The sequence below is a fragment of the Hyperoodon ampullatus genome, assembly GCF_949752795.1.
Source record: "Hyperoodon ampullatus genome assembly, chromosome: 5".
In the NCBI taxonomy this organism is placed as follows: Eukaryota; Metazoa; Chordata; class Mammalia; order Artiodactyla; family Ziphiidae; genus Hyperoodon; species Hyperoodon ampullatus.
In genome coordinates this window covers 49381966-49454054 of record NC_136918.1, presented here as the reverse complement: position 1 = coordinate 49454054, position 72089 = coordinate 49381966, and the positions used below count along the sequence as shown (strand labels likewise).

General features: G+C 36.3%; 1 protein-coding gene across 2 annotated transcripts; it reads left to right on the top strand.

The window, feature by feature from the left end:
• Nucleotides 1-14036: 14036 nt before the first annotated feature.
• FXR1 (FMR1 autosomal homolog 1) lies at nucleotides 14037-70737 on the top strand (the record flags this gene model as incomplete). Of its 2 annotated transcripts, XM_079705367.1 has the most annotated exons (17): nucleotides 14037-14087; nucleotides 30880-30932; nucleotides 32374-32467; nucleotides 42582-42653; nucleotides 43070-43218; nucleotides 43448-43541; nucleotides 43992-44108; nucleotides 45432-45602; nucleotides 46971-47049; nucleotides 51276-51385; nucleotides 56143-56229; nucleotides 57410-57617; nucleotides 63254-63457; nucleotides 64867-65067; nucleotides 65806-65886; nucleotides 69483-69574; nucleotides 70316-70737. In XM_079705367.1, the coding sequence occupies 17 exons, from the start codon at nucleotides 14037-14039 to the stop codon at nucleotides 70484-70486; spliced, it is 2034 nt and encodes a 677-aa protein (XP_079561493.1). In that variant the 3' UTR covers nucleotides 70487-70737. The 2 variants fall into 2 exon arrangements, with proteins under 2 accessions (XP_079561493.1, XP_079561494.1); XM_079705368.1 differs by lacking the exon at nucleotides 65806-65886.
• Between the last annotated feature and the right edge of the window lie 1352 nt (nucleotides 70738-72089).

The window sequence follows — 72089 nt, the reverse complement described above, 5'->3', positions numbered from 1 at the left end:
CAATGCACTTCAAATGTCTGAAGGAATATGATTTCCAATTTAGAATTTCATAGCCAGCCAAACTATCATCGGCTATGAAGTAGAATAAAAATACTTTAAGACACAGAAAAATGCAAAAATTTTCTTCCCCACATTCTTTCTGAGGAAGCAACTGAAGTAAACAAGAGCCACTAACACAGAAGTGAGGTGAAATGAATCCCCAGGATGTTGGTGAAGCGAGATCTCAAGATGATATCTGTGTATCTGGTGAAGAGTATAACAAGTCCAATTTAGAGAAGGTAAAAGCATCTCTGGGAGAGACTTTGGAATTGAATTGTTGATAAGTAGTTAGAACATCAAGTTAAAAAAAAATTTAAACTCTAGGAAAATATAAAGTCATCCCTGAAAAGTAATCCTCATTTATCTTATGGCTCAGCTCTGAATATATGAATATATATATATATATATATAATTGATATAACCTAAATTTCTGTAAGACTAAATTGGAGGAAAACAATAGAAAGTGTACACGTTGTAGGGGAGGCAGGAGAAAGAATAGACCTAAGGTCTCCTCTTCCATAGCAAGAAGTCAATAGATAATGCCCACATATGATTTAGAAATATAAAAGATAGCAAAATAATAAGCTAAAAAATTAAAAGTGGTTGTCTCTGGGAAAGGGGAAATAATTATAGATGGGAGGGGGGCACAACAGTTTCTAAAATTCCTTGAGAACTAATTGATTCTTTAAATTAAGTATAATTTTGGCAAAAAGAAAAGCTCAAGAGGAGATATATAATTTTTAAAAAGAAAGAAAGTGTATCCTGTGTGCTCTACAGAGAATCCAGGACTGAAAGTCTGAGGTCTGGTAGCACCAGTGGTGACTGAGAGAAGTGGAAGGATGTTCAGAAGGTCAATATACAATGTATCGTTCTCAAGTTTAGATTCCTATTTTAACCTCAAGTTATCAAATCAATTTTTCGCTCTTAAGCTGACTTCCTTCACTATCTTCTTTAGGCAACTCTTATCATCTAACTCTTATGCCCATTCCACCTTAATTAGGTTGCTAATGGTATTAAGATGTAATATAGCAGTTAAGGGCATAAACTTTAGAATCAGAAAGACTGACTTTAAATTCTAACTTGATCCTTTATTTGTTATATGGTCTTTGGTGAGTTAATTAACATCTCTGAGCTCTAGTTTTCTCTTTCGTGAAATGAAGAATAATAATGGCCACCTCTAAGGGCTAATGAGAGGATTAAATGAAGCAATATATGTAAAGATGCTGAGTACACTGACATGTAATGAGTGCTCAGTTATTATCAATAAACTCTAGAAGAGTATTACTGTTAGAATCAATATTTTAATTTAAGTATGAGAGAATTATTTGAAATCATTATGGGCATTTGTGCTTTTTTAAACTACTCATCATGATTCATTGTTGGATCATGGAATCAATTCAGTGGATCATTATTAGCATTTTAAAAACTATAAAACAGAGTAATAAGGAATAGACCAAGGTACTTTGTACTACGAAGGATTTATTTAAATGTTTGAGAAACATTGGCCTAAATGTTGATGGGAGGGAAGCATGCTATTTGAAGTTTCGTAGTGTTTCTCTCCTTTTAAGTGAAAGAACAGTTATGGAAAAATAGATTAAAGATGATATAAATAATTGTATATGTTTCTCAAATTCTTTGCTACAATAATAAATTATAATGAAAGTCTAGGGTCAAGTCCATGTTTACAATAGGTTAACTCCTACTTTTCAGGACTACCAAAGTCCAAAAAGGAACTTTTTGGAGTCCATTGCATCCTAGCTCATCTTTTATACCTAGGAATAAAATTATGAAGTATTAAAAACAAGTTTAGTTTATAAAAATGTCTTTGACAAAATTTTTATATTTTAAAAGAATCAGGGAATTCCCTGTCGGTCCAGTGGTTAGGACTCCACGCTTCCACTGACTGGGACCTGGGTTTGATCCCTGGTCAGGGAACTAAGATCCCACAAGCCCTGCAGTTTGGCTAAAAATTAAAAAAATAATAAATGAAAGAATCAGATATATTTTTATCACCCAGACCTTGGTTTTTAAATACAATTCCCTAGTGAAAGGAACCAGGTTTCCTTGGAGAAATAGCTGGTTTTCCACAACCATCTGGGGGAATGGAAAGTATAAGATGAACCTAGAAAAATTTGTGCAAGAAAATACAGATTGCTCAAATATTGATGAACCACATTAAAAGAACTCACAAGCCAGTTTGAAGAAGTTCCCATTGGCTAAATCTGGGACAAATTATGAATCAAAAAAATATTGGAAAAATATTATTCTTAGGCTGGGATACAGAAAATATAAAATAAGCGTGAAACATCTTATAGTAATATATTTTGATAAAACTATGTGCTCTCCAGCCTGAGCTTCTGGTCTTACGAGAGCCACATCTTTGTTTATTCTACCTTTAATGGGTTCCCATTGTCCTTAGTATAAAATTTAAATCCCTTGGTTGTTTGCCAGGGATCTCTAGCCAAGTTCATCTTTTGCCACATCTCCCCTGTACTCTGTGCTCCAGTCATTCTCCCCTTTAGAAGCCTTCACACAATCTTTTTTTCTCTGACTAGTATACTGTCCCCTTTACTAGTGTCCCCCTCCTACCTAGTTAAATCTGGAAAAAACTTTTTCAGGTTTCAGCACAGTGGTGCTCCCTCAGAGAGGTGAATTGACTATATAGGGTAACCACAATAGAATTGGGCCTGCCATAGAGAGTTCTCTTGCCTTCCGGTCCAATATGCTTTCACAGTTTTCTTTCGTATTAAACTACATTATGAATTTAACTCCAAATAAATGCAGGAAAAAAAAACAACATTCCAATAACCCTAACAAATTAAACTTTTTTCATTTGTTTAAGCTCGTCTTATTCTTATCTATTTGTGCATGTACATTTTACATAGTTGTCATAATTGTGCAGATCAACTTTTATATTCTGCTTTAGTCTTTATTCACATATTTTAAGCATTTTCCATCATGTTTCATAGATTAGGTATTTATTTTTATTATTCTTATCTCCTGCATTCATTCATCATTAGAGCCCACAATATTTTGAGTACTAGGCATGCTAATGTGCAGAAGCAGAAGTAAATCAATGCTCTAGAGGAGTTTATTTCTAGTTTACATTTGTCAGACATTTTGTTTTCTATCTCTCATTAATATTATTATTATTAGTCTATATTAATAAGATAATATATTATCCTGTGCTCTGTGAATTAGGCTAAGTAGCCTCTTTTCCCAAATAGTCCCATTGATAAATTGCACTGACTGTTACTCTAATTTCTCCTCATAAACTTTCCGTAGGAAATCTCATCTGCTTTCCTGATCTTAAATGCTAAATATTCACCGGAGTCTCCCCAAACTTAATCTCTACTCTATACTTCTACTAAAATCTTCACTGAATGTTTTGAAGACACCTCAAATGCAATTACTTCTCCAACAGAACTCCTTATCTCCCTCCACAAATCTTCCATTATGTTCTAAATTAATGGCATCATTATGTACCCAATTGTCCAAGTAAAAACTTAAATTTATCCTTGAGTCTCTTCTCATTTCTCATCATATAACTAGCTACTAGTTCCCATTTCTTCAACATTTTAAACATCTCAACTTTATCTCTTTTTCTCCACTCTCATCACTTTAGTTCATGTTCTACTTATCTCTCCTCTATGCTTGCAATAGACTTTTAAATGGTTTCTGCTTTCTCTGCTGTGGTTCTTAAACCTTTCTTCCTCTTTACTGATAAAAATTCTCTTTCTAAACCCCAAATATGGTCAAGTGATCTCCCTACTTCTAAACTTGCAATGGTTTGTTCATTATCTGACACCATCACCATCATTTGTTGAGTACCTGGTATATCCTAGGCCTTCTTCTAAGTACTTTATATATATTATTTCATTTAATCCTCACATCAGCCTTTTTGGAGTGGTCACTATTTTCATCCCAGTTTTATGAATGAGAAACCAGGGCACAGAGAATTTAAATAATTTTCCCAAGTTTATAGCCAGTAAGTGGCAAAGCCAGCAGTTTGAATCTGGAGTCATTGCTCTTAATATTACATTACAACTGCCTTTCAGAAATACAATAATTCCAAACCTCTTAATGTGGCTTACATTATTCTTCCCAGTTGGATCCATCCATCCATTCATTAATATTTATTAAGTACCAAATGTAATTGGAAATTTAAAAAAACTTCCTTCAAAGAGCTTATGGGTTGGTGGAAAATAACATGAGAAAAATATTAAAGTGAAAATTTTGCATTTAAGTAGTATAACTCAATGAAATAGAAATATTCTTAATTCTATGTGAACAGAGTGAAAAGCTTCAACTGGGCTGAATTTTCCTTCTTCATACTTTGGTCATTATTCTTGGTTTTGGGGTTTGGAATGAGTTCTTGGGTTTGGAATGAGTCCTTCCTTGACTATATGACAAACTATAGTTTCTTCAAGATGCCACTAAATTGGACTTCCCTGGTGGTCCAGTGGATGGGACTCCGTGCTTCCAATGCAGGGGGCACAGGTTCAATCCCTGGTGGGGGAAGTTCCTCATGCCATGAGGTGTGGCCAAAAAAAAAAAAAAATATGCCACTAAATTGTCCCTGCCCTATGGGAGCATACTGGATTCTCAGGACAGAATTGTTATTCCTCCTTCGTCCATCTTACATGGTACAGAGTAATACTAGATAGTCTGTTGAATTCTCATTGCTTATTTATGGGGCTGTCCCCCACCTCAACCCCAGCTCTAAACAGAGATCAGTCTTATTTTTCTTTGTATTCCTTTTTATTACATCTAGCACTGGGTATATACTATCAATAATTGTTTACACCATAAAAAAAAAATGACAGCAGTCAATACTGTTTACTATGGGCCTGGTTTTCTTTTAACATGGATAAATGGATAGATGACTGAATGAATAAATGAGAGAAATAGTCTGGAGAGAGGCTGACTGGTTAAAGCCGTGCTTCACAGATTCTCAGAGTCACCGCTAGGTTCTGCTCTCTTTGCATTGTAGTAGGCAGAATTCCAAGATGGCCTTCATGATTCTTGCTCCCTGGTTATCCATGTTTTTGTGTAGCTTGAACCTGTAACTTTCTGTTAACCAATAGAATATGGCAAAGGTATAGTTTTGCAGATGCAATTAAGGTTTTGAATAAACTGACTTCAAATTAATCAAGAGATATTATCCTGGGTGGGCCTAACCTAATCAGGTGAGCCCTTTAAAAGAGAGTCTGAGACTATGAGGGTTAATTTTATGTGTCAACTTGGCTAAGCTATGGTGCCCAGTTGTTTAGTCAAACACCAGTCTAGATGTGGCTGTGAACGTACTTTACAGATGTGATTAACATTTAAATGTTAGTAGATTTTGAGTAAAGCAGATTACTCTCTCAGATGTGTTTTTTCCAACACGAACAATTCTCCAATTCTCAGTGGACAGTGACTGGGTGTCCTACGAATTTAACTCAGTTCTGACACTACCTGGAGATAGCATCGGATCCCATAGGTTAAAGGCTCAGTCCCACAAGTCTGCCCTCACTTCAGATGCCAATCTCGAAGTCCAGGTTGTCACCTGTGCTTCTGACCAACCTATAAATTGGAGAGTCCCACAACCCCCTCCTCAAGTTTGATTAATTCACTAGATCAGCTCACAGAAACATTTACTTACATTTACTAGTTTATTATAAAGGATATTAAAAAGGGTACAGATGAATAGTCACGTGAAGAGGTACAAAGCATAAGGTCTGGAAAGGTCCCAATTGCAGGAGCTTCTGTCCTTAGGGAACTAGGATGCTCCACACTCCCAGTGATTTCGGACACACGCAACAGTAAGTGGCAGCTTGCAGCAAGCAGCCGTGAGCAGTAGCTGGAAGCAAGATCTTAGTTCCCAGTCTGGGAGTCCTAACTGCTAGACCACAGAGGTCAGCGGCTAGGGCCTAAACCCCCAGTTCTTGCCTGCCTTGTAGGGAAAGAATTCAGGTGAGGAGGCAGAAGCTAAAGAGAAAAGTAAAAAGTTTATTGGAAAACCAGAGTACATGCAGAAAGAGGTAGAGGCGAACGCAGAGAGAGTGTCTCGCCTTTGGAAAATTTCAATCCTTTATAAGGGGGTAGTTTTCCAGGTCTTTGTCTTCCTTCTGGCCAATCATCTTGCTTTGTCCCCCCTGGCTAATTTGTCTCAGGACCCTCCCCTTAGGTGCACACACACCTCTCAGCCAAGATGGATCTCGATGCAAAGGAGTCTGGGGGAGTCAAGACTCATGGCTTTGTGTTGTCCCCTGACTTTTGAGCCCCAAGGAGCCTTTCTGTGCATGTGTAGTGTTTCCCTTGCCCCAAGGAGGGGAGAAGCAGAGATCCCTTGATCCTTTACTCAAACAAGGTTTTTCCCCTCTTTGTTCTTGCCATGACTGTTACCTTAAGGCATCCACAATAGATGAAGTTTGGCTATTTACCCTGTCCCTGTGGTAGCTTCCATTTCACAGAGTAAACAGGAGGCTGATTTTAAATATCTTAACCTGGAGCCCTCTAACTCCTGTCTCAGGAAATGTAAACAGGAGACTAGTTTTTAAGTGTCTGGCCTGAAGCCCCATTTTTCCTGCCCTATGAAATGTAAACAGGAGGCCAGGTGTAAATGCCTAACCTGGAGCCCATCTATCTCCTGCCTCACCAGCAGGTGGATGTGTTCACCAACCAGGATAACCATCAAATGTCTCTGTTCAAGAATTTTTACAGTTTTAATTTCCAGCCTCCCTGTTCCTCCTTTCTCCTTCCCAGAGGTCAGGAGTGGGGCTGAAAATTCCAGCCCTCTGTTCAGATCCCTTGGTCTTTCTGGCAACCAGCCCCATCCTGAGGCTATCTAGGAGCCCCACCCTGTCAACTCATTAGCATATACTCTGGTGTTACATCTCCTTAATGAATAACCAAAGACATTCAAACCACTCAGGCTGGAAGTCCTGGCAGTAGTTGCTGTGGCAGTCTTGAGTCTGAGGGCTGTCTGGAGACAGAATTCCTTCCTTTTGGGGAAACCTCAGTCTTTTAAGGCCTCAACTGATTGGAGGAGATCCACCCACAGGAGGGAGGGTGTGGTATAATACATATTCTGAAAGGAGAAATTATGCTGTTTTAAGCCTCTAAATCTGTGGTAATTTGTTTTATGAAGCCAGAGAAAAATAATACAAATTTTAAATAACTTACCATGCCCAAGTAAGGATCCTGGTGATTGATATTTTGATTATTGGTTGTTTTTTGGAGGGGCATGCCATTTCATTTCAAAAATTACAGTTTTTAAAAAATTATAAAAGGTAATACAGGCACTTGAAAAAATATATATATAAAAGAAAACAATTCTCCCCCCTCTCACAAATAAACAGTTCTGCAGCTTATTTCTCTTAATGATATATGTGGAAGAGCTTTCCATCTTTGCACATATAGATGTACTACTTACTTCAAAGGTTCCCAAACATTCTTGGTTCATAGCATTCTCAGTATCTCAGTAGTCACTACACTGCCCAAATAAATACCTAATGATTCTGTTTATTAAGTAGTTAGATCTAAAAACTCAAGAAGCATTTATGTCATAATAATTCAACATATATGTGAAAAATAAATAAATATAAACTAGTAGAAAGAATACTTTAATCTCATTCTTAAATAATCCAATTTCTAGCTAATGGGATGTGCCTATCCATTGGTCAATACACACCTCTCTTGGAATCACAGAGAACATTACCACCCTCATTTCCTGTTCCATATTGATTTTTGCTTTATTGTTACATTAATTGCTAAAAGCCCATGCTTGCAAAGATGTGAAATCACCAAATGGAATGTAGCATGACTTAATATTGAAACTGAACTACCTTGAAATAGCAGTGTGCACAATGTCCAACAGGTGTCAATCATCACGGTGTTTACCTAAAAAATGTAAAATATCTTCAGGCACTCCTGTGAATTCACTGCCATGTCCTGGTGCCTTTTGTTGCTCAATTTGGGAACTCTGGCTCTATCCCATTCCTTTTAATGGGTGCATGTTAATCAATTTTTTGGATTAAGTTGTTTTAATTACTGTTCTATTAAGGGTTAACTAAGGTTTTGCTGGCTTTTATTTCTTTTCCTCTTTCATTTATTTTTTTCTTAATTGTTTTTGTGAGTTCCTTCCATCTATGAAAATTCCTTTATGAACAATCCTGCAACCTTATTGAGTATATCTGTAGAATAAATTCCTACAAATGGAATTGCTGGCTTAAATGTTATGATTAATTTAAATATTAATACCATTGGGGCTTCCTTGGTGGCACAGTGGTTGAGAGTCCGCCTGCCGATGCAGGGGACATGGGTTCGTGCCCCGGTCCGCGAGGATCCTACGTGCCGCAGAGCGGCTGGGCCTGTGAGCCATGGCCTCTGAGCCTACGCCTGTGCTCCGCAACGGGAGAGGCCACAACAGTGAGAGGCCCGCTTACCGCAAAAAAAAAAAAAAAAAAATTAGTACCATTAAAAATATGTCTCTGAAGAGGTTTAACCAATTTACATATTTGTGTATCAACATGGCATTTTCCAAATTTTTTCTAACACTTGTTTCATGAAACTTTTAAACCTTTATCATTCAAAGAGGGAAAAAGTGGTATCTAAATGACTTTTTTTTCCTTTGGCCACGCTGCAGGCTTGTGGGATCTTAGTTCCCCAACCAGGGATTGAACCTGGGCCCTCAGGAGTGAAAGCACAGAGTCCTAACCACTGGACCACCAGGGAATTCCCAAATGATGTTTCAATATGTATTTCTCTGTTGGGAGTTTTAGTTGTGAGCATTTTTACTATGTTTTTATTTATATTTAGTTTTATGTCAACTGCTCATGTTCTTTGTCCATTTTTCTGTGGGATTATTTATGTTTCCTTATGACTTATAAGAGATCTTGGGAATTCGCTGGCAGTCCAGTGGTCAGGACTCCACACTCTCACCACCGAGGGCCTGGGTTCAATCCCTGGTGGGGGAACTAAGATCCCGCAAGCGGCGTGGCCAAAAAAGAAAAAAAAAATCTTTAATAAAGAACTTAGTCATTTTTACTCCTGGCTAACTTTGACTGTTTTCAGTAACTTTTTTTCCTTTGAGAAGTTTTAAGTGTTTATGTACTCAAATTTACAGTTTTCCCCCATTGCCTTCTGGGCATTTTGTAATGGCAGAAACAATTAACAATAGTTTAAAATTTATCTATATTTACTTGTACTATTTTCATGACTATTTTGCACTTAAATCTTTGTTTCAACTGGAATTTATTTTGATGTAAGTAGTAAAGTAGGGAAATGCATTTGTCAGATTAATTAATGCTAACTGCTGTATTAAATAACCCTAAAATCTTTGGGGCATAACATTAATAAAAATTTCTTTCTTGCTCACACAGAGTCCAAACCAGAAAAGACAGACTTCATTTGAACTGCAAATGGGCAATCCATGCTCTTATCTCTTATTAATTATTCTTCAAGTGGGTATGTAATCTAGTCTTTTTTGCTTTAAGTTCAACTTCACATTAGATTAGGGACTAGGGTAGAACGAGGTCCAGTTTCTGAGCAAAATAAAACCAGAATGGTCCCTTCCTTTCTTTCTTTCGTTTTCTCTCTTTCTTTCTTTTCTTTCTTTTTTAAAATATTTATTTATTTATTTGGTTGTGCGGGTCTTTGTTGTGGCAGGTGGGCTCCTTAGTTGTGGCTCACTGGCTCTTTAGCTGTGGCATGGGAACTTTCAGTTGCAGCATGCATGTGAGATCTAGTTCCCTGACCAGGGATTTAACCTGGGCCCCCTGCATTGGGAGCACGGAGTCTTCACCACTGCGTCACCAGAGAAGTCCCTGGTATGGTTTCTCTCTTCCTTCATCCTGGGTTGCCTATCTCATAGGGACTCTACAATATCAAGACAACTAAACTCAACAGTTTGGTTTAATGTAGTTTTCTTTTATATTAATTCTTATACTCAAAGTCTGTTAATATATTGTGATTAAAAAATCAAAGATACCTATAGAACAAAAGTTGAAATATTTTAAATTATGACTCCAGAGTCTTTTATTAGCTATTTATAAAACAGGGTACAATTTGTTTTGGAAACTGTTGGTTAAAATATTAAAAGTTATTTTAGACTTTCTAAATCTCTGTTTCTTGAGGAAGAAAAACTCCTATAGTCTCTATTTAGTCAAGTTAAAATTATTTTCAAGTGAACAACTTCGAGAAGATGTAAAATGATGATAGCATGTTTCCATATCACATTTCATGAAGACAACTCAAACTAAATATAGTGCCACAAATTTGATCGAAATCTTAAGTTCTTACTGTTCCAGTAGTTGTGTGTACAAAGTTTCATTATATGTGTATTTAATTATATTTTTAAGGAACATTTTCCTATTTAATTTATAATTTTAAAAAATTAGAAATATTTTTCAATGTAGAAAATTTGTAAAACACAGAAAACATGAAGAAAAATAATCATTCATAATGCAACTGCCTGAAGATAACCACTGTTAACATTTTGGTAAACATCTTTATATTTTCATGCAATATATGTATATATTTTCTGTACAAAATTGATTCCATATACAGTATTTGACAGTCTTCCTTTTATAGTTACATTATAGACATTTACTCATATAAATAATATTTGTCTAAAACTTTATCTCTAACAGCTGTGGAATATCCATGGTATAGTTTTTAAAAAATGAAAATACTTTTTTTTCCTGAGAATCAAGTGATATGCTCATTCCAAAAAATTTAGACAGTGCAAAACAATATAAAAATTATAAAATTTATGTCAACCATAAGTCCACCTTCTAGATATACAACTATTAATATGAATTTCCAAGCCATATATATATGTATTGAACCCGTGCCCTCCCGCAGTGGAAGCGCAGAGTCCTAACCACTGGACCGCCAGGGAAGTCCTGCACACACATTATTTTAAAGGTGATTATGTTTGCTGTTTTGTGACTTTTCCTTTCTTTAAAAATTTTTAAAGTTTTACTTATTTCCCAGTTTTATTGAGATATAATTGACATTCTTTTCCTTTTAATAATGAATGTCTTTTCAAGATGATGAATATAGATCTATAACAAAATTTTAAAATTTGTGTAATATTCTATTACAAATATAACACGGGGGGAGCAAACAGGGTCGGGAGGTAAGCTTTGAAAATGGAAATGTGGGGGACTTAAATCTAGTTCTGCTACCTTAAAACTTATGAGGTCTTAGGTAAATGACTGGTTGTGAGACAGGCTGGGACCTGGGCCCCTTTGCTGGGACCTGGGCCCCTTTGCTGCAGTGCTTGCACCTGGACACACTGCTCCTCCAGCAACAAAATACAAAGAAAGTCTATGGGACTAAAAATAACTGCATGCATGCACAGTTAGGGCAAATCCTGGACAAAAGATACAGAGACCAAAATCCCAACTAACGCTTTTGAAGAGCTTGGAGCAAAAGCAGGGTACTGAGCATGCCCCCTGCACCGCCTAAGGGGTGGGCAAACCACCTAAGGCACCCCTCTGGCCTGAGCCCTGGACACACCCCTACCTTCACCCCATATAAAGAACAAGCTTGCCTCCGCCTCTCCTCAGGGAATGAGCAAACAAGGGAACGTTCTCCATCCCCCTTGCTGCATCAGGGGCCCCAGTAAAGACTTGCTTGGGTTTCTTTTCTGGCCTCTTATCAATTTCTGTTGATTAAGGAGGCCAAGAACCCTGGTCGGTAACAGTTGCTGCAAATCGCAATTGCTTAATGGAAATCATAAGGTCTACCTAGCAGGAGTAGTAAAGTGTTGGTGGGAAGGGGTTTGGTGGGGGGAGAGGGGGTTGTCCAAATTCAAAATGTTTTTAGCATGCAAGGCCTGAAGAGGACCAATCTTTATTCTTCTAAGTTCAGATAATTTGGCCTTGGTCCAAACGGAACTTTCACAGCCCTACCCAAAGTCACTCACATTGAGAAACAAATGCGAAGGCCAAGGAGGGAAGAAGAAAGGAAGGAAGGGGAGGGAGGAAGGAAGGAAGATCTGTAAAGCAAAGTAGGACACTCATACATTGCTGGTGGGAATGCAAATGGTGTGGCTGCTTTGGAAAAGAGTCTGGCAATTCCTCAAAAGCTTAAACATGGAGTTGCCATGAGTCAGCAATTCCAATTCCAAGTGTATACCCAAGAGCAGTTAAAAGATCTGTCTATACAATAACTTGTGCTGGAATCTTCATATCGGCATTATTTCTAACAGCTAAAAAAGTGGAAACGAACCAACTGTCCATCAACAGATGAATGAATAAGTAAAATGATGTGGTATATCATACAACGGTATTTTTGATAATAAAAAGGAATGAATAGTGGTATATGCTACAACATGGCTGACTCTTGAAAACACTATGTTAACTGAAAGAAGCCAGCCATAAAAGACCACATATTATATGATTCCATTTGTATGAAATGTCTAGACTAGGCAAATCTATAGAGACAAAAAGCAGACTAGCGGTTGCCTAGGGCTTTGGGAGTTGGGGTGAAATGAGGGAGTGACTATCAACAGGTAAAAGGGTTTTTTGGGGGAGTGGTGAAAATGTTCTCAAATTGATTGTGGAGATGATTGCACAACTCTGTGAATATACTAAAAACCATTGAACTGTACGCCTTAAATGGGTGAATTGTATGGTAAGTGAATTGTATCTCAATAAAGCTGTTGGAAAAAAAGCAAACTGGGCATTATAGTTCTGAAGGATCATAATAAGATGGTATATAAAGTGTTGGACACGTGAAGCCCTTAGTAGATGGTGGCTATTACTCATTGATGGGTTAGTGTGTTTGCGTTTTCCTCACAATGATGAACATTTTATAAAGAACATTCTGTACATAGCAATATGGTGCACTTTTGAAGCCTCTATTTCCTTTCCTAACCTTTGGAGATGTAGAAGTGCTGATGGAACGCTATGTACATTTTTAAAGGACCCCCCCGCCCCCTTTCCCCAGAAAGGCTAGGGCTAGGCCAGTGGGCATTTCCTTGAGGCGATAGAGTGCCAGCAAAGCATCCTTTTCCAGAGTTTTTCTGTCAAAACGGTAAGACAACACACAGAAAAGAATACTTCCACTATTATTTCCAAAGGTCTTGCTTTGGGAAAAACTTTTATTGTTAAAACAAATATTCAAAGTATCTCCATCATAACGCTTACGGTATTGCTGTAGGTTCTGGTAGAAAAGCCAAATTGGTTCTGCTCTGATCCTGTTTCTGGAAGTTCGCGTGCACTGCAGCAGGGGAAAACTTGCTCTCCCTCTCTCTCGTTTCCCTGATTACCTTCTAACAATGATATTACCCCCAACATTTTGCTGCGGCTTGTGAACACAGCTAAGTTGAACTGGGCGTACTTAGTTTGACTTTTTAAACAGCTAAAGTGGTAACAGGTGAGGAGAGAACTGGGCCGAACTGTGTCGAGTCAGGAGGAGGCCACCGATTTTTTTTAAGACCGAGGAGAGAGAATTTAGAGCCCATTGTATATCCATTTTTAGGCTCCCTCTTCCCCCCAAAGTTTGTGCCAGTGGGCGTCTGAAGCCCCCAGAGTGGGGGCTTCTCTGGGTGGGGAAGCTACTTCAGGGTTACCAGCACCTCAAGGAAGTTTCAGGGCAGGAAGCCCGAAACCGGCAGAACGCAGAAGCGTGGGACAGGCGGCGCCCGCCGAGCCAGTTTAGTCCCGGCTGGCTGGAGGCCCGCACAGGCTGGGGCGGGTAAGCTGCGGGCACTGGGGGGCGGGGACATAGGGGCGGGTCAACAAGGTCGGGCGATTGTGTCGGGAGGCGAACAGGACGTTGCGGCGGCGGGCGGAGCCGGGGGCTAGTGATGTAAGGAGCGGGGTGATCCCACTGGGAGAATCAGGACTGCGTGGTGAGACCCCAGGGGTGTGGGGCGGGGGATCCCAGTCCCCGCCCCGTTTTCTCCGCCCCTCCCCCTGCCTCCTTCACGCCCCTCCCCCTCCTCCTCTCTGGTTGGAAAGTTTCTAGAATCTCTTCCCAGCGGCCTTTGCGGTTCCAACATGGCGGAGCTGACGGTGGAGGTTCGCGGCTCCAACGGGGCTTTCTACAAGGTACAGACCCTTTCGCCGCCTTGTCGGGTCTTCTGGGGGCTGGGGCAGGTTTGAGGGAGGGTTGGTGGTCCTGGAGAGTGAGGTTTGGGGTCGAAAAGGGCGGCTAGGCCAAAGCCCGAGGCCGCTAGGTTCATCGCTTCTCCCCCCTCCACCCGCGGTTTAACGGTCTCGGGGGCCCGGGCTCCGTTATGTTTTGAAACAACACGTCGGATGTCTTTTGCGTATTCCTATTTATGAATTTTCTTCTTGGATGCTCGTGTGGCCCTTGGCGGGCCGGTGAGGAGAAGCCGAATGGCGGCACGGAGCTCCCGGGGAGCAGGCCCGAGCTCCGGGAGGTTGGGGGCAGTCGTGAAAGGAGGTGGTGGGATTGTGTGGTCACAGCCGCTCCCCCGCCCCTCGGACTGGGCCGAGCGGGAGCGCCTCGGCCCGCTGCTCCGACCCCTCCCCACCCCTTGGGGGGGGGGCGCCTCGCGGAATCTTAGGAATTCACCTTTGTACTAGGGTTTCGGGCTAATAAACTTAAGTGTCTGAAGGGGGAGCGGGTGCCGGATTGAGGGTTAGGATCGAAGAGAAAACTAGAAAATCTTGAAATGTGGCGGGTAGAAATATTTTTTGCGGCCTGGGAAATTGGGCGGCGCCTTAGCTCCTTTATTACGGAAGAAAAGGCTAGAGTTCTAGGCTTTAAGATTTAAAATGTGAAATGGATTAAGGAGACACAGGTGGGGAGGTGACTAGTTTCTTTATAAGTTACCCAGTGTTTTGGGAGGGTGTTGAACCCTCCCCCTGAGGTTTTTTGTTTCCATCGGGTGGAAGGAGGTGCATTACTGTGGGATCGGGTCTGGAAAACGGAAGAGGAATTTGAGAGTAGAGGAATTTAGTAGGGGCTTCCATTGTAGGGGTGACATAGATGAAAATTAAATCCTTACAGTTTAGTTTTGTCATTATAACGGTCCTTTCTCCCGATTCTCCCTTTCTCCCAAAGTATGCCACGAGGTTACAAGATCAATACAAAATCTCCCCAGCTGTTGTCTGTCAGTCAATCTCTCTAAGCCAGCATCTCAAATGTTTGAGAGTCCTGGCTATTTTTATGAAGGGCCTTCTCCTAATACAGGAGTAGTATTGTGAGTACGCAGAATGTATTCTCACTGGGTTTCGTTTCAGCGTGCCTTTTATCCCGCACAGAATTTTTTTTTACTAGGTGGTCGTAATTCCTATTTTCAGGAATTCCTAATTCCTTTCCTAGTTTACTAATTAGCTATGTGGAATTGGTTTAGCTATCACGTGGTAATAGCATGGTGGGGAATCACAGTTGGCTCTGAAGGTTCTCCGTAAGTATTTACAAGTTTAAATCGTAGGTGGTTAGCATGAAGTAAAAACAGGGACTGCTTGGTGGAAAGGAGTCCTTTAATCCTTTAATGTGTGACTGGTTACATTATCAGTCTAGGTTTACAAACTAGGTGTCAGAGGAAAGACTTGAGTAAAATTTGAGTAGATACTTAGTTAACTTCTGTTCTTTATTTGTTTAAGATTTTCTTTGATGTGGACCATTTTTTAAAAGTCTTTATTGAATTTGTTACAACTCTTGCTTCTGTTTTATATTTTGTTTTTTTTGGCTAAGAGGTATGTGGGATCTTAGTTCCCCTACCAGGGATCCAGCCCACACCCCCTGCATGGAAGGCGAAGTCTTAACCACTGCACTTCCACGGAAGTCCCCTTCTGTTCTTAAACCTAATGGCTGCCTTCTCTGAACGACTGCAGATACAGTTGTGGCACAGTGCACAAAGAATGGGCTTATTCTTTTCCTGTCAAGGGTAGATAAGGTTCATCATGTTTGTATCATTTTTATTATTTGGCTATTCAGTTCTTGTGTAATGGAGGTATGCATTTTTTTCCTGGCATATCGAAATACAGAAAAGATTATTTTGCCTTAACAAATTATTTTCAGCATGTTGATGGTAGATACAGCACCATTTCTTTTTATCCAAGTATATTTTATTTATGTTGTTCACCTGCTATACATTTACTTTTTTTTAAATTTATAAGGTTGAATAATAAGATCGTCAGTTTGAATGTTTTAGTAAAGATTGTTTACCGTCTTAACTTTGGTTTCCCAAAGTTTTTTTGTTGTTTTATTTTGCTTTTGTCAGTTCACGAATCAAATGTCCCCATTTTGGAACGCCAAAGTATTTGTTGTTGATACCTGTCCATACTCTACAAAATCTGCTTGATTCTTAGACTTTGATTCCATTACCCATTTTTGCCTAACAAAGTAAAGTAAGGTGGTTTTTTGGCAGAGGTTGGGAAGGACCCTAGTCACGTTGTCTCTACTGAGATAGCACTTGAACGTTTGGAATTTTATGTCCTGCCATAATCCATTTGTACATGCACTTTGTGGAAACTACGGTCTTCGAACTCTGGAAGAGTTGAGCATGATGAAGTGGAAGGAGCCCTGCATTTGAAGTTAAACACATGGGAATTCTAGGTCTGTACATACTTCAGCTTACCGAACATTGTCTAGCAATGCACCCTTGACCAAATATCCCTGGGCTATAGTCTTTTGTATAAAATGAGGCTTTTGAAGTAGTTCAGTAGTCTACAGTATTTTTTTTTTTTTTTTTGCTGTACGCGGGCCTCTCACTGTTGTGGCCTCTCCCGTTGCGGAGCACAGGCTCCGGACGCGCAGGCTCAGCGGCCATGGCTCACGGGCCCAGCCACTCCTCGGCATGTGGGATCTTCCCGTACTGGGGCACGAACCCGCATCCCCTGCATCGGCAGTGGACTCTCAACCACTGCGCCACCAGGGAAGCCCTATGGTATTTTTTATCCCATGAAACTGTCCGTTTGAAAAAAATATTGGCTCACCGCAGAAGCAGTTTTATTAATTTAATTACATGAATTTTTTGAGATTAATTTGCATATGGTAAAGTGCATCTTTTTTGACATACAGTTATGTGAGCTTTGATAAATGCTAACAGTTGTGTAACCACTACCGCTAGCATGGAGGGATAGAATAGTTCCACCATCCCCTTAATTTCTATCCTGCCCCTTTGCAGTCATCCTCTTTCCACACCCCCAGAACCTGGGGTGGTTTCTGTCCCCATAGTTTTGCCTTTTCCAGAATGTCCTAAACATAGAATCATACAGAATACTGTGTAGAGTTTTCAGTTTGGCTTTTGTTTAGCGTGGAAGTAATTTTATTTTAAGTAATTTTTTTTAATTTAAAAAATAATAGATGGTCAGTGAGGGATTTTAGAAACTATCAGAAAAAAACAGGAGTTGCCTTGAGATAACAGCAGGTAACATTTTGGTGTATTTTTTTCTTTCAGTGGTGGTTTTCAATATACAGGTGATTGTGATTTTCCTCCTCATTTTCTCCCCTTTTCTCTGCCCTGCTTCCCCCAACACACTTGGCTGTAAATGCGAATTGCCATTGAAGAATTTCAAAGTCATGGGATTAGTAGCCGGTATCATCATGCTTGAGGCAGTACGCTGTAGACATTGATTAAAGATTTTTAGTGGAACTGAAACTTAATTGCACAAAATAATTGGAACCAGTGAAGAAGATTCAACCCCAAAATAGGATAGTTTCTTTTTTCCCCCAAAATATTTACTCAAATGATTGCATACTAAATACTTTGTTCTGCATCCTGCGCTTTTTACTTAACAGGGGATCTATGGTAGTTAAAGACATAAAAACTTGATATACTCTTGTTTGAAGCCAGATAACTCTATAGGGGTTGGGAAGAATGGGAAATATGGTAATTAAGCACTTGATGGGGGGTGTAATTTTATATAAAAATTCGCTTTTATAGCCTTTTTTATCTGGAGTGCGGCATCATCGGGTTTATACTACTGGTCATTTAAGATCCTTTTTCCTTTTTGTTTCCTTTTTAAAGCTTTCAGATGGAATTTACATTCTCTGATAGTGTATTTACAGAGTTGTGTAACCATTACCACAATCTTATTTTAGAACATTTTCGTTAACCCCAAAAAAGCCTTGTGCCCATTTGGGGTCATTAAAGTGCTTTTTAACTGATGTATATGATTTTAAGCTTTGTAATAGCATTGCAGCTTGCATAGCCGTGAGCAGAATATAATTTTAAATAGAAGTTGAAAGTAAGTCACTCAGTTTCTGGCTCTTGGAGAGGAAAGTTTCCATGGTGTTCCAAGGAAATGTGTGATCTCTAAGATGGCTGAATGAATTTTCAGGCCTTCTCTGTAGAAGGTAGAATTACTTTTAGATCTCCGTGATTTCTGGTTTTGACTGGGTAATTGATCAACCACAGAACATTTTAAAGTGCTATAATATTTGCAAAATTTCCTTTTTGCTTTAGTTTAATATTTAAATGAAATTTGAGAGTAATTAAATCATGCAGTAGGTTTATTACGGCTAATGATGATGGTCTGTAGAGTTACAGTAAAGGAGTTGTGTTTTGAAAATGTACTGACTTCAAGTTAGTGTAGAATATTGTTGATTTCTTTGTGGAGATTAGCAATTGAGGAAAAGATGGTTGCTCTCTTACTGGGGACACTATTAAGTTAAGAACATACAGTTCCAGATGTTATGAAGCTATTGTTAGTTGTACATGTTTTAAAATGCAGTTTTTTAAATATGTAAAAGAACTAGGATTTAACTAAGTGAAAAGGCCACTTAATTTTTAAAAATAAAAGTTAAATACCTTTCCTGTGAAGTTTTGTTTTTGTATTACAAGAACAATGTGTAATTAATGAAAAATCTGAAAACACAAAAGCAAAGAAAGAAAACTGTAATCTCGGGACTCCCCTGGTGGCGCAGTGGTTAAGAATCCACCTGTCAATGCAGGGGACACGAGTTTGAGCCCTGGTCCAGGAAGATCCCACATGCCGCGCCACAACTACTGAGCCTGCGCTACTGAGCCCACGTGCCACAACTACTGAAGCCCACGCCTGTGCTCCGCAACAAGAGAAGCCACTGCAATGAGAAGCCTGCGCACCGCAACTAGAGAAAGCCCGCGTGCAGCAACAAAGACCCAACACAACCAAAAATAAATAAATTTATTTAAAAAAACAAACCGTAATCTTACCTATCTAGAGAATTTGTTGTCAAGGCCTTGGCTTTTCTTACAGAAAACATACTTTTTTCCATATTTTTCTTTCTATGCACCTTTGTATTTTTTGTATCATCAGATATTTGTGTGTATTCTGTGAGTAAAATAATGGTTTACTATTATCTGTTTACTATTACTATTATCTGTTGTTTACTGTGTATTCTTTGAGGCTTGTACATGTATTTCCTGATTTTGTTCTCTCGGACTGCATGAGGTATGTGTTTTTATCCTCATTTTACATATTAGGAAACTGACAATAATGATTAAATAACGTCCCAATTACACTGTAGCTGAAATGAGATTTAACGCCAGGGCTTCTCACTTCCAGTTGCCTAGTTCAGCATAGCATGAGAGGTTTGCCAAAGGAAGTCTCACGGCAGTAAGCTTATGTTTTAGCTAGGAAGAGAAGGCAGACACTTGACTGGATAATAACAACTCAAGAACTGAATTCTCTACCACAGTGTTAAGGATGTAGCAAACTTGCTTTTTTGTAGTTGAAGAGCAGTATTGCATTCTGTGATTGACCCCTAATTCTCATACTAGCTAGTTTGTGAGGGCTTAGGTTTTTCATCCGCAGTATGAGGCACTTGGATTTCTTTTGACAATTTATCAAGCGGTGGAATCTGCTAGGTTGTTAGTTCACTAAGGTCCTGTCTAGCTCTAAAAACAATAACAGCTATTATCTATTGAGCACTCAGACTATCAGACTGTGTAGGTACTTTACATGGATTTATCTTACTTAGTCCTCTCAGTCACAGTGAAAGAGATAATGTTACCCCAGCTGAGGAAACTGAGGCTAAGCGAATCTATCCATAAAATTAATAGGCTTATTCAAGATTCATAATGATGTTTTGGACTTCCAGAGAGCCTGATCTCTAACCATTATGTGACTTTTTTTCCAAGTATGAATATATGGCTTATCAAATTATTAATTATAAATTATTCTGATGAATACAGTGGGAGTCAAGAGGACTGAATTGGGAGGATTCCTGGAGAAATGATTTGAGCTTTGCTTCATATTACAGAAATCTGCCGTTTCCGATGGTAGCCACTCGTAATGGGGCTGAAATATATTAGCCTGAATTGAGATGTGCTTTAATTGTAGAAGTTATACTAGATTTCAGAGACTTAGTATGAAAAAAGGAATATAAGACTGCAGTCTTAAAATTTTGATTACATGTTGAAATAATATTTTGGATATATAGGGTTCAAATTATTAAAATTAACTTCACCTGTTTCTTTTTACTTATTTTAATATACTTAGAAATTTTAAAACTAGATATATGACTCAAATTATAATTTGTGCTGGATAGTTGTGATTTATACCATCCTTAATTGTTAGCTTTATAGTGTTTGTTATGTGTAAGGTATTTTGGGAAATGTTTGAAATGCTTTTTTATATATGTATATGTATGAAACGTCCTGTTCAAATTTTAAGGTGTGGCACAGTAGTTATCAAAAGGCTTGAGAAAATTCTTTGGCAGATGTTTAGCTAATAATAGTAAATTCTATTGTGATGCTGGTGTAAAATTTTCTAGGACCAAATAAAGAATAGCTTGAGCAAAACAAAATTAAGCAATGCAAAGCATTACTTTTGTTAATCTGTACGTCTAATATCTATTTACACGTAAAACAATCTCTTCAATTTATTTTTCCTTACATTAAAGAGGCTGGTAGCCATGGCAAAATTGAACCAAAGTTAAATCTAAGTTAAATGTTAGTTGTTATAACTTGTCTTCCGTACTCTAGCCTCAGCATTTTTTGCTTAGCTTTTTTGAGAACATGAGTAGAGGTCTCCCCAGTAATAACTATGAAATTTATAGTTGTTGTTGGCAAAGCAACATGGCATTTCCCAGTATTTCTTCAGAATCAGGAATCTCATTTTTCGGCTTCCTATCTCCGTGCCTTTCTTATTCTGGCTAATTAATAATAGTAAAACTTCTTGGGACTTCCTTGGTGGTCCAGTGATTAAGACTCTGCGCTCCCAGTGCAGGGGGCAGGGGTTCAGTCTGTGGTCCGGGAACTAAGATCCTGATGCTGCACAGCGTGGCCAAAAAAAAAAAAAGTAGAACTTTTCTTGTTTCATAGCTTTTTGCTTTAATAGTTTTCCAGGTTATTTTCAAGTCTTACGTTTTCCAGTGACTTGATATGTGTGGTTAGTTCATTAGTAGACCTTCAGTACATATTTGTTGAATGAACAAATGGATCAGTCATTCTTGGTTTCTGGACACTCTTTTGACTTGTTAATATTTGTATAAATGCATATATCCAAAACTAAATTATTTCTGATTTTGATTCAAACTGAACTTAAATTTTTTTTTTGAGGGGTTATACATTGATCCTGGTCAAGCTCAGATATGTACCAGAACTTTATGCATATATAGAATTATAGAGAACTTCAACTCAACTCTTGGCAACAGAAAAGTCATTATAGTTTTGTGTGGCCATTTGAAACCTCTGAGTCTTTCTATTTCAGGAACTGTTGGATATTATAAACTTGTGAAATTAATAAGCCAAGAACATTACTAGTATGTAAACATTAGTAGATATTTATGTATTCTTATGAAATCCTCACATTTTCATTGTCATTTTTTATTCAGAACAGTTAAATGTTCAGTACTAAGGGATGCTGAAGGCTTGTTTTGAGTAACTTTTTTCCTTAAAAGAACATATTCCATAATGATGCAATAATTTCTGTAATACATAATGTAATTAGTAAATTTGTGGATTTTATTTGTAGAACATGTGTCTTGATTTGAAATAATTTCCAGACATAGATGTAGGTCCTTTTAAAAAAAGTGTGTATTGTTTGAAGTTAAGAAAATTTTTGATTGCAGCAGTCTTGAATGTGCTCGTTACTGGAATCAAATAACAACCCAGATCTTTTAGGTGTTGTATGTAAACATCAAACAAACGAGTTTATTACTTAGAATGTGGATTTGAGATCACTAGAGATGGAAAAATTAAAAATATGTGGGGAGTGGTAATGTGTATATATATGTGCTGTATGGAAATAGTGCTGATTGACAGAGTATTAAAGATAATCTCAACTCTTTAAAAATATTTATACATGCATATGCAAGTGTATAATTTTGTACATATGTATAAGCATATACAGACTTGCTTTATTGTAAATTTTTTTCTTTTTCCCTTGGTTTCCCTTCTCCACATGATCTCTCATTCACAATCCATTTAGGTAGCCTGTTCATAGCCGAGTATACATCGTGCCAGATTTTTCTTCATACTCATAGAATGTACATAGATACACATTCAGATACAAACGTAGGTGTTTTTCAATACTGCTCTGTAAAAATAAGATAATCTACATCTTGGCCATTTTCTGTTGGAGTGTAATTTATTTTTTAATGGTTACATATTTCACCATAAGAATTACTGTGAAATCCAGCCATTCCCCAGTTAATAGACACTTTGTTTTCAGTTTTTTCCTGCTCCATGTGTTTCCATTGGATAGGTTTCAAAGAGCGAGATAGCCTGGTGGAAGGGAACTTTTACCTGTTAACTCTAATAAATGTTAACAGGTTACATTCCGAAAGGCTTAACATTTTGTATTTTCTCAATTGATGAATGTCAGCTTTTTTTTTTCTTACATCCTTGCCAGAAATAGGCATTATAATCTTTGATTTTTGTGAATCTCTTGGATGTAAAGATTGCAACTTTGATTTGCAAATCCCCACATGTGAATTTTAGTGTTTGTTGGCCGTTAGGATTTGCTTTTCCATAAATCACTTGTTTTTCCCCATTTTCCTTCTGGGATGTCCTTTTTTGCTTTTTGAGATTTCTTAGGACTCATTATATGAATACCCCCTCCCCATCTATAATTTGTTAACTCTCTGGTATCCCTGGCCGTAGAGGAGTTCTGTTTTTTACACACTGAAGTATTTTTTCCCTGTTAAGGGTTCAGGGTTTCCAGCCTGGTTAAGACAGCCTGTGTCCAGATTATACATACAGTTCCTTAGGTTTTCTTAAAGTGTCTTATTTGTTTATTTCATATGAACTACATCAGGTCTTATTTTGAATATCATAGGCAGTTTTACTAGCACCATGTATTAAATAATAATTCTCTGGTTTTTTTTTTGTTTTAATGCGGTACGCGGGCCTCTCACTGCTGTGGCCTCTCCCGTTGCGGAGCACAGGCTCCGGATGCGTAGGCTCAGCGGCCATGGCGCGGCCATGGCTCACGGGCCCAGCCGCTCCGCGGCATGCGGGATCCTCCCGGACCGGGGCACGAACCCGCGTCCCCTGCATCGGCAGGCGGACCCCCAACCACTGCGCCACCAGGGAAGCCCAATTCTCTGTTTTAAAGGGGTTTTTTTGTTTCGTTTTTGTTTGCACATGGGGAAATTAGGTACTGTACTCATCAGCCAGATTTTCCTCACTTCTAGGATTGGGATGGGAGGAAGTCTACCATCTAGGAGATCTGTGTCCCATTCAGGATTGATAGAACCTTCTGAGAATTGCTCCAAAAAGTCTCTGGGGTGCCCTGGGAAGACCATAAAGAGTTCCTAAAAGAGGATATTATGACTTGCTTTTGGGCAAGTAAAGACAGTTAAAAGAGTCTTATTTTCCTTACCTTACTGCTCTGGGCCCTCTCTTCTTTTACCTACTGCATAGTAAGTAGTGGCTCTGAGACCAGTCTTAACCGTAAAACCAGTATATTGTATTGCTCAGTAAGTGTTTTTTTCCCTTTCCCTAATAAGGAGTTCTTTCTGTATCTGTTAACTGTATATACAGTCCAGAAACATAAAGTGTTTATTAAATTCTTTAAATTACTTGACATAAAAGTTCCAGGAAGATGAACCGTAGTATTTTTGGGGGGAGAAGGAATAGCTTTAAGTACTCTTGGCACACCTTTGAGTGCCTAGGAATTACCTTAGTTTAAGAAGCTTCAACTCCTTCAGTTTGCAGACTGAGACTCATGTGTAAAATTGCTTAGGTCTGGGAGTCCCTAAGTCAGTTTTCTCAACCTTACAGTTTCTCATCTGAATTACAAAGCAGAGGAACACCATTTTCTCAATTCTTCCAAGGATTGTGCATGGCTAGTACTATTCTAGATACATGGGAGAGAAGTACATTACACACAATGAATGACTTAGTGATTGGGCTGTATTCTCGTAGAACCCTGATTAAGAAATAGTTTGCTGTATTCACTTTTCTCTTTTTTTTTAATCCTGTAAAATGGATCATACATGTGTAGAGTGCAAAAGCAGGACAGCAGATGATTCTGACTGTTGACATGTTGATTGATTTTAGGTATAAAAGTAAGCCATGGGTGGAGATGTATATATAATTGGAAGTTGGGTTTTAGAGTCCAGGGAACAGGTTATTTTTCCATATGTAGCTTTGGGAATCAGTGGAAGAGCCATACAATTTCATTGTATTTAAAATGGCATCAGTTGTAAGAGGCACTAAAAAAGAAGAAATGTTGCCAATTGATCTATGAGTGGTAGTTTTATCTTTTAAAATTCTTTTCTATATCACCTGAAAGATTATCTTTAAACATTTGCATACATAAGGAAAATAGAAGCAAAATAAATTGGCTAAAATATTTTCAGGTTCAGATGATTGTGTTTCTTCTCACAATATCTTCTTCAGTGCCATGGAGAGCATTGATGTTGCAAGCATACTTTAAAAGGGCTCTCCTCTATTATCTCCAGGATTTTCTTCCAAGAATTTTCACCCACTCTGCAAGTTTTGATGCTGGTGCTTTCTTGATTTTATCAGAAGGTGTCAACAGAACAACCTTCTGGTAAGAAACCTAAATCCTTCCTAAAATGGTACTTCATCGGTTTGCTGAATGAACTATTGAGGGGTTGCAATCAAGTGCCAGAGAAAATTGCAAGCAAACCAAGTTTGAGCATGCTTAACAGTGACATTTATATCCTGGCAGCCATTCAGCTATTGGCTATTCTAAGATGCCATCAATTATAGGAAGCATCCTGATTGCAGGGATGCAAAATTGTTAGAATTGATGGGCTGGGAAAGTAGACTGGGGCCAGAGAATGAATCACTAAACAAACTGATAATTGATCAAAGAATAACAAGTCATTGTCCATTTTGTCAGTTCTTGAAGAACAAAAACCTGAGGCGAATTTTGCATAAATTATGCTATTAACTTTTCTTTTCTCATGGGTTATAGTTTTGTGATTACATTTATCCACAGCAGCAAATTTTAACTGTGGAGTTTGGGAAAATGGAAAGTTTACCCAGTCAGAGGAAAGGCCCTACAGGATCTAACTGATTCCAGTGCCTCTTAATGTTCTGAGAATTTATTTTAAACAGTTTATTTTTATTTTTTTTTAAATTTTATTTTATTGAAGTAGTGTTGATTTACACTGCATTTCTGCTGTACAGCAAACTGATTTGGTTATGCGTATATATATTTTTCATATTCTTTTCCATTATGGTTTATCACCATAATGGTGATATATTGGATATAGTTCCCTGTGCTATACAGTAGGACCTTGTTGTTTATCCATTCTGTATAAAATAGTTTGCTAATGTCAAACTCCCAATCCATCCCTCCCCCACCCCCCTCCCCCTTGGCAACCACAAGTCTGTTCTCTGTGTCAATCAGTTTATTTTTAGAAATACAGCATTTTATCACAAATTTGCTTCAAGAATTGAGCCATCAACTGTAATGTCTTAATACATGGGAAAAGGCAACTAAAATATAGTTATTTGACTGTTGTGCCAAATAAATATAAAATTTTTAAATGTCATACCAGTGATCCTGAGAAAGACTTTAAAGAGAAGAACTGGAGTAGATCTTAAATTATATAAGAATACTTGATCAGGTTTGAAGGAGGCAGTAATGTGACTGTGAGAACTTTTTGCTTGCTTAGGAGAATAAATGTGAACTAGAGGTTTGATTTCTGATGAATCCTTGCTTTTACCACTTGAGATAAGAGTCATTGAAAACATAGCCTCCATTTAGGAAGCTTATTCTGTGTCTTGCTGGTCTTTTTTGCTCAGTCTATTGGCAATCAGTAAACTCTTCTAACAAGAATTTTGAGGTTTAAGAGTTACAGCTTTAGGGTGTAAGTGTTGGGTTTTTGGGTATGGGCTTCCACTTTAAACCTCATTTTGAGGATTCAGGCTGTCTGACTTCTGGTAGTAGTTTGCTGAGTATTAAGGGTTTTTTTAATATATAAATTTATTTGTTTATTTTTTGCTGCGTTAGGTCTTCATTGCTGCGCACGGGCTTTCTCTAGTTGCGGCGTGCAGGGGCTACTCTTCGTTGAGGTGTGTAGGCCTCTCATTGCGGTGGCTTCTCTTGTTGCGCAGCACAGGCTCTAGGCACGTGGACTTAAGTAGCTGTGGCGTGCGGGCTCAATAGTTGCGGCTCACAGGCTTAGTTGCTCCGCGGCATGTGGGATCTTCCCGGACCAGGGCTTGAACCCGCGTCCCCCGCATTGGCAGGCGGATTCTTAACCACTGCGCCACCAGGGAAGTCCCAGTATTAAGTTTTTTTAAGTTTCTACTTCCCCCTTTGTAAGATAGGTGAATTTAGTGTTGTAATGAATTGTAATAATGGGAGGTCATTAGTGGATTTTTGAAAAATCTGAAGTAGCAGATAAATTTGAAATGATACTTTCCAAAGAAATTTTTTTAGACTAGGATGATACGTTCCTAATGAGTTTAGTAGGAATGTTCTCAAAGGGATTCATGGATCTCTGTAGATTGCTAAGCCATCACTTAAGCAAAGCCTCTGATAAATCGATTAGTATATTAAACAAGGTAGCTGCCTTTCCAGTTGTAAATTAGATTTTGATATTTTGTTCTGGGACTTTGCCTTAAATAGGCTTTTTAGGAATGGTGCCTTATTTCTTCATAATAGTGTTGCTGCCAGACGTAACCTTTTAGAGTTTAAAACTGTGAATTAGCAAAAGCATTTTGTCATTTAATTGATAATGATTTAATTGAAAAGAGTTCCAGACAGAAGTTAAGGTTTTATTTATTTTATTTATTTTTTTAAAACGTACATTCATTTATTTTTTGGCTGTGTCGGGTCTTCGTTGTGGTCCCTGGGCTTCTCTCTAGCTGTGGTGCTCAGTAGTTGCCTAGTGCAGGCTTAGTGGCCCCGAGGCATGTGGGATTTTAGTTCCCAGACCAGGGATTGAACCATCGTCCCCTGCATTGCAAGACCGATTCTTAACCACTGGACTACCAGGAAACTCCCAGAAGATGAGGTTTTAAATTCAGCATTTACAGCCTCCTAGGGAGTAAAACTTTGGGGCTATATAGATGTATATAGTTTCAGCTTCTCTTTCTCTAAAATAAGGGATCTGGAAGGTCTGTAGAAGAAATAGTGTTTCTCTTCGGAGTGGTTTTCCCACAGCCATCTGTTCTGACTTTTGACTGTATTTATAATCTCATTCTTTCAATTCTTGAAATTCATTCATACCATGTGTATTATTGCTTATCAATAGGATTTTTTCTCCCTATGACTACCCTCATCGAGTTGAAAAACGTTTTTTAGCTGTAGTGTTCTGTAACTTCAAAAATGTATGTTTAAGTTAAGCACATATCTGGAATGCACCTTGTTCTTTCCACAGGCCATTGAAGCTCCCAACTCAAAATTGGCAAGCACCTTGTCTTTTTTGTCTTGATCATTGTAGCTTTAAAATAACTTTCAGTATTTGGTACGGATAGTGTTTTCTCATTATTCTCTACCCCATTTGAAAGTTGCCTTACTGAATGCCTTCTTGTTTGTTTTTAATATAGGCTTTGATGTAATTTTATTAAGGTTAACTCCGATTCCCTCAACAAAATTACACATTCCTTTGTGTTTTAGTTGGATCCCATTTAGGGGCATGTTGAAAATTTTAAAATGTCAAGAGTGCTTTACGTTTCCCTAAATAGTCTATTTCTATTCATTAGTCAAGTTTCACAGATGTCTGCACATAGGTCGTGTACATTTTTTTGTTGTTGAGGGCATTTCTAGGACCTTGTTGTTAGCAGAATATTATTTTGTCTTTTATTTTCCAGTGCTTATTTTTAGCTAGAAAAGCTAATTTGGTTAACTTGCCACCTTACTGAATCTTTGAGTTTTCTTTTTAAATTTTTATTTTAGGCTAGATTGGTTTTGAAAAAAAAATTCTTCGTTTAGTGCTTCCAGGGATCAGAGATTCCTGCTATTCCCTCTGTTCCTCCCTTACTCCTAATTTACACATAATTTTTGGCATTCCTGGGTTTTTATTGTATGATGCTCTGTTTGTTATTTTGTCAGGGATAGCATTCTAAGATATTTTGATTACACTTTAAATATGTTATTAAAGTGCCTTGTTACTTATCGATGGTTATTTTAAATTATAGTTAAGAGTTTCGAGTGTAAATATATACCAGGCTTTGTGAATGAACAAATTACGGGACCATTTTATGATGGCTTGGGCTTCCATGTTTGTAGGTGTATGGGGAGAAGAAAAAGAAATGTCAGAGTATTCTAAGAAATACGGGTTCTGGACCAGATGAGTATGAATAGGAAAAGAGACCAAATCCCCAAAGGTTGGACTAGCAAGAAAGACAGAAGTTATGGAGACTTAGTCATAAAGCCGCCCCCACCCCCCGCCCTCCACCCACACCATGTGCAGGAAAATGTTGCCATTGTTATTTGGTGTCTCCTGACTCTCAAACATTTTGGCAAAGGCCTAACCCTGCCATTTTCCATCTCTTGAATATATAGGGACCTGCCATTATTCTGGTGAATTGAAAAGTGTTGACTGTGTCCTGTATCAAATGCATCAATTTTATAGAGATCTGGCCATTAGAAACCCTTTATCCCTAGAATCTAGGGTTTGGGGATTAGAACATATTTTCTGATTGTTCACTACAGTCCAAATACACTTTATTTGGGTGTCACGTTTTTAGCTTATTTAATCTGATGCCTGAAAGATATTAGCAATAAGAGTAGGTTCCAGAGCTGTATTTTTTCTTAAAGTATGTGAACAGTGTGTGCACCCAGACAAAGCTGATGCTGATGTTTGTGGTGGATGTAAAGTGGGGGTGGGGAGCAGTATAAGCACTGATTTTTAGATAGGAAAAAACCTTTTTATTATAACGAGGAGTAGAATTTCCCAGTGATTTGGAGCTCTCATTTGCACTTACGCTGTATAAATTATACAGAAATGATAAAGATTAATGAAACATTTCGAACTCTGAAAATTGTGAAGGACTAGAAAATGTTAGTGAAAGTATAAATATGACTAATCTCTGATGGAAAGATGTTTTACTCTGATACTCATGAATTTGGTAATTCTCAGTTTATGAAAATAGTCCTTAAAAATGGCAAGGGTATAATAGAGATGGATTTGCTGGTAACATAACTATGAAAGTGCTGACCAAAATGGTTGCTGAAAGCAGATGTGCGGATGAACTAGTAGAAATAGAGAAACTGGCCAGGAAGTCGTTGTTGTAGCGTGATCAGATAATCACAGCTTGAACTAGATGGCAGCTCTTAGTTTTTAGCTTTGGGAGGAGAAAGAAGAACAAAAAATGTCTTCCGAATTGCAAGGTAAGAGCTACTATAGCACTGTTTTTTAAATTTTCTGGCAGCCACTGTATATCTTTTATAAGTTTATTTTCAGCTGCTTTGGGTCTTCATTGCTGCACATGGGCTTCCCTCTAGTTGCGGCGAGCGGGGGCTGCTCTTCCTTGCGGTGCACGGGCTTCTCATTGCGGTGGCTTCTCTTGTGGAGCACAGACTCTAGGCACACGGGCTCAGTAGTTGTGGTGCACAGGCTTAGCTGTTCTGGCATGTGGGATCTTGCCAGACCAGGGATCGAACCCACGTCTCCTGCATTGGCAGGTGGATTCTTAACCGCTGCGCCACCAGGGAAGCCCCAACTACAGCACTCTTGAAAGTGTCTTGAGTTTTAGACCTCACATGGAGATATATGCATTGAAATTTCCCATAACACACAAGTCGATCACAGGCATTTCTAGCTGGAGAGAGATCAAGGCCAAATTACAGAATCATAAAATTTAGTAGCAAATGTGGGAGGAGGGTACTGAGAGACTAGATACATGACTTACATACATTCTGTGATTGGTGATTGAAAATAAAATGATTTTATTTTCAGCCTCATTGGTTACTTTCTCCTCTATAAGGCTTTCTGTATTCAGTTCCAAAGATTTTCTGGGGTGGTAGTGCTGATCTGTTTGCTTTTTGGTTTTTCCACCGTCAGTTTGTTTCTTAGTCTTTGGTTTGCTAATTTGCTTAAAATAATATCTGACACATAGTGTTTAAATATTTTGGGAGGTAGATGAGGTAAACAGATGTATTCATTTTTGCCATGTTTTAACCAAGTACTGCAATTGTGTGTATTTAATTAGTTTATAGTGTACATTATGGAGTGTAGTATGATAAAGACGTTTCAGAAAAGTTTTTGCTGAGTACCAAGTGGTTCAGTGTGTAAGCATTTGGCTGAGGTTGAGAACATTGCTCTTCTGATTGACAGTAGTACAGTGTCATTTAATGTCATTTGTAATCATGAAAGAGAGAGGTTAAGTAACTGCCAAGGTCAAACAGCTCATGAATGATGGAGATGGAAATCAAACCCAAATTAGCCTATTCCAAGCTTTGGGTTATTATTAGTACTCCATGTTGTTTTTGTAGCTCTAATATAGTGGTTTAGAGTTAATGTAACATTTAATTGAATATTTATTTCCTTTTAATTTCTTTATAGGGATTTATCAAAGATGTTCATGAAGACTCCCTCACAGTTGTTTTTGAGAACAAGTAAGTTATTTTTTTATTGATAGAGATCCTAATTTTGAAGACTGGTAGTGCCAAACTGTTTGCTTTTGGCTGTTTCTATTGCCAGTGGAAAATGAGTGTGCTTTTGGGTGGGGGGGTCTTTGGTTTGATTATCTTTTTGAGTTCAAATAATTTTAGTTTTTGATGACTTCACCTGGTTTTCTGCTCACAATTCACTTGGCACTTTTTCCATGACCCCTTTCTTTGTCAAATCACATGTGGACGTGAATCAGTAAGTAGTTTTTGCAAAAATAGACGGCACGAATGGGATTATAATATGCTTACTTCTTAAAAACACAGAATTTTGAAATGATGTAGATAAGTATTAGGCTGTCTTTAATTACTTGATTATTCATAAGGAATAATAAAAAGTTGTATAGATATTGTAAAGGTTAGGTAAGTTGTGCTAAAAACGTTAAAGACTGTGTTCTGGGCTTGGTTAGGAAGGGTTATAAAGGAGCACTGTATAATTGAAGGTCAGAAAAGAAACTGGTCAACTTTCACTTTTAAGCTGCTTCTGTAACTGCCTCAATAGATACTGGCCCAACAGCTGTTTCTTGTAGAAACAAGTGTTGAGATGATTTCTGTCTTTCAGCAGCTGCCATTTAGGACAGTAAAGATGAAAGAAAGCACTCAAATGTCTTACTTATCTCTTTTTTTGCCCAGCGTTGGCACAGGGGAGCCATAGGAGTATTTTACGTGCTGCTGTACCTCCCAGGCATGTGAATGACCTATTAGAACTTAAAGTAGGAAAGCATTTAGCTTTATCAACTTAGTTATAAAATACAACCCACAAAAAATTAAGCAACAGCTCAAGTAGTAGTTTTAACACATTCGTATTTGCTACAAAGATTAAAAGTAAGTTTTTTCTAGGTTTTAATTACAATGTATGTGTTCATTGTAGAAAAGAAATTCTATCTGTGTAAGAAAATTAAATCTTTTCATAATTTAGCTATTCAGAATAATTGAGTAGTTTTCTATATTTCTGTGAACATGTACATTAAGAAATTATGCAGCTTATATTTTATAATCTCTGAAATTGTGTTCCTTAATAAGTCATTGAGTGGTAGAAGTGTTTGTAATAAGTTGATCCCACTTATAGCAGTTCGTTACTCTGAACTTACCCTATTTCATTTGCAGAATAATGTATGTATTGTTACCTTAGGATGAGTAATTTGGAAGCAATATATAATTGTCAATGATGTTAACTATTTATAAACTTCATCAAAAGCCATGCAAAATCTGTTCTACCTCAACAGACTACTTGGAAAAAGATTTAATACAGAAGTTGTTTTTCTTTGGGGAAAGCTAAATGATTGATTTGAAAAATATACAGCACTAAGCATAGACTACATAGCTTCTGTATTAGGGGCTATTAGAATAATATATTTTAAAGTTGTTAATTCCTTTTCTAATCCTTCAGTTGGCAACCGGAACGCCAGGTTCCATTTAATGAAGTTAGATTACCACCACCACCTGATATAAAAAAAGAAATTAGTGAAGGAGATGAAGTAGAGGTATGTATTTATAAGTTTATTTTCTTGTGTGCATATTTTTTTGTTTCAAATAAATATTCTTGTTGGAAAATCTGTTTAGTTGTTAGAGAATAAATCTAATTCCTTTTCTCCATTCTTTCTATTGGTAATGGCTGTGTAATGTAGCAATGCTTGAGTTTTGGAGCCAGAACTGGGATTAATGTCTCAATGCTACCATTTTTAGGTTTGTAGCCTTGGTCAAGTTTTTTTGTTTTTAATGACTAAAGTGAAAATAATTTGAGAACTAAAGACGATAGTGCATTTGAGTTGTTTTGCACAGAATTTGGCGGAGACAACTATATGACGTTGGTCATTATTTTCCTTTTTTTTTTTTTTTTCTTGCTATTTTGCCTTGTGCTTTTTCCTCAGTATCTTTGTACAGTATTAGTAGCTATCCTTTATTGTAGTGATCATTAGTATAGTTCCTATGTAACTATGAAATATTATAATTAGCATATACTGCCTTTTTGAATATTCTAGAAATATTCAGAAAACTTTAAAAGGAAAAAACCAAAATCACTGCCCAGAGATAAAAACCACATTTCATGGTTTACATATTCCCAGGCTCTTCCTTTTTTCTCTTTTAAAAAAATAAAAATTGTACTGCTTCTTTGTATCTTGCTTTTTTCACACTTAGTAGATCTTGAATGTCTGTCTTTTATATTTATTTTTTATTAACATGCCTGCTGTTATGTAAAAAGAAACTTGGAAATAATTGTCAAATAGAAGCATAATGAGTTTGTTGGAGATAGAAAATTTGATTTTCGATTTTTAAGAAATTGATACCTCCGAGGAGCTCAAATATGCTAAAATGTATTTCTCACAAGGAGTTGTCTTGATAATGTTGAAAGAGATTTTCAAATCTCATTTGTACCTAATTTATGTAGGCTGGGGTAGGAGAACTGGGAACACGGGTCAATCTTTAATGTTGAAACAGCTATCTGAAAACACTTAACAGTACGTACTTTGTGCCATACACTGTTCTGAGTGCTTTGCACATGAACTCATTTAGTTACTTACCACTTTTATTCTTAATAATTTTTTTAATGGTAAATTTTCTTTTGAGTTAATTGTAGATGTTAGGCTAGAAAGTCAAATTGTAGGACTTTAACCCCTAACAACTTGAACTCACATTCTAAGATTTTGCCTAGATTTTAATTCTTGCTCTAGGTAATTAGAGCAAGCATCCTGCTTTTGCTAAATCAAAGCATGTTATAACTTAATTGTGTCAGGGTGCCACATGTGTGGCGGTCATTTCTGTGAGTAGTGCTTTTCATATTTTAAAAATTGTTGTTCAGACAGTTATTGTTAATGTAAAGGCTCAGTTTAAAGGAAAAACTTGGTGGAATGCTGAGGGTGTTGTTACAGCGTGCTTTCCTCAGTCTCAATCTGGGAAGATCCTGTCCAGTTCCTGGACCATCTTTATGGCTTGCCTCCCCAATTGTATACAAAATGTTATTGAATGATTTGGAAATTGATGATTACAGAGTGTTTTATTTCACTTTCTGTTTTATGGTTCAGTCTTGGTGAAATTTGTTCCCTTAAAATTAATGAGAATCATGGTCTGGAATTAAGATATTACTGTTACTTTGTAATTTTTTTGTGCTTTTGAAATTTTTGAAAATTCATATAGGGAAGAAGTTTAAAATTAATCTTGCCACCTGTGGATTTATTGTTCTTTTTTTGTTTTGCTTTTTTGCCAGCGTTAGGAATTTATTCTTATGCCATGGAATGAATGCTTAGGAATTATGGTTGTTAGTGCTTTATATTTTGAGCCAAATAACTTTATGTAAGCTCCCCCCCCAAATTCAAAGTAACAAAGCTTAATATAAAAAGTGAAATGATACAGAGTTACATAAAGTAAAACGTGAACCTTTCCTCTTAGTGTAGGTATGTAGGTGTGCTTATCTGCCCACCCCAGCTTAAATCTCATTTAAGAGATGTCTCTTTAGATTTTTTTCTTTGAATTTATAAAGAATATGTGTGCTTTTTTAAGTTACAAAAATTGGGAATACATTTTATTTGTGATTTTTGTAGTCAGTTAATTAAGATACCGTAGACATTTTCAAGTCTGCACATACAGATTTAACCTCATTTTTTCTCACCACCCCATGATACTCCTTAGTATAGGTGTATCATAATTAGAAGTCTTTGAAATTATTGACAGTTGTTTTTTGCTTTTATCCCCCCCCCCAAAAAAAGCAAGAGTTAATGTCCTTATGTAAATCATTTTCTGTTAGTATAAATCTTGGTGGTTCAATTGCTGAATCAAAGGCATGTATATTGAAAAGTTTGATAATACCAAAATATACCATTTTGTCCTCCAAAAATGCTTTTTGAATGACCACTTCATAATTTTGCTAATACCTTAAGGTGTTTGTTTCCTCATAGATTGACTGACTGGATTATTATTAATCTCATCTGTAAGTTTTCATAAACATGATAGAAGGAAGCTGTTGTCTTCTCTGTCTTATGAACCTTGATTACTAGTGATATGGAGTGTCTTTTAAATTAGTTTATTGGCTGTTAGCCCCTTGTTCTGTTTATTATCTATTTTATTTTTTGCCCATGTAGTTTTCGATGTTGGAAATGTGTACATTTTATGGGTAAGTTTCTGTTATATATTTTTTCTCCCAGGCATTCTTTAAAAAGCTGTGCTTTAGTGGCTTTTGCCATTAAGAATTTATATTTTTACTTACTCAGATCTGCCAATTTTCCCAGATTCAGATCTGCCAGTTTTCCCAGTGTGGCCTCCAAGATAACCCATTTTAGTACTTCTACAGAGATGGCCCCCCCCTTTTTTAAAGAGTATTTAGGTTTTTAATATAACTTGAGGGCTTCCCTGGTGGCGCAGTGGTTGAGAGTCCGCCTGCTGATGCAGGGGACACGGGTTCGTGCCCCGGTCCGGGAGGATCCCGCATGCCGCGGAGCGGCTGGGCCCGTGAGCCATGGCCACTGAGCCTGCGCGTCCGGAGCCTGTGCTCCGCAACGGGAGGGGCCACGACAGTGAGAGGCCCGCGTACCGCCAAAAAAAAAAAAAAAAAAAAAAAAAAAAAAAAAAAAAACTTGATTCTTTTTAGGGTAATTTATTGCATAGTATATTGATTTTTTTTAAAATTAAGTCATTGGTTACTGTTCTTTTTGTGCTAGTTGTAAATACTATAATAGCAGTGGTAACAGCTGACACTAACCCATATAATATATATATAACTAACTGGCTTTTTAAACACATTCTATCAGTTTGACATAATAGTCTCTTGAGGGCCTCTTCTAAACTCTGTGAATACTTTAATTAACCTTTCCAAGGTTCATGTAGCCTGAAGGTTAGGAAGTTGAATAACCAGTGTAAGTTTTTGTCCTGAATGTTATTCTTTCTAATATGTCATGCTGTATTACAGGGTTGTGAATTTTGTGCCACATTCCCAACTCTTGTTCTTTTGCAGCTCTAGGAACCCTTCCTCTTTGAAGAATGGAAAGGTGACTATGATTTGGCCATTAGTAATTGATTTAGAACAGAAATGATCCAGAAGGGAGCTTTTCACTAAGCTGTCCAGGCATTTATCTAAAGTTCAGCCATACAACAGAAGACCTAAATAGACATTTTTCCAGAAGACATACAGATGGCCAACATACAGATGTTCAACATGGCTAATTATTAGAGAAATGCAAATCAAAACTACAATGAGATATCACCTCACACCAGTCAGAATGGTCATTATCAAAAAGTCTACAAATAATAAATGCTAGAGAGGGTGTAGAGAAAAGGAACCTTCCTACACTGTTGGTGGGAATGTAAATTGGTGCAGCCACTATGGAAAACAGTATAGAGGCTCCTTTAAAAACTAAAAATAGAATTACCATATGATCCAACAATCCCACTCCTGGGCATGTATCTGGAGAAAACTGATTTGAAAAGATAAAGGCACCCCAACGTTCACAGCAGCACTATTTACAATAGCCAAGATATGGAAGCAACCTAAATGTCCATTCAGATGAGTGGATAAAGAAGATATGGTGTACACACACACACACGTATATATACACACACAATGGGATAATTCTCAGCCATAAAAAAATGAAAGTGCTATTTGCAGCAACATGGATGGAGCTAGAGATAATCATACTGAGTGAAGTAAGCCAAAGACATATTTTATGATATGACTTATTTTTTTTTAATTTTTATTTTTTTAATATTTTGGCTGCGCCACGCGGCATGTGGGATCTTAGTTCCCTGACCAGGGATTGAACCCATGCCCTCTGAATTGGAAGTGTGGAGTCTTAACCACTGGACCGCCAGGAAGTCCCCATATGATCATGTGGAATCTAAAATATGACAAGTGAACTTATTTACTAAACAGACTCACAGACATACAAAATGAAGTTGGGTTACCAAAGGGGAAGGGGCAGGGGATAAATTAGGAATTTGGGATTAACAGATACACACTACTATATATAAAATAAACAACAAGGACTTACTGTATAGCACAGAGAACTATATTCAATATTTTGTAATAGCCTATAATGGAAAAGAATCTGAAAAAGAACATATATACACGTGTATATATATACATATATATACACACACACACACAGATATACACATATATATATATACAAAACTGAATCACTTTGCTGTACACCTGAAACTAACACAATATTGTAAATCAACTATGCTTCTATTTAAAAATAATAAAAAATTCAGCCATATGAACTTTCCATTCTTGTAGGTCAGGTATGGTTAAATATTGGCGATTTCACATGGCTTACTCTAAAATTTTATTACTTTACAGACATGTTTGGCTACTTCAGGCTTGCCCTTTCCAGCCAATTTATGAGACTTAGATGAAATTATAAAACATAAAGTAGTGTCTGGTAGTGGCCTCAAGAAGGCACTATATGGCTTATAATAGAAAGTTGGTTTTGAAAAGTGTAAGATTCAAAGGTTTATTTTTAAACCTAATTGGTGGCTTTGTGTTGATAAAAAGTGGCATATATTTTCAAATCTTTAAAGTATTTAATATAATTAATTTTTTTTGACAAGTGTCTGCTTAATAGTTGATTTTGTTAACTAAAGATTGCTAAGAAAATTGATAATTCCCTGGTGGTCCAATGGTTAAGACTCTGTGCTTTCACTGCTGAGGGCCTGGGTTCGATCTCTGGTCAGGGAAATAAGATCCCACAAGACGCGTGGCATGGCCAAAAAAAAAAAAAGATTGCTAAGAAAATAATGCTCAACTTGTAAAGTTGGAAATGATGGGAAAATGAAGAGTTCTTTAGATTCTCTTAAGCTGGATATATAGTATAATGTTCTGGGATATTGGAAGGGCAGTAGAAAGAGTTTTTCCCCAGTGATTTCACATGTGAGGTGCCTTATTTTTTATTATAAGATGCCTACCTTATTCAGCAAGTTAGTAACACACACAAACGTGTTACATAGGAAGCCTGACATCTCAAGCTAATAGATAATTTTATAAGACTTTTTAAGTTTTTCCTCTTGGGCTTAACATATTTGATATATAAAAACTTTTTTTTTTGAATTGTGAAGTCTTCTGGTTGAAATACGGATAGGCAAGTTTTTGTTCTTGTGACATACACCTTTTCTTCCATCTTTTATGGCAGATAGTCAGACATTATGGTTCTACATCTTTATAATTTAGTTATAATCTTGGGATAGGTCCCTTGAGAGAAATTTGATAAAGGGATTAAGAATAATTTGATGTAGAACACTCCCTTACCTTACAATTTTTTTTTTTAATTTGGCCATGCCGCATGACATGCGGGATCTTAGTTTGCTGACCAGGGATCAAACCCGAGTCCCCCTGCAGTGAAAGTGCAGGGTCTTAAGCCACTGGACTGCCAGGGAAGCCCCCTTACCGTACAATTTTTTTAATTTAGTATTTTACTTATAAGACAAATACAATATACATGTATAACTCACATCTTACCTTTAAAAATGTTTCAGTTTGATTCTTGCAACCAGTCCGAAGATTTTAGCTGTCTATAGTTAGTCAGTCTTTCTCATAATACGAAGTCAGCATTGTTAGTTTTAGTGCTTGGGAATGCTCATATGTTAAAGAATAGGTGAACATATTCTTTATTACTTGTATCTTTTGGGGAATGGGCAGTTTCCAAGACTTATGAAACCCATTTGTTAAAGTATCAGCCACAAATACTAATGAGATAATACTGTTGTGTAAGTAGATAAATCACATTAGTGTTTTCTAGATGTTAAGCTTGCTTTCCTAATGTACATTTTCTATTTCTTCATAGATTGTAATGAGATGAAATAGATATGAATAGTACTCAATAAATGTCTTTCATGTAGTTGTAAAACAGGTCATTATGATTAAGCATTCAGTTTAATGCTTAACATTTAGAATTAGGTAAAAACTGGTAGAAATTGTCTACTGCTGGTGTTCACTTTATTTCTATTTGGTTATAACTTTGAAAGGCATCGTTGAACATTATTAACTTGAATGAAAAGCTGATAACGTTAGGATCCAGACTGGAATTCCATTTAAGTCATAATTTGGTTGTGTGCTGGAATTTGGAGGCTAGTAAGGTTTGACTTGGATTCATTTGGTAGAAAGAATACTGAAATAGGCTTTTGGAATTTAATTCTTCCATGAAACTGTAGCCTTCTTCAGTCTGGGTACAGTTGTGTTTTTAGGTCTCTCATGGGCACTCCTTAGTCTTTTTTTAAGCTCTTTCTTGGATTTGAAGAAACTTAGAATGTTAGAGAAATGAGGGCCATTGCCTTAGATTGTGAATTGCTTTCTTGGAATAGTTTGGGGATTTAAGTGAATTGAAATCTGAAGTAAGGGAATTTCTGTGAGATGCTTTTACTCCAATGACGTAGTCATAAATAAATTGAATAATCTACATCTCGGACATAGTATGCTAGGGCGTGGTTTTAACACTGGGTTATTAAAATGACTTTTTATTGTGTTGAGTACAGTGTTCATTTTGTAAAGGATGTTATTTGACCCACAACACAAAAGTGGAGGCAAATTCATAGCATTTTGATTTGAGCCAGGAACTTAGATTAATTTGGCTTTATGAGAGAGGCTTTGTCTTTCAGGGATCAGTTATTAATGAAGTTTACAGAGATGGATGTAAGTGTAAAATGAAATCCAGCATTTTAATGTTCAGTGAGAACTAAAGCTGCAAGACAGTCCACAATGTTTTATTCTTTTTTGTAGGTAAACTTACATAGAAAACCAGATTCCTAGATGGTTATTCTTTGGTGAAATAGAACAGGTAGTTTATTGTAAGACCCATTTTTCAGCATTCAAGCTTGAGGCACCCATCCACTGTAGATCAACAAGAGATATACCAGTCTGTTTAGCTGAACTGCCTTTCTAAGATAGTGCTTGGAAAGGGCACTTTCCTTCTTGTTCTCAGGGTTTTCTTTTTGTTTTTTTAATTCTCAGTATACTAGGGAAAATAGTCAGCACTTACCATTTGAGTCTAATGGGCCATTTTTATTGTTTTTTATATTTTTAAGTCATTTTACATACAAATTTACAGAAGTAAGAATAAAAGGATGGTGAAGATAAACATTATTAGATATTTTAATAAGCATTTAAACAAAGAAATCCAAGTTTTTATTTCATGTTTTCTTGGTTTTTGACAATACATATACCTAAAATGAGCAAAGTTTTCTGAATATTAACTTATTGCTCATCAGCTATCATGCATAAACCCAGAACATACCCATCTTGTAAATGCTGATATCAGATTTAAAGTCCATCTCTGATAAGTTCTAGTTTATCATTTCTTCTGTTTCATCTTACACACTTGAATTATCAGAATGCAATGGTTTAAGAATACAGTTGACCCTTGAACAACATGGGTTTGAACTGCATGGGTCCATGTATACTCGGATCCCCCCCGTGCAGCTTGTGGAAGTCTTAGTTCCCTGACCAGAGACTGAACCTGGGCCCTCGGCAGTGAAAGTGTAGAGTCTTGACCACTGGACTGCCAGGGAATTCCCACTCAGATTATTTTCAGTAGAAAATGCTATAGTACTGCATGATCAGTGGTTGGTTGAGTTTGCAGATGTGGAACTGCATATACAGAAGGCCGTCTGTGTTACACTCAGCTTTCAACTGCATGGAGGGTTGACGCCCCTAACCCCTTTGTTGTTCAAGGGTCAATTGTATTTTGGAACTTCTGATGGCTTCTAATTTTATCGAATAGAATATTAGCATCTTTGCCCTATAATTACACCACTCTCATATTTAACCAGTTGGATTGACTAATGTGCATTTCTTCGTCATCTGTTTCTTTCTAGTCAAAGAAGATGGCAGAGTATTTTAGGATGTAGGAAAAATAAGGTTCCTGGATTCTGCCCTAGATTTATGTAAGGGTTCATTGGATGCTTAATAACAGTTGCAAGACAGAATGAGTTTTATTCTATTCTAAAAAAAAGGTAAAAATTTCTTATTTTTTGGAAGATCTGTAAGAAAGGATAGAGTCAAGAAATAGTTAGATTTACTCATATAAGAAATGCGGAAGCTAAATTTGAGTTCACTGGAGCTTCACTGGTATATAGGCTTTTTTTCCCTCAGCTTTTCTCTAATCATGGTATGCAGTAAAGTTGATCATGAAGTTTTGGCTTATTTATTTTTAGTTCCAGTATACCCCTTCGAAGATTACTCTCATTATCATCTTGATAGAAGATTCAGGCTTTCCAAAACTGTTAGCCTGTCAGTAGTTGTTTACATTATTTCACAAATGGCTGTTAACATGTATTGATTGGTAGATTTCTCTGTCCACCTGTGTAGGGACAACTTTAGTTTAATCAAGATTTTTGTGAGTGTTTCTTAGTCATCTCTTCCCAGCCCCCCACTTCTCATGTATTGAAAATATATCAAACAAACTGCTGTGTCATAAGAAATAACTCTAATTCTCAATGGAAACTTTTCTAATGTATTATATTTCAAAATACTTGATAATTATAGAATACGTAAGATACAGGTTTTTTTTTTTTTTTTTTGCATAGGAGGTTTTGTAAGGTATGTACTCTGCTAGATGGCCTTAATGTGTGTATAATTTTTTTTTTGTTAGACTTTTAGTACATTTAAGTTCCTCAGCAAGGGATTTAAATGTCATACCTTGAAGGAATTTTAAAATAGGAAGAAATTTTAAAAACTTTCTAAAAACAGTTCTTAATTTCAACATTTTATAAATACTGATAACAGATTTAAAATACATCTTATTAAGGTTCTAGCTTATCCTTACTTCTGATACTTGAATCATCAGAATGCCATGCTCGAAGATGAACAGTGTTGACAGAAACTGAAAGACCTATGTTTTACACTATGTAAAACTGTCTTGTGAGAAGCATTTCTTTAAAATAATACTTATTGTGACTTCCCTGGTGGCACAGTGGTTAAGAATCCGCCTGCCAATGCAGGGGACACGGGTTCCATCCCTGGTCCAGGAAGATCCCACATGCTACGGAGCAACTAAGCCCGTGCGCCACAACTACTGAGCCTGTGCTCTAGAGCCCGCGAGCCACAACTACCAAGCCTGCGCGCCTAGAGCCCATGCTCTGCAGCAAGAGAAGCCATTGCAATGAGAAGCCTGCATACCGCAATGAAGAGTAGCTCCTGCTCGCCGCAACTACAGAAAACCTGTGCAGCAACGAAGACCCAATGCAGCCAAAAAAATAAAAATAAATAAATAAATATAAATCTCTTAAAAAAATAATATTTATGTTTAGTAAACCCTCTTGAATTTGGAATTCGATTTCCAAGGAGCCAAATTGCCCAAAGAGGGTTCAGTTTTATTTTTCAGTAGTAAAATTTAAGCGTATGTAACTTTTATTAAATCATGTTTAGTACACCAATTTCATTTTGTTCACAATATTTTTTTTTAATTAATTTATTTTTGGCTGTGTTGGGTCTTTGTTGCTGTGCGCGGGCTTTCTCTAGTTGCAGTGGGCAGGGGCTATTCTTTGTATTACTCTTCACAATAAAATTTTTGATTCTTGAATTTAATGGAAGTTTGCTCTTATAATAAGTCATTGTCTATAGGGTTGAAATCTTTTTGGATGAAGGAATAAGGGCATTTTTTTTTTTCTTGTCAGGTGTATTCAAGAGCAAATGATCAAGAACCATGTGGATGGTGGTTGGCTAAAGTTCGAATGATGAAAGGAGAAGTAAGTGATGTTGAAACTTGCTTTGTGACTGATTTCCAAGGAAATGCCTCCACTCTTGGTTCTGTAAATGTTACTCTAACTCTTAGTTGTTAAAAGCCTACTTCAGAAATAGTTAATCATGCCTTTCAAAAAGTCATGAGACCAGTAATTTATATTTGTGTTCTGGATTTGCAAACACCAAAGCTGCTCTCCAGAGGTATAAATAACGCAGGCGTGTGAGGACCACTATAGTTCATGCTTGTAAGAATGTATAATGTAGTTTAGGCAAATCAGATTGATGTAACTAAGCTGTGCTTAGTATTTGTGCCACAAGGGGGAGGGTCTGCTGGTTAAGCTGAGCAAGGTAATTAGAACTTCATTTAAAGCTCATTATTTTTATTCAGATGGGATTTTTAAAATATTTTGATGTCTTTTAGTTTTATGTCATTGAATATGCTGCTTGTGATGCCACTTACAATGAAATAGTCACATTTGAACGACTTCGGCCTGTCAATCAAAATAAAACTGTCAAAAAAAATACCTTCTTTAAATGCACAGTGGATGTTCCTGAGGATTTGAGAGAGGCGTGAGTAATTTTGTTTACTGTTGAATTGATTTGTGAATCAAGAGGATTTTTCAGTGCTACAAAAAACTTTTTTCCCCAGACGCCCAGTCAAAAACTTTGATAGAAAATCTTTTTAACAAACAGAAGTTTTAATGGGTGGTGTCAAAATGAAATACTGAGTTTTCATTATAATTGCCCTCTAAATTTAATCTATTATTTAGGTCTTACCCATGAATTACTTTCTCCCTAGGTGTGCTAATGAAAATGCACATAAAGATTTTAAGAAAGCAGTAGGAGCATGCAGAATTTTTTACCATCCAGAAACCACACAGCTAATGATACTGGTAAGGTAACTCCATATTTTAAGGTAGATAATGAATATTGTACAGATTTTATAATTAAATATTTCAAAAGATAAAAGCTAACTTGTTTTATAGTGACTTTATTTAAAATACAGTGTGGGAGAAATTTTTTTGCAGTTATAAAATTGTTAATTTGTACATTTCTCCTGGAGTAAGGAGGAAAAATCAATATAATATTCTTTACATCATAAAATCCTTAATATATAGGATCCTGGATTCTACCCACGCCCCCCAATCATAATTTGAAGAGCAGATCTAAGTAATGTGGAAATTAAGAAAGCAAAGTAAGATTAACTTGTGGCGCGGGGTGGTGTATGTTAGGTGAGGAAGAAGTATAGTAGATGAAAATCAAGGAAGGCCTTTGGAAGGTTGTGTTTGTATTACCTTGAAAAAGGATTTAAGTTTTTGAGTGATTAACTTGTGTGTTTATAGTCTGCCAGTGAAGCAACTGTTAAGAGAGTAAATATTTTGAGTGACATGCATTTGCGAAGTATTCGTACGAAGTTGATGCTTATGTCCAGAAATGAAGAGGCCACTAAGCATTTAGAAGTAAGTGGGTTTACTTGTAAAAGGTTTTTTGCGTGTCCTATTTAGTTTCATGAGTATATTATTCAAGTTCCATGGCTGAAACTACTTGACTGTTAGGTAAGGCAACTTGGGACCTGTTTTATGGCTAATAACTGAAGTCATTGTGTCCTTAGAAGAATTACTTTTTTCTATTACTTTTATCAAACGTAGCCTTTTGTCTGCTAAATGCCTGTTGAGTTATTTGTTAGGACTTGGATGACAGGTGCCAAAGAGCTTAAAAACTCACTAGGGATTTCCAGTAGAACTTTATTGCTGGTTTTTACTGTCCTGTATCAGTCACAATGCATTTCCTTAGTAACTGGTTCACTATAACAACTCCTGGGTAAGAAGAGAGGAGGATATATGGCTTGTAGTTTTCAAAAAGAGCCTACCATTGCTCCTCTCCATCCTAAGGTATTCCTGTTTTCTCCTCTTCTTCGCTGCCACACTATTAGGAGATGTGTTCCCCCCACCCCCTCCCACACGCACTTGTGCACACACACACTGTCTTAGAGAAATTAGGGTACATTTATCTTTAGGATAAGTACAAAAATGCCCTCATTAATTTAAAAGTTCCAAACAAGGGATATGTGAATGAGTTTTGAAACATGAATCGTCTGAACTGGAGAGCTTCCTGTGTCAGTAATTCTGGAAAATTGTTTTAGAATTACTGTTTTCTGTGACCATGATTAAATAGACGGGTCGACCTTTTTTCCCCTTCCATTATATGACCCCAAATGAATTTCCTTTATTCCTTTTTTTCTTAGTTCTTTTTCTTTTTTAAAAAAAAATTGTAGTGAAATAAACATAAGATTTACCATCCTAACCATTTTTAAGTGTGTATTTGATAGTGTTGAGAAGTGTATTCACACTGTTGATCAACCAATCTTCAGAAACTTTTCATCTTGCAAAAGTGAAACTCTGTGTCCATTAAACAACTTCCCATTTCCCCTTCCTCCCAGCCCCAGGTCACCACCATTCTACTTTGTTTCTATAAATTTGAGTACTCTAGATACCTTTTGTAAGTGGGAATCATGTAGTATTTGTCTTTTTGTGACTGGCTTATTTCACTAAGCATAATGTCCTCAATGTTTGTCCATGTCATAGCATGTATCAGAATTTCCTCTTTAAGGCTGAATAATTCTGGTTTTACTCACATATCACATTTTGTTTATCCATTCATCATTCAGTGGACATGTGTGTTGCTTTCTCCTCTTGACTGTTGTGAATAATACTATGAACATGGGTGTACAAAAAATTTTTTTTGATATTTTATAATAAATTATAATTTGCCTCCTTTACTAGTGCACAAAACAACTTGCAGCAGCTTTTCATGAGGAATTTGTTGTGAGAGAAGATTTGATGGGCCTGGCAATAGGAACACATGGTAGTAACATACAGCAAGCTAGAAAGGTTCCTGGAGTTACAGCTATTGAGCTAGATGAAGATACTGGAACATTTAGAATCTACGGTGAGGTAAGCTGTTTGCCCCCCACCTTGGGTAGCTTTCCTATAACATATTAACTGTTGTCTGGAATTCCAGTTTCCAAAGGGTGAAACGCTTTAAATTAATCAGCCTGGCAATCGTTGCATGTATGTAGGTGGATTAAAGGTTGTGTTTAATGTGTACTCTTCTGAAAAGTTCCTTAATCAACTGCTTCTGAATTTTACTCTGTTTTATGTGCATTACAGATAATTTATTCAAATATTTTTTGAGTGCTTACTGTCAGGCACTGGCAGTTATAAATAGCATATAATAGAATAGCTTTTGTAGAACTTGAATTTGAGTAATATTTTGTCACTGGTTAATTGTGACATCTGTGTGGACAGGAAAATAATCTGAAAAATAAATCAGACTTTTCTTCATTCAGACCATCATTCACATTAGAGTAAATGAGTTTTTTGGGGGTGATAATTTCAAGTCTTGACTTTTCATTTGAGTCATATAGTACATCTTACTAGAGCCCTGATTTTTACTTCCGAAACCGTTAGAAGTGGGCAGTATAACAAAGTAATTGAGATGAAAGACTTCGGAGCCATACTCCTGAATTGGAATTTTGTCTCTACCACTTTGAGAGGGCTTGGAGAAAGTTACTCAGCTTCCCTGCATAATTTTCCAAATTGTAAAATGAGAATTATAATAGTGCTTACCTTACAGTTTATGGGGATTAAATACGGTTTAAAAATTTTTGCTGTGTGTAATACAGTGAGCACACAATATACTTGACCTATGGTTATTAAAGGACAAACATTAGAAGTGGAAGTTAACTGTTACTAGAACTATAAATTCCTTTTGGAGAAGACCCTTCCCCCCATCTTCCTGTCTTTTAAAATCATAACCATTAGCAATTAGGAATTTTAATGATGTTATCAGTAGGTAATTTTTTTTTAAATGCATCTGCAGAAACAGCCTTTTAAATCATTTATGTTGAGAATGAAAAAACAATGCAGATAGTACAGACAACATGAACAATTTTTTTTTTAACACTCACCTGGAGAATTCAGCATAGGAGTGTGGGCCAGATGTATTTAGGATTGGGTTAAAATTTGGCTAATGTAAGTAAGTTAAACTCTTGTTAATTTTCTCAGGAGCTTAAAAGGGACCTTAGAGATGTCTAACATATTTTGGTTGTAAAAGACTCTTTCCTAGCTGTTTAATGATTACTGTGACTTTTTTTGGAGAAGTACTTCATGAATTACTTGACTTGAAATGTCACTCTGGTGGTCTGAGCAGAATCTTGTACTAGAGCGTAATAATTCAGTTTTTCTTACTTTATTTTTGTTGTGGATTGTGGGTTTCTTCAAGGTTGAATTTCATGTTTGTTTCCCCTCTTTCTCCACCAGAGTGCTGATGCTGTAAAAAAGGCTAGAGGTTTTTTGGAATTTGTGGAGGATTTTATTCAGGTTCCTAGGAATCTTGTTGGTAAGTACTTCTACTAAATGTTAAACAAGTTAAATGTTACTTAATTACATACAGTAACTTAATTGAAAATCAGAGTTTTCTGATATCTTAAAGTTATGTAGAGTATTTTTTTTATAACAGTTTGTCATTATAGTTTTTCTTAAGCCTTTTCATCCTTTGGCCTCTTTCTTAATATTTTCATTTTCTTGATGTCTTTATCATTCATATATCCATCAAAATTGTCGTAGGACTTTTTGAGAAGGTATTTGTGGTAATTTTTTCTTTTCTTTAATGTAGAAGAAAAAGTAAGAGTGGACTAACAATAGGGTAATAAACTTCTACACAGTAGGCCTCGAGTAAGTAATAGTTGTTGCAAAGGCATAGAATAAAGTTTAAGAAGTCATAGGCAGGAGAGAAGGTTGGTGATGATGATATGAGGGGAGGTTTCACTATTAAGTTTTGACACTCAGTGAAAACTGCTGCGCCCATGGGTTATTAAGTGACAATTTTTGAATTTGAAGGTGCAGTTAAATGAGCATTATAGCTTGGGATTAGTTGTTTAACAGCTTTCTTATTATCCTCTACATCTGTGCTGTCTGTACTTTAAAATGCTATTTGAGACATATGTGAGAAGCTTTGGTCACATGTTAAATACATAGTGATTATCCTAAAAGTTTGACAAAAATAAAGCATCAACATGACGTAGCAAAATTTACTAGAGGAATGGTTGGGTTTTTTTTGCGGTACGCGGGCCTCTCACTGTTGTGGCCTCTCCCGTCGTGGAGCACAGGCTCTGGACGTGCAGACTCAGCGGCCATGGCTCACGGGCCCAGCCGCTCCGCGGCATGTGGGATCTTCCCGGAGTGGGGCATGAACCTGTGTCCCCTGCATCGGCAGGCGGACTCTCAACCACTGTGCCACCAGGGAAGCCCAGGGGAATGGTTTTTATGATTTTTTTTGTCATCTGTTGAATCTCATTAGTTTTTCGACCTTAATGAAATAGTTAGAGCCCCTTGGGCTCCATTTATATATAGTTACGCCTATAGGAAGATTCTTTACATGCTTTACTTGTCAAATTCTGTAAAACATTAGTAGGTGAAAATTAAAACAAACAAACAAAAAAACACTTCCACTATTAAAAAAGATGTTTGTTTTGGCCAGTAACAAGTAGTGTGCTTGGGATAATAGTGTACAACACAAGAGTTTGGACAGTTTCATGGTGTTCAACTATATAAAAATCTTTGCACTTCTGCCCAAACGTTTGGATAGGTATGATACACTACCAGTTAAGAAAGCTCCACTTGGGCTTCCCTAGTGGCGCAGTGGTTGAGAATTTGCCTGCTAATGCAGGGGATGTGGGTTCAAGCCCTGGTCTGGGAGGATCCCACATGCCGCGGAGCAACTAGGCCCATGAGCCACAACTACTGAGCCTGCACATCTGGAGCCTGTGCTCCGCAACAAGAGAGGCCGCGATAGTGAGAGGCCTGCGCACCACGATGAAGAGTGGCCCCCGCTTGCCACAGCCAGAGAAAGCCCTCGCACAGAAACGAAGACCCAACACAGCAAAAAATAAATAAATAAATAAACTCCTACCCCAACATCTTCTTTAAAAAAAGGAAAAACAAGAAAGAAATTGACTAATCAAAAAAAAAAAAGAAAGCTCCACCTAATCTGTTCCTAGAAACCACTGTTCACTGTACACTGAATTGCTGGAGATTATGAGTTGAGAGGTTAAAATTAAATGTAAGTCTCAGGTATTGTACATAATTTTAATAAATGTTAAGATACAAAAAGTTACCAAATGTTTATTGTTGCCTAATGAAATTGCCTTTGACAAGAAAGCTGCTTTTGAAAATGATCCCCTTTGTTGTTTATATAATACTCTGTTATTGACAGCTATCAGTACTAACATTTTGGTTGCTGCTTTTACAGAACATAATTTAACTTAAGATTTCTTCACTTGTAAAAATGATTTGGAGGTGAGTGTGTCCAAGGGAGTCAGGGTTCTTTCCAGCCCAACAATTCTATAGAAGATAGCCTTGGTCTTGTAGAATTTGTGGTAGTGTTAATTTTAAGTAAAAATTCCTGATATTTCAGAAATAAGGAAATTGGATGTATTTGTAGCTCTCAGATTTTTCTCTTTATTCGTTTATCTGTGTAGTGATGTGAGTACCTGTCATGTCTCTTTTTTTCTTCCACCCTGGTTTGGTTGGCTTTGGTGATTTGGGTTATTTGTTTACTGTTTAGAAAATAAATGTTAGCAACTATTATGCATTGGTGAAATACTCAGAAGTAAGGACTTCAGTTGGTTGGTGTGTATAATAGTAGTACTACATCTTCCTCCAAAATGTTTTCTGGTTGAAGCAGTGTTTTGAAAAATAGTACATTCTTAGTCCAAGTGAAAGAGAAAAAAAAGAGGACTGAGACATAAATGGGAATGAGGACTACTTGGTAAGTAAGTTTCAGAGAGGATTCCCGCACATATTCGGGTTCCAAGGGTTCTAGACTTGTTGACCATTCCCACCCTTCCCAAATCAAAAGTATTACATGAACATTGATTTGAAAATTAATTGAAACTTTTCACCTCCTGGAAGCCTTCCTTAATCACTTCTCTACTCTGTCCCTTCAGCATTTATGCTCAGTGCTCAAATTATACTACAGGTCTGCTTCAGTTTGTCAATATGCTTTGGAATTTAAACTGTGGAAATGATCAGTTAAAATACTGAAGGTCTCTGGTGGGACTAAATAAAACTTGCAGGTAGGTCCTTGCCACAGACCCCAGAAGGGTGATGGATATTCACTCACCACTGGTATAGTCCACAAGAAGGAAGGGGTAAAGATTTGGGGGAGGGGGTATGATATATCAATCTGATTTTTGTTTTTTCGAAAAGATATTTGCTTATTTTTAGCAGGGTCAAGGATGGAGTTGCTGCTTGAGCTTCACTGTGTTAACATGAAGGTTGCTTTTATATGCTGCTGCTAGGGCTGCTCAGAGAAGACATACATCATGTGACTTCCCTGTCCTACTGCTTTGTTTTTTCTTTTTACCTGTTCAATTGCTGGTGCTTTTAAATTTAGGGTTATTGGGCAAGGAGGTTTGAAAATCCTATAATAGTGTCTGCTGTATTGACCAGCTTATTGTTGCCATGTTTCCTTATTTATCTCCTTCCCCCCTTATTTATTCTTTACTGGGAACTGTTCTCTCAAGCATGCAATAGGAGAAACGTACATTTTAACCTCTTTCAACCAAAATTAATTTATTGTGGAAATAGATTGCTGATATAGTATAAAATATTAATTAATCGAGGATTTGGACTTAACAAATAAGATGTTGCTGTTAACTTAGGATACATCTATTCCATATACTCATAGTTACTTGAACATTTACTTCTGTTACCAGGTAACACTACCCAGTATTGCTTTGTTACTTTATGGGTGTATGTTAGCTTTATAACAAGTGAGTTCCTAAGGGGAAGAGCATCTTTGTGTCCTCGTTTTAGTTTCTCCTCTAATTATTGGATACTCAATAACTGCTATGTGACAGACTTACAAGTTAAGTGTGGAGAAGGTAAATAATTTGAATTTTATGTCATTTTACAGTATTTCATAATCTAGGAAGACAGCAAACCATATACATGTTGTATGTAGTTGTACACTTCTGCAGTACTTTAAAAACTTACAGGTGTAAAATGTAATACTTGTTAAATGTCAACATTTTATTTTGGTGAAGAGAATATTCATTTTAAAAGAATCTTGAAGTCACAGGTGTCTTTTGAACAAATAGGAACTTAAAAGCCAGATTGATGACTTTGTTAGTTGTTTGAATAATAATATATGTAATATGTCATAAATGTAAACAAATTGATGTGTTTAATGCCAAAATAAAAGTTTTCTTTTTGCCTTCATTTTTATATCCAAGTTTTTGAAATGGTTCAACTTGATATTTTAAAAATAGAAAAATGATATAGAACATAATAAAAAATATTTAGACATTGAAAATGGCTTACATTGTGAGTGGCACTGTCAATCTCAGTTAATAGTATTTGCCTTAGGCGTACCGAAGTGAAGGTTTCATACCAAGGATAAAGTTCCTCAGTGGTCTTTAGGGTGAGTTAATTGAGAGTAAGAAGATGAAGTTTTGCTTGGTTTTTATAATTTGATAGTAAGTCAAATTATTTGGGCTGGTGTTGAAATGATAAGCAGTGTTGGTTTTTAACTTACCATTATATATGTTTCTCTTATTAAAGGAAAAGTAATTGGGAAGAATGGCAAAGTTATTCAAGAAATAGTAGACAAATCTGGTGTGGTTCGGGTGAGAATTGAAGGAGACAATGAAAATAAACTACCTAGAGAAGATGTAAGTATTTAAAACATAATTTGCCTGTGTCGTGTGTCTCCCTCCCCTCCGCCCCCCATTCTTTTTCTGGTTGACTTACCGTACTATTTTTTATATTTTGAAAATTGTTTTAGGAAAGTTATATCCGGTGAACTGCTTATGCTCTGCAGCAGATTTTTCTTTTTTAAAAAATTCTGTTCCTTACAGTGTTGCTTAACACACTTAGAAAACAAGTCATCTTTCAGTTGTTGGCCTTGGGCTCTTGGTTGGTTTCTCAGTATGTCAGTAAAAAAGCCAGTTTTCTTGCGGGGCGGGGGGAAGACTGATAATCCTAACAGTTCTTTTTTTTGTACTTAGAGTGTAAAGAATTTGATATTCTAAACAAAACAGTTGGCTGTGAAGGAATTCTTGATAAGTAACACTTCTTTGACCTTGTTTTTTTAGAATTTGTAAGCCCTAAACATTTCTTAATTGAAATCTTTAAGCTCTTTGTTGCTAGTAATTCTGATGCCAACTTTCTGAAATTTCTTTGTCAGTCTTTTTCTTACATGTTGATGTCTTGTCCACAGTGCGGTATTTTTCCTTCTCATCCACCACTGTAAGCATCTCTCACTTTTGTGGCTCCAGTGGTCAAGTCTGTATAAGTTCATGTCTGAACATAAGGCAAGGATTTCCCCCCAGATGATCTCCCAGAAAGCAGTACATTCACACCTTCCTCAGTTTTGCATGATAACTAGAGAGTTTGTTTGCCTATCAGACAGAGTAAGTTTTAAAAAAAAAGAGAGACACACAGAAAATTGTAGATTTTGGCTCAGATAAATAGCCTCACAGCTGGTATTTGATGTTGTAAAGATGCCTATGAAAGATACCATTTCCTTTATTCCTTTTAATTAGTTAGAATGTGGAGGTAAAATACATACTTAAAAACAAATGAGAGAAAAGAAATGTCTTACTATTATACAAATGAGTACTTGTGGATTGATTTCATCCTACACTGCTTCAAAAACTGCTGTGAACCTCAAGTAATTTTAACTTATTCTTAAACACCATGCCCCAAATGGGGGGGAACCCCGTTTTTTCTTGAATTTAAGATGAGGATTAAAATCAGGGGTGTCATACTGTTATAATTGGCACTGTCCCCATTTATACTTAATATATAAAATAATGGTGATCCATTTGGCATACAACCACTGCCTAAAATTGATCTGAAGATCAAGGTGTTTACTGGGCAGGGTCATTAATGACTCAATTATAATTTCTTAGCTTGATACTAATATCTAGTCTTCCCTTAGCTTGACTTATTCCCAGTTGCTTTCCAGTATTTACCATCTTGTTGTAAGCTAATTCTTCTAGGCCCTCCTTCATAAATTAAGAAGTTATTGTACTTTCCTTTGTTTGTAGTTTTGGTCATTGTTACCTCCATTTCTGTGCCAGAGTTAAGAAATTTAAATGCTAAAAGATACCAAGCACATTATGTAAATTACAAAGCAAGTTGGGATGTACAAGATAGGAAAGGGAGGGCACACTGTGCCTTTCTATAAAAGAAACATGCTGCTCACGTTTAATCTGGTTGCTGTGTAGGAATGCATGTATTATGTGTTGCTGTTTCTTCCAGTATTTTAAAGAAAAGCTGGAAACCTAAACAGTACACAAAATTTTTCAATTTTCAAAACATTGCATGTGAAAACAAATCTGAAGGTTGATATTGGCTTATTTGGGGCCACCATTTCACAACTTAAGTTGTCTAGGGGCATTCCCTGGTGGTCCAGTGTTTGGGACTCTGCACTTTCACTGCTGTGGGCCTGGGTTCGATCTCTGGTTGGGGAACTAAGATCTCGCAAGCTGTGTGTCGTGGCCAAAAAGAAAGAAAGAAAAAAAAAAAAGCCGTCTAAATCCCCTGGAGACTCAGTTTATAACTTGTTTACTCTGAAGTCTTTGGTGACTCACCTCTAGCCCGATATGACCTTTCCACCTGTATACCGTAGCTTTTATTGTCTATATAATTGTGTATTTAATGATTTTCTTTAAGTCTTATATTTTGTTTTCTGGTTTATCTTATGTCTCCAAGCCAGGTTATGGAGCTCCTTGAAGTCAAGAAATCAAATCTGAATTCTCATATTTTCCCTTCTTCCCTAGCATAATGAACTATATAGAGTAAGCACCTGGTAAATATTTAAAGTCAGTTAATTAAGGTTTTTTAAGATTAGATTTGAGTTTTTAATTGTAAAAGAAACACGGTTTATGTAAAGGTTAGAATAGCACAGAAAGGTATGGTGTAAAAAATAAATTATATTTATGTCCTGTCCATGTTTTTCTCTTTCCATCATGTCTAATAGATTTTAGACTTCTCAGGTTGCCTTTTTGTGTCTTCTGCTCTTAAAAATAATGTTGCAGCAAAGATCCCTTGTGACTGAAGAGTAAATTCCTGGAAGTGCATTTGTTAGATCAAAGGCTATATGGCATTTAAATTTTTAGATCTTGTTAGTTTTCCCACACATTCCTCCACCAGTATAGAAAATGTCTGTATTCCACATATTTGCCAATACTGACTTTTATCACAATTTAATTAGTGCCATTCCAGAAGATGTACATATTATCTTTCCATTTGCTTGAAAGACATTTTCTATAAACAGATTGTCTTTTGCATATTTTTTGTCATTTTTTATTATTGAAGTGTGTAAGCTTTTGCATTTTGAGTAAGTTAGTCTTTTTATATATGTGGCAAATATTTTTGCCTTCTGACTTCTGAAATTTTGTGTCATGTTTAGCAGGTCATAGATTGTTCAGAAGTGCATTTCTAGTTTTTTCCCTCCAGGTTTTTTTTTTTTTTTTTTAGTGTAATGTTATCAGGAGCAGGATCAGCATTATTGTTTTCTGAGTGCTAGTTTGTCTCAGTGTCACCTGTTAACTATAAATAATCAGTTTAAAAAATATTTTTAAATCTAGAAATTTCACTGAAATAACTTAGATATAAACTCATATTCAGTAATAATCATTTACTCTTTACTCCAGTTTTTTTTTTTTTTTAATGGTTTATAATACCTATTAAAATAGTCTGTAGGGCTTCCCTGGTGGCACAGTGGTTGAGAGTCCGCCTGCCGATGCAGGCGACACGGGTTCGTGCCCCGGTCTGGGAGGATCCCACATGCCGTGGAGTGGCTGGGCCCGTGAGCCATGGCCGCTGAGCCAGCGCGTCCGGAGCCTGTGCTCCGCAACGGGAGAGGCCACAACAGTGAGAGGTCCGCGTACCGCAAAAAAAAAAAAAAAGTCTGTAAAATACATGCAGTTAAGGATGCCTTTTTACTACTCCTTTTCTTTGGAGGTAACTATTGGTTACTATCTCCAGTTGGGGGTCAAGGCATTCTATTTCTCTTAATCCTTGCAGATCAGCTGTTTGGAAAGACTTTACTGTTTTTATCTACTTTGTAAAATTCTATTTATTTTTAATATTGACTTTAAATGACAATAATATTCTTATGAATTCCCCTAAATTTCTACATCTGGGATGGCATAATTCACATTCTACCTAATATTCCTGTGCTTTTAAAATTCATATCACTAATGCTGTACAATGAGATTATTACAGGAAGGTTTATTATCTTTTCTGAGATTGTGATTACCTTTAGAACAGGGACTTTATTTATCCTATTCCTTGGCGTAGATTCTGGCAGTTAACACGTGGATGTTGTTTGGAATTAAGTAACTGGATATGAAATTGGCTGTTGAGCAAATGGTTTTCTCAGCTGTAGAATTGGGATATTTCTTAAAGTGAATTTTTAATGAACATTAAATAATGAATGTAAATAATATAGTCCCAGAAATACAGTATGTGATTAAAACTTTTTAGATCTCCTTTTTTCCCCTCCCCTGTCTTTTATTCACTTTGTATCCCCTGTTTTCTGCATGTGAATTTTTGAGGACACTGTCAAGACTTTCTCACTTCCTAATAAGCTTAAGTTAGAGTCCCTTGTTTCATGCCTCCCTAGTTGTAATTACTTCCTTATAGTCACTCGCTTTAAGCTCCATGATAGCTGTGCTCTGTACTGTAGCCTTAGCACCTGCCCTGGTGCATTTCTTCTTTTTGATCTCCCATACTAAAATTCAATTAGATTTTTTAAAAATTATTTTGAAAATAAGTCACATAGTAGTTTCTTACATAGAATAAAAAGTTACGCCACACTTAATTCCATATTTAGAATCCAAAGTTAAGCCAGTTTGTTTGGATAACTGTTAGGAACTATTCTGTAGAATCAAGAAAGTGAGGAAGGACACTGTGATTGGGTGAGTTTACTTAGGATCTGTTCATTGCTTTTAGCCAGTAGGAAGCTGGAAGTTTACTTCTTTAAAGGAAAAAAAAATCATCATCTTATTCTCCTCCTCCTCTTTTGAAATTCAGCTAAGTAAACCAGGTCTGGGTTAATCCTTTCATTTGTTTTAATAACTGGTGACTACTTGCTCATATCAGTAATTTCTTTACATTGCGTAAATATTGAGAGTCTGTAGATGGTACTTCTATTAATGGGTACGAAGTACTCCTTCCATTACACACATGTTGAAAGTTTTGCTATCTGAGCATGTAATATAGGGATAACCTGACTAATGGGTTTTATTATATTTTTAAGGAAAGCAGTACTAAAGTGATATATCCGGTCTGAAAATTCATGCCAGTTTGATGGAAAATTTCTTTAAAAGTTGGTTTATATACTTAAAAGATTAGATTGAATTAGAAATTAGAAAACATAAATATTAAATACTGAGGATGTTGTGTTTTCTTACAGGGGATGGTTCCATTTGTATTTGTTGGCACTAAAGAAAGCATTGGAAATGTGCAAGTTCTTTTAGAGTATCATATTGCTTATCTAAAGGTTTGTATAGTGTTCATATCATGTTGCTCCACACGTTAAACGTTAATTTTATATTTGTAGTAAATTTTAAGTCTTTAAATATTTTTGTTAATTCAGCTTCATATTTGCCCTTTCTTTCTGCGTGAGAATATTAAGTCCTTTGCTGTAGTAAAATGATTGGCCTCATGTACATTTTTTCTCTTTCCCTCTGTACTTTTACATTTTTTTCCATACTGTTTAAGACATGGTCACTCTTGTGTTTGATGCAGATAGGACACAACCAGGAATGAAGGTGGGCTTTCTTGGTAACTGATATTCTCTGAATCACATGTACTACCCCCATAGATATCAGTTGATAATTCTTAACCATTGTTTTTAATATAGTCTGTTTGGGTTGATGAATAAAGAGAAAAGGTTTTAGAAAAGAAATTCCCTGTAAGTTGGAATTGTCATTTTCTACTCTTCTTATTCCTGCTGTTTTTTTCTTGTTTATAGTATCTCAACTGCTCTGTCTCTAGTTATGTTTTCCTTTTAGTCACTCATATCATTGGCTGCTGTGTTAATATTTTGAAAGCACCCCTGATAATGTCATTCCTTTTTTTAAAAACTCATCTTTCCAATACTCTTTTAGCCAAGAGCTTTCTCTAGACACCTTACCTTCACATCCTGTAATGACCTCATTCTCTGAATGACCAAGTCTGCCAGTTCATCTAGGTCACAACTCAAGTGTCATTATTTTGATAGGAAAGTAGGTTATTAATAGTACCTGTCATAAAATGGTACCTTACCTCACTTAGCAGAGTTTTTACTCCTTGAAGGCTGGATCTGGTAATTTTGTGTAATTATTAGCTGTTTAAATAGGTTATTTCAGCACTTGTCTGTTGAACATCCCCTAGGTTATTCTAATGCTTGTGTGTAAACATTCCCTTGAAGGAGAAGAGTCATTGTCTTTTTATTTTGCATACCTGTAGCACTTAGCATGGTTGGCACATGATGCTAAGGCATTTGTAAATGCTTGGTGAATTGAATAAGCAAATGACCTTGTAAATTGTGTTCACTAGGAATACAGTTATACTTTGCTGAATAACTGCCCAAGATCACAGGTTCTTTCATTCGTAGGACTGGAGTATAGCTAAAGCTCTGGGCTTTAAGAAGACAAAAAAATACATGTAAGATTTATCCTTTTTTGTTTTGGTTATAGGAAGTAGAACAGCTAAGAATGGAACGCCTGCAGATTGATGAACAGCTACGACAGATTGGTATGGGTTTCAGACCTTCTTCCACCAGAGGGCCTGAAAAAGAGAAAGGATATGCCACTGATGAAAGTACCGTCTCTTCTGTACAAGGTTCTAGGTCTTATAGTGGAAGAGGCAGAGGTCGTCGGGGCCCTAATTACACCTCCGGTTATGGTAAAAAAAAAATTTTTTTTTTTTGGTAGTGGTTTCGGTGCTCCAATACATTTTGCTTATTATTGTTTTTGGGTTTTTTTAGGATTTATTTTTTATTTCATTTTATTTTATTTAATTATCTACTTATTTATTTATGGCTGCGTTGGGTCTTCATTGCTGTGCGTGGGCTGTTTTCTAGTTGCAGCGAGCGGGGGGCTGCTCTTTGTTGCAGTGCGCAGGCTTCTCATTGCGGTGGCTTCTCTTGTTGTGGAGCATGGCCTCTAGGCGTGTGGGCTTCAGTAGTTGTGACGCACGGGCTCAGTACTTGTGGCTTACGGGCTCTAGAGCGCAGGCTCAGTAGTTTTGGTGTGTGGGGTTAGTTGCTCCGTGGCATGTGGTGTCTTCCCAGACCAGGCTTGTACCCGTACCCCTGCATTGGCAGGCGGATTCTTAACCACTGTGCCACCAGGGAAGTCCTGCTTATTATTGTTTAGTTCATCACTTTATCTTGGCTTTGAGGGCAGGAGATAGTTCTGAGGTACATGTTTTAATAGTGACAGCATGCTTTATATTAATGACAGTAAAAGGTTTGTAGTGTTCAAGTAAAAGGTTTGTGTGTAATGAAATGAAACATGTTTTTGTTAAGTTTATAGCTCATGATCATGTTTGTTCTAAATATTTAGAATAAATATATATGCAACTTGTTTTCTCAGGTATTTTCCCTGTACAATTATATACATTTTCCAATAAAAACCTAGTGATGGTGGTGATACTGCTAGGATTTATCTTTTGCCTACCCTCTAGGAAAAGTAAAAATGAAAAAATACACTAATCACTGTGCCACGATTACATATAGCAAATCTGTACTGGTTTTTAAAATATACTGTATTGGTTCATTTGGCAGTTTCGAATAGTAATATCTCACATCTGGAATTATTTTGTGAAATACAGCATTTCAATAATATGAGAGCTTTAAAAGTTAGAACCTAGTTAACATTTTATAAATGAACATTTTTCTAAAATGTGTTTCACTGAGAGGATGGGGCTTAACCTATGTAGGAGGGGACCAGTGGATGGTGATTGTCAACAATTCTCTAATCCTAAATTTCTCAGTTCGTCTTCAGCTTTGGAGTTGTTCCATTTTTCTGCGTTTGGACTTGGATCTTAGCAGTGACCTGATTTTTTTCTTCCCTTCTCTCTTTCCTTTTCTCTTCTCTTCTCTCTTCTCTACTCCCCTATGCTCATCCTAACTGCTTTGGGAAAAAATTTCATAAGCCTTTTCCAGAATAGAAGGCATTTAGGGAAAACAAATACATGAAAGCTTTACAGTGTGCAGATTCCAATTCCACATTTCATGTTTGACCAAAGGATCATCTAATGATGCCAGAGTTATATTAGATTTGTACTGCTTTTCATTTGTTGTAGAGTTGGATGGTCAAGTTTCCCTTCCCCTTTTTTCATTATTTTAAAGTTAACCCTGTATTGAAGCCTGAAAAGAAGAATTCCAGTTACTGTGTTCAGTATGTGAAGGATTGAGAATTGAGAACTATTAAAATCCTGAAAGCACATTTAATACAAAAGACAATCAGTAGTTAAATAGAAATTAAGTACATACTGAATGATTTTAGAGGTACAAATTACTAGTACAGATAATCAGATTTGGTTTTTTGGTTGATGAATTCATTGAACAATTTTATAAGCCTCTGGGAAGTCCACTTATTGATGAGAGGTCACTCTTTGGCAAAATGCTTTTGTTGACAGTAGAAATAAATTTAAATGAGAATGGTAGAGGAATATCATTTGGATTGAAGAAAGCTATGCAGATTGTTCAGTAGATGGCACTCTTACCTCTGAATCTTTGCCAACTAGTAACATTGTATTTCTTGAAATAGCTGTTGAACTTAAAGTGGGCTCCAGAGAAATAAAAATTATTTGAATTTGGTTGTAGATGTTCTTGTCCACTTAATATTAGAAGGTTTTTTAGGTGGTGAATATATATATATATACATATATATATATAAGCTGTATAAGAATTTAACATCTCTGAAATTATATGTGTTACAATGGATGATGTCTTACAACTTTAATTGGCAGCATTTTCTTTAAATGGCACACAAAATATGACTTAATGTTGGATTTGATAAAATGTGGGGCTTTAGCTGTTTTAAGTTCAGCATACGTGTTCATTTAAAAGGATGTGAACCATCTTCATAAGGTGATTTTAGAAGTTTAAGGGGAAAATCTGAGTTAAAATTCTGTTAAAAGCAGGTCTTTTTATTTGTTGGAGCCATTACAAATTGAATCGGTTTCATGGATCATTTATAAAGCCTCCCCCCACCCTGACTTTTTGGTTTCATGAACTTATATTTTACAAAATTGAGATTGGAATGATTGCAATGATTTTAACAGAGTATTTTTCTGTTGATTATGCATCAAATCATAATTTCAGAGGCTTTTTACAATACTATTATCTTATAGTTCTGTAGGTCAGAAATCTGACATGAGTGTCACTGGGCTAAAATCTAAGTGTTGGCATGTCTGTATTTCCTTTTGGAGGCTCTAGGGAAAAATTTGTTCCTTTGACACTTCCAGCTTATAGAGACAATCTCTGTTCCTTGGCTTATTGACTGCTTCCTCCATCTTATAAAGCCAGTAATTACAGAGTCATGCTGCCATCTCTGGTTCTCTGTAGTTGAGAATGGTTCTCTACTTTTTAAAGATCCATGTGATTAATTTGGCCTTACCTGGATAATCTAGGATAATCCTCCCACATCAATATCCTTAACCTTAATTACCTGTGCAGATTTCCTTATGCCATCTCAGAAATGTTTAATATGAAGGAAGTGGAACAGTAGCCAGTTCATTCGCTTTTTTTGTTTTTGACCTTAATAGCTGTCTTTATCTACTGAAATCTATTTATGATTTAGACACCCTCTTTGAGTATCTTGAGTATTAGATTTAGGTTAAACTTAAGAAAATTTTTTTGCTTATGATACTGAGTTAAATACTACACTGTATTTCTAAAGATAATTCGAAAGGAACTTCTGTTAAAAAACGAGGTACTCATCTAACTTCAAATGTTGGTAATGTTTTCAGGCAGGGTATATAGCTTTGTAAATAAATCCCAAAGTTCTGATACATTCCAAGGTTTTTTTTTTGATTGTTTTGTTTTGTTTTTTAGCTACTCATGAAATGATAAACTACCCTTATTCCACCAGACCATGACATCAGTTAACAAAGTTCTTTTTTGTCATTTGGAAAAATAAGTGTTTTGATTCATTCTCTACTATGAGACTCATTTCTTAACAAAGACTCGAATGTCAGTACTAGAAGCTTGCTATATTTTTCTTAAAATGTATGTCTAACTTATCCATTCTTATATAATGACTAGCTACATCTATATTTAATGGCATATGGAGAAAAAAAAGATGAATAGAAGACTTATCTTTAAAGGAGAAGGGAAGTTGGTAGGCTTGTTTTTAAACTTTACGTTTTAATCCCTGTACCTTAGTACATCTTTCTTATTTGGGAGTTCAGCATAGGAACTTCAAAATCATGCAGCAAATTCACATCTCAAGAGAAAATTGATATGCATGTTGCTAGGCTTCTGGGGGCATCTAGAAGTATAAGACAGAGCTCTCCCCTTTATTATTATTGTAGACCAAGTGGGAAGTAAATCCACACTGGAGAAAATAGAAAACAACACATGACAATACTTCATGATAGATACACATTAATTTTAAGGAAATAAGGGGAGAGGTCTATTTTTAGTTAAATTGGTTGGAAGCTACAGACATTGAACTGGGCCCTTAAGGAGATAGATTTGCATGTATAGGTTTCCCATACTATCAGAAAGTAGAGTTTTCCTGTGAAACCTTTTGTAAGCTGAAATGGCATAAAGTGAAGAAGCAATTACCTTAGGACACATCTTGCTAATAGATGCACAAAATAACGTGAGATAAAGCACAGATGCTCACCGACACAGTTCAAAACTCTGTTGGCTTGATGCTGAGTTTAGTTCCTGAGGAAGGAGCTGGGGGGTGCTGCTGTCACTGTTTGGGGTGCTTGCTGCCTCTATAATGGCTTGCTGCAATGCAAATGCTGAAGGCTATTTTCTCTTCGTGCCTTTTTTTCCTAAAGCAGAAATCCTCTTTGATTTCTTTTGGTTAGCGAAAACAGGTATTTGTGTAGGTCTTTTGTAAAAGCAAAATGGTGTAAAATGGGCTTCTCTGGTGGCGCAGTGGTTAAGAATCCGCCTGCCAATGCAGGGGACATGGGTTTGAGCCCTGGTCTGGAGAGATCCCACATGCCGCCGCGGAGCAAAGAAGCCCGTGCACCACAACTACTGAGCCTGTGCTCTAGAGCTCGCATGCCACAACTATTGAAGCCCACCTGCCTAGAGCCCATGTTCCACAACAGGAGAAGCCACTGTAATGAGAAGTCCACGCACTGCAATGAAGAGTAGCCCCCACTCGCTGCAACCAGAGAAAGCCTGCGCACAGCAACAAAGACCCAATGCAGCCTGGAAAAAAACAAAAGGTGTAAAATGAACTTTTGAAAAGCATAGGATACCTCTATGCTAAGAGGAAAGGATGAAAAAATGCCATCCCAGAACTTACAAAGAATAGAAGTGGGAATGATTATGTTAGTGATTGGGTCATATAAATCTGACACATTAATTGTGTTATAATAATAATGATATTGTAGGCTTTCATAGAATCTTTGCAGTGTTTACATTTTTAAAAGGTCACTATTGAATTCGGCCATTGGGATGTTAGAAAAAGTCCGTAAACATTTAAAGTCATGCTGAAGTTTTGTCTCACTGATAATGGCTTCAACTCCATTGATTGTCAGGTTGAAGCTGTCTTTTCTCAGAGTAACCTAAAATTTGTTCAGTGATTTCAAACACTGTATTCTTCTAACTTAAGACATTATTGTGAGAAAAACATAATTTTATGTAGAGCTACTAAAAATACACTCCCAGTTCATGAGACCATCGATTATAAGAAATATTCTTATTTCAGAGATGTTACATGTGAAAAAAAGGTGCTGCCTAGAATCAGTGAAATAATGGTAGAATACAGTATGCAGTTAAAGTACTCATTCTTCTAAATATGATTAAATTTGCTTTTAAATATTGGATAGTGGTTATTTCTTATTATATTGGTTTGGCCAGTTTGTTTGGTTAGTGAATACATTGTGCAATAAAATTCTTGGTAAAAATGAAAAATGTGTCTTTTAATTTTACTTAAAACCAAATGAACTGTTTGGCCAACCCAATACTAACAATTTGTTAAAAACCTAAAAATGGGCAAAATTTTAAAAATATTTCCCTATATTAAGTGCATTTTCATATTGTATATGTGTAATGTTTTGTATGTTCTCTGCAAAATTCTACTGGCTATGTTTCTGCACATCCAAACAGTTCAATTTTTAATCTATCTGACTAGGTAAATACTTTATTACTAGTATACAATATTAACATTCATTTATTTCTTAGTTAATAAATTTCAAATTCATTAACATTTTTATTTCTCTTTCTTTGGAGCAGCCAATCAGTAGGGTTATTTAAACAATGATTAGCAGGAAATAATGTTGAAATTTTTCACTTTTTTCTTTAATAGAAATAGTTGGCTTATGTTTTCTTCTTTCCCAAGGTACAAACTCTGAGCTGTCTAACCCATCTGAAACTGAATCTGAGCGTAAAGACGAGCTGAGTGATTGGTCATTGGCGGGAGAAGATGACCGAGAGAGCCGGCATCAGCGTGACAGCCGGAGACGCCCAGGAGGAAGAGGCAGAAGTGTTTCAGGGGGTCGAGGTCGTGGTGGACCACGTGGTGGCAAATCTTCCATCAGTTCTGGTAGTCTTTTATATACTATGTCAGAATCCTTTCTTGGTAAACAGTATAATTTCACATATGTTAATGCATTTACCAGGGCCAGTCATTTTTGGAAGTTTCTCTTTTAACTGTCTGAGGAAAACAGTAGAATATATATATATATACACACATACACATAGCAACATAAGGAAAAGCACTATAGAGTGTTTCTCAGTGAAAGTTTAGCTAGAATATTCAGAATGTTCTTGCTTAGTATAATGGGCTGGGGGGAGAATTGAGAATTGTCAGGGATCCATGGACTAGATCCATAGTATATTATTGTATGGCAACTTTTAATAAAACCACTCTTAATACATTTTAAAAAAAGGCTGGATCAAATCACACTTTTTACAGGACTTTAAAGTACTCTCTAGTTCTAGTGATATTCTTCAAGTCCTAAGTTCAGTTTACAGACTTCCAGGGAAATCATTTTTTATATTTTAGTATATTGTTCACTATTACCAAGGTTTATAAAATTATAGTATGCTGAATTACAAAGTAAATGTACTTTACCTAGTGTTTATGATTAATGGATAAACTTAGTGTCTTTTGCAAAGATGCTAGCTTGCTAGCTGTTACCAAAGGAAACTTAGAAAGGAAAAATCGTGATTAGGTGAATTTCTTCTATAATTTGATTGGTGGAAGCAATAAATGCACATAGGTAAGATGGGTATTTTTTTTTTCTTATAAATTATATCTTAAAACCTTTCCTTTCCCACCCTCACCCTACCTTACTCCACCTTCACTCTTCCTTTCTGGAGATGGGAGTACTACTCAACATTCATTTCCACATTTTCCTATAACCAGTTAGAATTTCAAATTTTTTAGTATGCTTTATTTGTGTAGACTTGTTTTGCTTGCTTCGGTTCATAGTAAGAGATTTCTATTATGTCATGGAGTGCAGGTGTTGAGTATTATTTGGAAATAGTTCATTGGCATAAAGAAGCAGCAACCACATTGAACTCAGTTATGGAGACAAAAAGCTGTTTCTTGGAATTGATTCATTTTAGCTGAATATTTGTTTTCATTTTTATTTCTCTAGCCTCTGGGCAGGATTAGCTAGGAATGTGAATGTAAAAAGTAGCATGTAATAATATACTAGTTCCTAATACGTTTTCAAAACAAGTCAAAGAGAAATGGTAGAAAGCCAAGTTGTCTGCCCATCTTCTGTTTTAATTTTTCATTGCCATTTAAAGGTTTTTATATTTGTTGTTTTTCAGGTAAAATAGTGATACAGAAAACATTTTATCTGAAGACAGAGAGGGTATATTTTTACCTGGGGAAAATTGAAGTTTCTTATCATTAATTGATATAGTTCAATATAGGTCAGAATATTCCTAATAATTGCAGCTCTCTTAAACAAATATTTCTTGCCTCTGACATGCATATAGTGCTCAAAGATCCAGACAGCAATCCATACAGCTTACTTGATAATACAGAATCAGATCAGACTGCAGACACTGATGCCAGCGAATCTCATCACAGTACTAACCGTCGTAGGCGGTCTCGTAGACGAAGGACTGATGAAGATGCTGTTCTGATGGATGGGATGACTGAATCTGATACAGCTTCAGTTAATGAAAATGGGCTAGGTATGTAAGCACTTAGGGAAAAGATATATATTATTGTATAATATTGTTAATGTATGAAGCTTTTTTTAAAAAAAAAATCCCAAACATATGCAATTCACAAATTGAATTTTTCCTAGTGTTTACTTCAGATGAGGTAGATGGCTTTGTGTCTGTCTTAAATGTCTAGTTCTCAGATTTGTATAGCCAAATAATTTGAAACTGGGAGGGTTTATTAAAGTGCCCTTTGATGCCATTAAACATTAAAACAAGACAAATATTCAAACTGCAAGGCACTTAATACTCTTACTGTTCTAAACCAAAATTGGGCTTTCAGTTTGCCTCTTTAAATATTATTATAAATGACACTAATGAAGGTGTGTATACTGAGTAGGCATTGATTTCCAGAGGGCTAAAATGTCATTAACTTTGGTAAAAAAAAAAAAAAAAAAAAAAGGAAAACTTTATTCCTGAATGATGATAATTTAAATTAAGTCTTAGAGTTTGTTTAATCAAGAGTTGAAACCCTCTTAATTTCTGGATGATAATTCCATTTTTAATGTAGTAGGAATGTTTTAAACTACAAAAGTATTTTTCCTGTGAGTAATGTGTATTGTTTTATCTTTCCTGTTTAATTAAAAGGTTCTTTTCCCTTCTTTAAATCTTCGAAGGAAAGAAGTTTTTTGGTTTTTTTTATTTTTTTTGCTTTGTTTTTTGCTTTGTTTTTGTCAGAATAGTTCACGGTGAACTTTGCAATTACAGATGATAGTGAAAAAAAACCCCAGCGACGCAATCGTAGCCGCAGGCGTCGTTTCAGGGGTCAGGCAGAAGATAGACAGCCAGGTAACTTGCGTGGACCTGTTGCCAACACCAGGTTACAAGCATGAAAAAAAATGTCATGTGTCTGCTTTCTAAATATTATACTTACATGTACACCTGTGCATATACATTCAAGATGTGCATTGCATAAATTGTTTACTCAACTAATACGACTACTATTAAGAAAATGCATTCTTCCTTCACACCATAAATGTGTAGTAAACCCGTCTAATTGAACTAATGTTGTGTCTCAATTTTTTTACATGGAAGTACTGTTGAGAAGACCGTTATTTTGTCCACTTGGCAGATTCTGCATTCTTGAGTTGGGGCCTGCCATCCCAGGAACTATGTTGTAGATTGTGATTGAGGTTGATTGGCAAAATTGGGCAGCTTTTGCATGGTGCCTGCTTACTATATCTGGGTTCAGCACCTCATTTTTGTGGGGTTTCTCATACCCACAGTTTAAAAAATATATATAAATGAAAAAATACTTGAAAGTGTCTTTTTCCTAGTAAGAGGAATGCATGTTATGTTTTTGTTTATTGTAGTGTGATGCCTTTTCCCTTACACCTACTAACTATTCAAATTAATAGTACTTACTTAGTTTTAGAATGTTAATTTAAGTAGATATAATTTTTAGTAACTTCAAAGAAACTTGTTTGCTGTGTCTATACTATCTTGAACATAATTCCATTTCCTTTGTATGGAGAATCACATGTATATTTACAATGAAGAAACTGTGTGCACCAGAAATAAACCCCTTTTAAACTAATCAATTTTGCATTCTTTCCAAAGCAAATTCTTGTGTTTTCCCCAAATAAAGAATGTAAATTCCAGTATCTTTATTTAGAATTTTAAGTTTAGTGGTTGTAGAGACATTTGAGAAAACTGGTTAAGGGTATTAGTTTCCATTCTTGGGGGAAAAAAAGTTCATGTTTTAAAGATAGTTGTAAATTTAAAAGGAATTAAATATTGTCAAAATAGGTTCCAGGAAATGTTATTGTTTTCTTTTCTCTCTCTTTAGTGTTAGAAATATCTTTTAGATGAAGAGATTGTATTTATTTTGTTTTTTTGAAGCTGGCATAGCAGTGCATACACTTTTTGGCTATACTTTATAAATAAGGAAATTTAAGCTATTAGTAGGATGGGCTTGAGATAGAATAAATTACAACATAATTAACTAGGTGGATGGTGGTTCATTACTAAGGCAAAGGACATAAAGGGAATAACGTAAAAGCCTTTGATAAAGAAGAGGAAGAGATTTCTGCATGGTATTAATCGAAACTTGAGTAATTTAGAGTTTTAAATAATTAAGCAATGATTTGTGTTCTTTACTGCATTTATTCCTATTTTACTCTGTTCTTTGGAAGTACTGATTTCCTCTTTAGAACTCATTGCCTTTTTCAGCGTGCCCCCTATCCCCCAAACCAACACACACACACACACCACCCCACAAGATAGGATAGGTGGAAAAAGCACATCATTTTCTCCTTTGCCCCTGGAAGGAGTATCTACGAAGGCAGCTTCTATCCAAAGTTAATGTCAACATTCTCTGAAATAAACAATTATTTAATTTGTTCTTATTTGCTCAGAATTTGTTGCCCGTAGTATAAATTAAGCAGTGAGTATTTACTAAGAAAAGAATGACAGTATACTGGTGTCCAGTGGATTAACTTTGGAGCCCTTAAATTCTAGAGTCCAAGCTGCACAAATTGCCTCAATTTTTTTCTAGATATTGTAAATACTTATTAATCTGTTTTGAACTTTTAAGTGGCTTGTATTATAAAGACTGGCTATAAACAGGTTTTTCTTTGAATTAACTGAGGTTATTTTTAGTTTTACCTCCCTTTGGTAGAGGAGGGGCACTGATAAATTTTTACCTTTCCAGCTAAGTGCCTATTAATTAATTGATAAACTGTATCAAAGTATACTATTCTCTGTCTGTACATAGTGGATGAAGAGTTTTAAGAATTGTCATGTGTTCAAATGTAGCAGTATGTGTGTCTATGCATCAGGGTTTCCACGTAGCTGAGTTCTTCCAGGTGTCACTTGAGGGCTCAACCATGGAAACAGAATGAATTCATTAAGGTGCTCTCCAAACTAGAATACTTCCTAGGATGCTTTTGCTTCTGTGTATGTAGATATAATGATGAAGTGGATTTGATAGTATCCCTCTCCCCAATTTTGGAAACTATTATTAAATGTATTTATAAATTCATTTACAGTGAATTTAAATGACCATTTATAAAGCTCCAAAATGAGCATATGGAGTTTCTTACAATTTGGAGGAAAAGAGACAGTTTTAGACATGAAACATCCTTATTTAGCGGTGTTTCTAAAGATGTGTATTAGTTCTGAATTAAGTTGTTTCCTTGAGATTTAAAAAGATTCATTTTAATAGTTCTAGAAAGTTCTTGGATCTTATAAAGAAAGGTGTTAGCATGTTAATTCATGATTAAGAAAAATGAATTGTAAATACAGTCCAGCTTTTTATTATATTAAAATGATTTATTTTCATATAATTTGAACCTGATGGACTAGTTCTTCCCGTACATAGTGACTTTAAATTTTAAATTTACCCGAGTTTTAATTCTTCTGTAATTTACTTGCTCCCATAATTTAAAGTACACCGTATTCCACATAATCAGGGATTTTTCTTCACCAGTTTCTGAGGGAAAGTAAATACTTTGAAAGGAAGAGGGTGATTATTTTGATATTTCTTCAAATAAGTGAATTCTAAGTTGCAGGTCCTTGAAGAGAAAGTTCTGCAGTATAAAGTGAGGCCAGTCCAGTGTACTAGCAGGCCAGAGGTAGTTTGTTGCAGTTGGGTTGGCAGTAGGGTGTTAGTGTGGGTTAGTCTTTTCCCCTTTGGGTTAGTCTTTTCCCTGTATCCCTACTGCCATTGCAAACACAAACACCTTTTCAGTCAGTCCCTTGAAAGATAGGCAAGATGGGAAAAGGGAGTGGTTACCGAATGGTGGACCTTTTCCCACCATGATCAATGGCCACATTTTTAGGTTGGTGTTCTGTCATCTTTAGTTTGCTTGCAGTTTTTTTAGATTACTCAGAATGGTGTCTAGTGTGAAATGTGAAAAAGGAACCATAAAATACACTTGGATATCTTACTGTGCTTTTAAAGAAAATGTTAAAAAAAAACAGAACAACTAATTTCTGAGTAAATCTTTTACATCTTTGATGAAAATTTCAAATTGAAGCATGCTACACCACAATTTGACCCAGTTTGCCCCATTTTTTCCCCCACTGATAAGTGCAAACACTGGGCTTAGAATGCTGCATTCCCTATTCTTGGTTGTGGATTTCTATGTCAGACTTACCCCACAACTGTAGACTAATCAGAAGCAAATGGCTGGACTCTTGTTGAAGAGGACTTTAATCTAGGCTTCCTCGCTCTCCAGCTTGAAATCTTCTGTAGTCAGCACTAAACCACAGGCACATTTTTCACGGTTAGTTTTTGGTTGGAGGTGGTACCCAGCTTAAGAAAATTTTGAAATTGGGTAACCCACCATTAATTTATTTTAAAAGTAAAATTACTCTTTATCCATAAATAAACTTTAGAAGTACTTTTTCAACACCTGTAATTTTTTTCTCATCTTCAACAGTCACAGTTGCAGATTATATTTCTAGAGCTGAGTCTCAGAGCAGACAAAGAAACCTCCCAAGGGAAACTTTGGCTAAAAACAAGAAAGAAATGGTAAGGAGAATTTAACCTGTAGGTTTTGGTGTTTTTGTTTTTGGTATGGTTTAGTTTTATTTTCACTTCTTAACTTACTTGTATGATCACTTGTTTCCCCAATTAGATGAGTAATATTTTAGTTAAAGACTACTCTTGATTTTGATTTTGGCCCCAGGTAACTGAAGATATGCATGCTTGAGCCTGAAATACTTTTCATTTAGAACTCTAAATAGCATTCATAAAATTCAGTCTGCCCAAAGATACTGGGCATAGAGACTGTTGCCTTAATTTGGGGAGCAGTAGGCTGAATATACCTCTTCTCAGTGGTGGATAAAGACCTTTAAGTTTCAATTCTTTTAAATATTTTAAGGGATTTGGTATGTAAATGTGAGTTCCAAAAAAAAGGTGAGTAAGTAGGTGGTTATTTGCATTACTTAGGGTATTAATGTTTATATCTTTTATATGGTGAGCTTTCCAGTGGTTAAAATGAAATTAGGTGCAAGTTTTCAGTAAGCAGGTACAGATTCTTCCTGTGGTTTATGCACCACTAGATACTAGAGATAAAGAGTTGAAAAGCCCAGAGAGGTGGAGTACATTGGTATTCGTTTTGAATTTTAAGAATGTTTTAATTCTTTGATCCATTGTGGTATGTGAAAACTAAAATTATTTATTAGCTAATTAATGTTTATATAGCTATTGTCCTCCTCAGCTATAGATTTCATTTATAAAGAAGTTGAAAAAGTTGTCTCCCTTTGGCAGGCAAAAGATGTGATTGAAGAGCATGGTCCTTCAGAAAAGGCAATAAATGGCCCAACTAGTGCTTCTGGCGATGAAATTTCTAAGCTACAGCGTACTCCAGGAGAAGAAAAGATTAATACCTTAAAAGAAGAAAATACTCAAGAAGCAGCAGTCCTGAATGGTGTTTCATAAACTGAAGAAGTTCCTAGTTTACAGTTCTTTTACATTACATTTTACAATAGTGCTTGTACAAGCTTGCCAAAGATAGAATATGGATCGCCAGTCTTTACATCGCACTTTCAGTTCCTCCATTTGGAATTCAGAAAGGGGAGGGATCCTGAAGAAATCATATGTTAAACATAACTTTGACACCTACTGTGTTATAAAATATATCATCAGATGTGCCTTGAGAATAGTATATGTAACATTAAAAAAAAAGTTGCTGGCTATAGGAAATGTTATTTTGTTTTCAAAATATGGCAGAGATGGGGGGAGGTGGGTGGGGGGTGGGATCCCTAAGGGAATATTCTTTATGAAAGCATTAGCTGCTTTTGTTACATTTTTAATAATATGCAACCACTTCTTCACCGGAGGAAAACTAGAGTGAAATGCAGTCTAAGATATTTTGCACTGAATTGTAATTTCTTCATTAGTTTAGTCTGGAAACTGGTGTGTTTTAATGTGTTTTTAAAATGCTGTATGTAGAGGAAAATCTGCAGGCCACTGGAATACATTTGTTAAATTCTCATCTGCAGGGACACTGGGTGATATTGGCAGTGACTGTTCTACATTGAGGCTTTGTTTGGTTTATTTATTAAAGTGTACAGTATTTAAAAAATCAAACATAGCTTTAGTTAAAACACTAAGCTGAATTAGTCATGTCCATTCAGACATAACCTGAACTACTGAAAAGATCAATTTCCAGAAGGTTTATTCTGTATAAACTACATGTTAGTCTTCAGTAGAGTATCTTTTCCTTTTCTTTTTTCCCCCTTTTTTCTTTTTTTTTTCCCTTTTTCCTTTTTATTTTTTTTTTGATTTTGGTTGTTTGATGTGCAATATGTTTTTGTATGCAGGTAGTAAATAAACTTTGATCTTCCATTTGCTGATTTTTAACTTTCTACTTTTTATACCAACTGTTGAAAAGTAGTTGGACCTACTTAAAGGCCTAGAGTAGTATTCTGATTGCTTTTTAAGATGCATTTATACTTGCTCATAAGTAGTAGTAAAATATTAGCTGGTCAATTTATCATTTTGTAATGAATCATCTGAAATCTTAGTACTTAAAAAAATTTAGTGTGTTAGAATAGAATGGTTTAGGGAATTGATCAGAGATTTGATATTAGGAAAGTCTTTGTAACAAAATTCTAATCATAGGCAACTTTTGGAAGGCACTGGGGTAAAATCCAGAATTTTACTTTTGCCTTTGATTCTTTATTAAAGTTATTTTTATAAAGAAGTATAATGAGCAGTTTTTAAATAAGGAATGTCACTAATTTGATTTTTGGTTCTCAAGGAAATAATTTTAAAGGTTCTCATACTAATGAATGGATTTTTTGTAAATATTTTAGCCAGATGTCTTAATTTTAGGAAGATACAAACTTAAACGAAGTGTGTTGCAAGGTGATATCAAGTAATTGTGGGTTTATGGGAGTTGCTCTACAATATTATATAAAGACTACTGAGCAAGAAGAAAGCTCTTTCACTTGGCATGTGAAAAGTATTTTTTATGTGCATAATTTATGTTAATTTGTTATGTGCATTAAAAAGCTAAGTGATTTTAATTTATGGCTGA